Source organism: Hyperolius riggenbachi, chromosome 10 (genome assembly GCF_040937935.1).
Source record: "Hyperolius riggenbachi isolate aHypRig1 chromosome 10, aHypRig1.pri, whole genome shotgun sequence".
Lineage (NCBI taxonomy): Eukaryota > Metazoa > Chordata > Amphibia > Anura > Hyperoliidae > Hyperolius > Hyperolius riggenbachi.
In genome coordinates, this window is record NC_090655.1 from 287,138,864 (window position 1) to 287,210,892 (window position 72,029).

The 72,029-nt window shown below is 47.6% G+C and overlaps 1 protein-coding gene across 1 annotated transcript; it reads right to left on the bottom strand.

Moving 5' to 3' along the window:
* Window positions 1-5,729: 5,729 nt before the first annotated feature.
* Window positions 5,730-39,284, bottom strand: LOC137535553 (zinc finger protein 271-like). Its single transcript, XM_068257385.1, has 2 exons — window positions 37,939-39,284; window positions 5,730-10,671 (listed from the first exon to the last, which is right to left on the bottom strand). The coding sequence occupies exons 1-2, from the start codon at window positions 39,248-39,250 to the stop codon at window positions 8,804-8,806; spliced, it is 3,180 nt and encodes a 1,059-aa protein (XP_068113486.1). The 5' UTR covers window positions 39,251-39,284; the 3' UTR covers window positions 5,730-8,803.
* Window positions 39,285-72,029: the final 32,745 nt, after the last annotated feature.

The window sequence follows — 72,029 nt, forward strand, 5'->3', positions numbered from 1 at the left end:
TATCATGATATGTAAGGCAATAGTGCCACCTGCTGGGAGATATCATGATATGTAAGGCAATAGTGCCACCTGCTGGGAGATATCATGATATGTAAGGCAATAGAGCCATCTGCTGGGAGATATCATGATATGTAAGGCAATAGTGCCACCTGCTGGGAGATATCATGATATGTAAGGCAATAGTGCCACCTGCTGGGAGATATCATGATATGTAAGGCAATAGTGCCACCTGCTGGGAGATATCATGATATGTAAGGCAATAGTGCCACCTGCTGGGAGATATCATGATATGTAAGGCAATAGTGCCACCTGCTGGGAGATTTAATGATATGTAAGGCAATAGTGCCACCTGCTGGGAGATATCATGATATGTAAGGCAATAGTGCCACCTGCTGGGAGATATCATGATATGTAAGGCAATAGTGCCACCTGCTGGGAGATATCATGATATGTAAGGCAATAGTGCCACCTGCTGGGAGATATCATGATATGTAAGGCAATAGTGCCACCTGCTGGGAGATATCATGATATGTAAGGCAATAGTGCCACCTGCTGGGAGATGATATGATATGTAAGGCAATAGTGCCACCTGCTGGGAGATATGATATGTAAGGCAATAGTGCCACCTGCTGGGAGATATCATGATATGTAAGGCAATAGTGCCACCCACAGGTAGTGGAGAACATCCCACATCCAGATAGAAAATAATTAAAGGAATGATTTATATGAGCCAGTTATAGAAACTGAAGAAAACACCCTCCAATACCAGCTGGATAGAAGTTAGTCCCCGGGGTTGAGTCTTAGATAGAAATAAGGGATACATTGAGAGGACACAAAACAACAAGGGACACTCAGAAACAACTAAGACACACTGTCACACCCTACAAGCATCGGCTGGACACACTCACACCTAAGAAGGCTCCACAGAGGGGCAGATCGGGGTGACACCTTAGTTTTTTCTCTCAATTTTTTATTAACCTCTTCAGGACCCAAGGCTTACACCCCCCTAGTGACCAGGCTATTTCTTACAATTCAGGCCACTGCAGCTTTCAGGGCTCGCTGCAAGGCCATACACCTCAGCACACAAGTGATTCCACTCCCTTTTCTGTCCACACACAGAGCTTTCTGTTGTTGGGCTCTGATCCCTCCTGCAATGTTTATTTTATTTGTGTTTTTTTTTTAAATAAATTACCCTATTTTTTAAAATTATTGTTCTTCCCCTGCCAGCCAATGACTGCGATCGTCTCTTATAGGCATCAGCGTATGAGAGCTGATCGTTCCTGAGCCTTTGTAGGGGACAGCCATGTGACTCGGCTGTCCCCTAGAGAGGCTCATCCCCCCCCCCCCCCCCCCCGCCAGCCAATGTTTTCAGCTAGGTTTTGCTTTATGGTTAAGGCCTCTTTGACATCAGGGCCATTTCTGTGCACTTTTTACAGCACATTGCCCTGTGTGTTCTGCAAGGTATTGATTTTCCCATGTAAATTATGTGCCTCATTCCCATCTATGCGCTGCGCTGAGCTGCGTTACAAAATCGTAGTGTTGCTGCATTTCTGTGCATTGAGCTATAAAGCGCACATCAATGCAAGTGAATGGGTGAGCTTTTATAGTGCATAGAAGCGCATGTATTTTTTTTCCCCAAAATAAAAAAAACAAAACATTTTCATATGAAAACAAACAAAGCTTTATTGACAACTGCTACAATATGCAAAATATGCTTAAAAAATAGCGCACTGCAATGCATTGAAACGTGCAGGGCAGGACGAGCCGTCCTTCCTGTGTCTGTGCCCCATTCACCAGCCTGGCTGTCTCCCTGAGAGGAAGGGGGCGGGGTCCCTGGGGATAGGGGCGGGACGAGCCGTCTTTCCTGTGTCTGCCCCATTCACCAGCCTGGCTGTCTACCTAATAGGGAGGGGGCGTGGTCCCCGGGGATAGGGGCGGGGCGAGCCATCCTTCCTGTGTCTGTGCCCCATTCACTGGCCTGGCTGTCTACCTAAGAGGGAGGGGGCAGGGTCCCTGGGGATAGGGGTGGGACGAGTCGTCTTTCCTGTGTCTGCCCCATTCACCTGCCTGGCTGTCTACCTGAAAGGGAGGGGGCGTGGTCCCCGGGATAGGGACGGAACTAGTCATCCTTCCTGTTACTGTGCCCCATTCACCGGCCTGGCTGTCTCCCTGAGAGGGAGGGGGCGGGGTCCCCAGGGAAAGGGGCGGGATGAGCCGTCCTTCCTGTGTCTGTGCCCCATTCACCAGCCTGACTGTCTCCCTGAGAGGGAGGGGGCGGGGTCCCCAGGGATAGGGGCGGAACGAGCCATCCTTCCTGTGTCTGTGCCCTATTCACCGGCCTGGCTGTCTCCCTGAGAGGGAGGGGGTGGGGTCCCGGGGATAGGGGCGGGATGAGCCGTCCTTCCTGTGTCTGTGCCCCATTTACCAGCCTGGCAGTCTCCCTGAGAGGGAGGAGGCGGGGTCCCCAGGGATAGGGGCGGGATGAGCCGTCCTTCCTCTGTCTGTGCCCCATTCACCAGCCTGGCTGTCACTCTGAGAGGGAGGGGGCGGGGTCCCCGGGGATAGGGGCGGGACGAGCCATCCTTCCTGTGTCTGTGCCCCATGTGAATACATTTTTGTGCTGATTAACCAGTTCCCCACGCCCGGGACGAGTAACTACGTCCCTGCAAACTGCCATAACTTTGTGCAGGGACGTAGCTACTACGTCCCTGCCGCCGCGCCCCCACGCTCGCCCCCCCGCGCTCGGTACCACCGCTCATTACCGCCGATCGCCTGCCGCTAGATCAATGAATGGGAAAACAAATCCCATTCATTGATCTAATTCCCCGTGTGAATGGCTGCAGCCGTCTATACAGACGGCTCGGCCATTCATTCATTCCGTATGCGTAGTGCTTCCGTTTCCGTACAAACAGTACGGAGCTGAAGTCACTACTGAGGACATCTTGTGGCCAAATTGTAATATTACATCCCCTTTTTTTTCAGTTTATTATTCCTAGTTACCTTTTTTATTATTATTATTAACCCCTGACCTCCCACACTCCCCTAAAGTTACCATTTTTTTTAATTTATTTTTTTTAATAAAATCCTTAGGGACTGAACTTTTTTAATATGTATACAAAAACTGTATACTACAATTACTTTATAAATTATGGGCCTGTAATTGGGGATAGACGCAAAACTTAAAAAATGCACCTTTATTTCCAAATGAAATATTGGCACCATACATTGTACTAGGGAAAAATTTTAAACGTTGCAATAACCGATACAGATGGGACAATAAAATGTGTGGGTTTTAATTATGGTAGCATGTTTTATTTTGAAAATATAATGGCTGAAAACTGAGAAATAATGTTTTTTTTTTAATTGTTTTCTTATTATTCTTATTAAAACTGAGTTAGAAGAAAATAATTCTTAGTAAAAAGTACCCCCCCAAAGAAAGCCTATACAGTGGCAAAAAAAACAAGATATAGATTGTTTCGCTGTAAGAAGTAGTAATAAAGTTATAGGTAAATGAATGGAAGGAGCGCTGACAGGTGAAAACTGCTCTGGTTTTTTGAGAGGAAAAACCGTTTGAGGTGAAGAGGTTAATCGACAGCTTTGGTGTCTGTTTGGGGATGGTGCGTCCACCACTGCCTCTCTAACGTTGTAACATTTTTAGCATATTTTATCCTTTTGGTGCCTCTGTTCTCCTATTATACACAACTGAGGAAGAGAGACCCGGGAGCAGAGCAGGTACCAGCGGCAGTGAAAACCACCACATAACTGCAGCTTTGATGATCTGAAGATCGTCCTACCCCTGATCACGATTTTCAGTTTAAAACCAAAAATCATTCAGCCTTAGATTGCAACACCCACAAATAAAATATTCCCAAAAGATGCCGCCCCAAATTTACATGTAACACCCTTGTTTTCTAAAATTAACCTCTACACCCCCCCCCCCCCCCCTTTTTTTTCCCCTAAACATGTTTATTTGGGATTTTAAACATACAGTAAGCATGAAAAATAGAAACCAGGAAGCATTTGAAGCTTGTCATTAGACAGAACAAAATGATTACATAATGCAGATTAAACTGAATAACCAATTCCTAGGTGTCAGGAATATATTGTGGTGCTTATGATGTAAGGATAATATTTTCATTTTCCTGTCTGCTATGTACTTCAGATGCGTATGTATGGGTAGTCATCTGGCTTTGGGGAAGCTGTACTTGTCTGTATGACAGTGTGGAATACAATTACCCTCAGTTCCTCTGGGGGCAGGGAGCTAATTAGAAGCCCCATTGTCCCATTATACAAATCCGGACAGAGTCAGGGAACTTCAAAGGCTAACAAAAAACTCTAGAATTTACATCTGGCAAGCCTGCTGGAAGGTGGAGGAAGACCTTTTTGATGGTCTGAAAACTGAGACAAGGAAGGGTTTGAAGTGGCATATCACAGGAAAGGATATGACGCGCGTTATGTATGGACTAGACCTGTGGAAATTGAATTATGTCTGAATAGTGGGCTGGAAAAGGAATTGCTTTGAAATCTGTAAGTGTCAACAGGATACTTGTTGTTCTCAAGATTATGACAAGCGTTCGGTGATGTCACAAACAGGGAAATTGCAGTAGTTCCTGGGGGCTGGACATTAAATGCCCCAGGGGACACTTCAGAGTATAAAAAGCAGAGGCAGATACCTAGTGATCATCTTCTCTCGGAGGTAGCGAATAGCTAGGGATGATCGCGACTCCTGGTCGAAACGGCGTCCTCCTGTCAAACAACGTTCTAACCTAAGCTGGTAACATTCTTTTTTCCCCCGTTTATGTTTACGCAAATATCCGTGTGTGTTATCTTTGTAACTCTTACTTTTGTAACTTTTTTTTACTTTGTTTTTTTGTAATCTTGTGTATATATTCTGTTCTGCATTGTTCCATGTTTTTCTGGAATATTAAATTATTATTTAATTAAAAAAATAAAAAAAAATAAAGAAAGAACGTTACCAGCTTAGGTTAACGTTGTTTGACGGGAGGACGCCGTTTCGACTAGGACTGCACTTTTTTGGTATGTTGTAGGGTAAGCTTTGACTTGTTCAAGGATGGTGAGTAGTTTCCTGATATTGGAAACTGCTGATCGCTCGTGTGTGAAACCAACTTGGTTGGGGTGAATGAGTTTGGGCATATATGGGGCTAGTCTGTTAGCCATTAGCTTTGTTAGGAGTTTAAGGTCCTGGTTTATAAGGGATACAGGGCGGTAGGATTCGGCTTTGGTGGGGTCCTTGTTGTTCTTGAAGATCAGTTTGATATAAGTTTCATTGGCTGAAGATAGAAATTGGCTTTCTCTTAGGATCTTCTCATATACGTCCACTAGGGTAGGGGATATGTCTTTAAGGAGGATTTTATAGCATACAGAGGATAGGCCATCAGGTCCTGGCGCTTTGTTATTTGATAAGTTGTTAATGACAGAAGTGATCTCTGAGGCTGTGACCGGGGCGGTGAGATCTTCTAGCTCATCTTGGCTAAGAGTCTTCAGTGGGACTCTTTCTAACCATGATAAACTGTTGTTTTCATCACAGGGGGTAGGAGAAGACTAAATCTCCCCGAAGAATTTAGAGAAAATGTCATTTATATCTTTGGGATGATGTAGAAGTTCCCCACGGTCATTCTGAAGCATTGAGATAGGAGGGGGGGGGGGGGGGGTGAATCTACCTTTTGCTAGAGTAGCCAGAAGTTTCCTCCCGGCTTTGTTACCAAATGTGAAAAATTGAAGGGCCTGATCTGGTTTGGTGAAAGCTTCTCTCATTTTCATCCACTTATCTGTGAAAGATTTAGCTTTCAGCCATTGGGATCTAAGATGAGAGGAGGGGGGTTGTTTGTATTGTGTGTAAGCCTTTCTAGTGAGTTGTAATTGCTGGTTATATTTATGAAACATTAAGCGTTCCTTAGAGCTGGTGTGGGCTAATATCCAGCCTCTGAGCACAGCCTTGCCAGTGTCCCAGAACAGATGGGGGTCTTTCTGATGTGGAGAGTTATTTTCTTTGTATTCAAACCACCATGATTGGAGTAGGGAATGAAATGCTTCATCGCTGTATAAATGAGAGGGGAATCGCCTGACATAGTCAGATCCTCTGGGTGTCTGGTCTAAAAGGTTTATGGATATAGGGGAGTGGTCGGATATGACAAGATCCAGGATTTCAGCCGACTCCAATCTGGAGCATAGTGAAGCAGTTAGAAGAAGATAGTCTATCCTAGAGAATGATTCATGTGGGGAGGAGTAGAAGAAATACTCTCTATCATAAGGATGAAGAGATCTCCAAGTGTCTTGTAAGGATAAAGAGGTAGCAAATTCAGACAAAGCAGGGGGCTTAACCGAGTCTGCAGCGATTTTGGAGGTATTAAACTTCCTATCCTCAAGTATGTGCACAACATCATTAAACTCTCCCCCTACTAACAGTTGTTGAGGATTGATAGATAGCATATGAGAAGGGATATGTTTGAAATCATTATTTTTCCCTTCATGGGGACCATATAGGTTAAATATTGTTAAAGGGTGATCAGGCAAGTTGATTCTGATCACCACACATCTACCCTCATTGTCATTGAAGATGTGATACACCGTAGCATTCATTTTTTTTGCTGATTAGAATGAGAACTCCAGCTTTTTTATTGATCGCTGGAGAGCCAATGCATTTAGAAAACCCATTTTTTGTTCATAAATTGCATTTCTTGAGCCCCTAGGTGTGTCTCCTGTAAAAGAGCAATATCAGCATTGATATGCTTAAGATGTCTTAAAACTTGTGCTCGTTTTACCGGAGACCTCAGACCTTTAACATTCCATGAAACCACTTTCATAATACAGGTACTTCAAGGAAGGAGTGTATGGTGGCGAGCAGTGCCAAAACCTGAAGAAACAGAGAGATATGTATAGCAAATGACATTATTATACATGCATTGAGAACGATAGACCCCAGAGAGAGCAATCAAAAAACAAAAGTAGGAGAACCAGAAAAAACGTATGCTCCAACAGTTTGGTAGTGATCCATTCCAGAAAAGGAAGGCGCTAAGTGACGGAGATCGGTGGGGTATAGTTGGGGGGAGCAAATCCAACTTCCCAAAATCAAAAAATAACAAACTATGAAAAAACAAAGAAGCATGGACTTCACTTCTTCCCTGTAGCTCCAAAGCAGCTTTGCATCCGAAGCCAGAGAAGGCACAGGCCGCAGCAGGAGGATTAGACCAACATATGTGAAAAGAGTCACGCAGGATCATCTCTTGAAGATGGAGCGGGAGAGGCAGCTTTGCGGTTGGGAGAGGAGAATGGAGCCAGGAGGTAGGTATCAGCTTCCTTGGGGTTTTTGACGATGCGAAATTTCTCATCATCCTCTATTATTTTAAGTGTGGCAGGATATAGGAAAGAAAACTTGTTGTTTCTTAGAGCCAAAAGAGAGCAGGCTTTAGTGAAGGCATGGCGTCTCTGGGATACTTCATAAGAATAATCACTGAACAACCTGATAGGTTTATCTTGGTGGAGGAGTGGTTGATTCAGAGATTGGAAAGCTCTGATGATCTTGGCTGTGTTATAGTCCAAGTAGCGCACCATGACAAGCCGTGGAGTGGCTTTGGGGGATTCCAGCTTAGGTGGGCCTGCTCTATGGGCTCTTTCCACTTTAAAGTCCCCCTCCAAAGATAATGGCTGGGGAGAGTAGACTCACAGAGCTCAGGAAGCGTGTCAGGGCGGATGTTCTCGGGCAGGCCCACTACACGGAGATTATTACGCCTTGATCTATTCTCCAAGTCCTCAATGCGATCATGAGAAATAGCATTTTGTTTCATAAGATAGTCTATTTTATTGAATGCTTTATCCAAGTCTCCTTCGCATAGTTCAATGCGGTGACCTGCGTCATCTAGTCTAGCGGAGTTTTTCTGCAACTCTTTAGTGATGGATGTTAGAGACTTAGAGACGGCCTTCCCAACCATAGCTTCTAGATCTGGGGCCAGAAGTTTTCATTTCTTTGGCCAGGGCTTTGTAGTTTAAGGGTGGTGGGGCTCTCTTACTGTCCCCCGAGGGTGTATCAGAATCCTCTCCCCAGTCGGGTTGTGAGGCCTGGGAGTCAGAACGGGAGCCGCACTTTCCTGTACCAGGCGCCATCTTGCCTTGTGGTGTCTGCTGCGCTGTATCACCTCACGTGTTGGCAGAGCGAGTGAGGTAACGGTCCATGAGTGATGTCTCCGTGAGCAGGAGACTGTAGGCCACCCGGGGATATAATCCTCACATGTGTGGATGGGTTATTGCACCGCCGCGGGCTGGCTGGCTTAACGAAGCTCCGCTACTTGCTTCCTCCCATACAGGCGCCAGAACCGGAAGTCCGTCCCCCATTTTTTTATTTTTACCTGGTTTCTACTTCCTGTAAAACATCACTTCCTGAAATATAAGCGCCACTTCCTGAAATATAAGCATCACTTCCTGTAATATAAGCGTCACTTCCTGGTTCCTTTGGCTTTCTGTCAAAACGTCCGTTAAACGCTGAGTAAACTCTCAACAAACGCACAATATATGGTAGCAGAGCGTATAACCAGCCAACGCCACAACCTGGAAAATGCCTGACGTACGCTAGGGACCAACGCTTACAAACGCCTGCAACTGCTGGAGGAACTGAAGGAGTTTAATATAGACAGTCAAAGAGCAGAAACCATCCAATGTACTGAGCAGCATGAAAGAGTCCTCGGATTCAGTGTAAGAATGCTGCCATCTGCGATTTGCAAGAAATAAAACAAACATTGGAAAAGAACACTTATGGTCAAAACATTTCCTGCACTCAGTATAGGGCTTCTCACCAGTGTGACTTCTCATGTCTCATAAGGCTTCCTTTCACTCCAAAACATTTCCCACACTCAGCACATGAATAGGGCTTCTCACCAGTGTGACATCTCTCATGACTGACAAGATGTGATTTCTGTCCAAAACATTTCCCACACTCAGCACATGAATAGGGCTTCTCACCAGTGTGAGATCTCTCATGACTGACAAGGTTTGATTTATCCCTAAAACATTTCCCACACTCAGCACATGAATAGGGCTTCTCACCAGTGTGACATCTCTCATGACTGAGAAGATGTGATTTCTGTCCAAAACATTTCCCACACTCAGCACATGAATAGGGCTTCTCACCAGTGTGAGTTCTCTCATGTGATAAAAGTTGTTCATTCCGCCCAAAAAATTTCCCACACTCAGCACATGAATAGGGCTTCTCACCAGTGTGAAATCTCTCATGTGTGACAAGGTTTCCTTTATGTCCAAAACATTTCCCACACTCGGCACATGAATAGGGCTTCTCACCAGTGTGAGATCTCTCATGTATGACAAGATGTGATTTCCATACAAAACATTTCCCACACTTAGCACATGAATAGGGCTTCTCACCAGTGTGAGCTCTCTCATGTTTGACAAGGTCTGATTTCCATCCAAAACATTTCCCACACTCAGCACATGAATAGGGCATCTCACCAGTGTGAGATCTCTCATGACTGACAAGTTTTGATTTCTGTCCAAAACCTTTCCCACACTCAGCACATGAATAGGGCTTCTCACCAGTGTGAGATCTCTCATGTCTGACAAGGTCTGATATCTGTCCAAAACATTTCCCACACTCAGCACATGAATAGGGCTTCTCACCAGTGTGAGATCTCTCATGTCTGACAAGGTTTGATTTCTGTCCAAAACATTTCCCACACTCAGCACATGAATAGGGCTTCTCACCAGTGTGAGATCTCTCATGTCTGACAAACTTTGATTTTTCCCTAAAACATTTCCCACACTCAGCACATGAAAAGGGCTTCTCACCAGTGTGAGATCTCTCATGTCTGACAAAGTTTGATTTATCCCCATAACATTTCCAACACTCAGCACATGAATAGGGCTTCTGACCAGTGTGAGATCTTTCATGACTGATAAGGTCTGATTTCTGTCCAAAACATTTTCCACACTCAGCACATGAATAGGGCTTCTGACCAGTGTGAGATCTCTCATGTCTGACAAGGTTTGATTTCTGTCCAAAACATTTCCCACACTCAGCACATGAATAGGGCTTCTCACCAGTGTGAGATCTCTCATGTCTGACAAACTTTGATTTTTCCCTAAAACATTTCCCACACTCAGCACATGAATAGGGCTTCTCACCAGTGTGAGATCTCTCATGTCTGACAAAGTTTGATTTATCCCCATAACATTTCCCACACTCAGCACATGAATAGGGCTTCTCACCAGTGTGAGATCTCTCATGACCGACAAGTTGTGATTTCTGTCCAAAACATTTCCCACACTCAGCACATGAATAGGGCTTCTCACCAGTGTGAGATCTCTCATGTCTGACAAACTTTGATTTTTCCCTAAAACATTTCCCACACTCAGCACATGAATAGGGCTTTTCTCCACTGTGAGATCTCTCATGATTGACAAGCTGGGATTTCCCCATAAAACATTTCCCACATGTGGAACAGGAATAAGACCCTCCAGCAGGGGGAGAGCTGTGCTGGGTAGGAGGCTCCTCGGGATTAGACAGGTGAGGGGAATCTGGGGGAATATTTGGGGTCACCAGGATATCTGCAGGAGACTCTTGTCCAGTGACATCATCATCCGTTGTACAGTCTGTGGATACAGAGAGACGAGTCTCTGAGAGGTTCCTGATGCCGGGACTCCGCCCTGCAAATAGAGAAACATCATCACTTCCTGTTAGAGAATTTGGAGGGGAGGAGCAATTATCATTAGGGACGGTCAGTGAGCTGCTGATAATTCCACGTTGATGCAAAGATGATGCAGATTGGAAATGGGCCAGATGCAGTAACTGCATAACTCTGCATATAATTATAATATAATTTGCACCATCTCAGAGTTATTGGCATGTCACTGACCATCGCTAGTTATCAGCCTGACAGAGAACTGCAGAAGGTTGTGCTCATTACAGGCGGCCAATCAAATGACAATAACTTTGCGTGCACATGTTCTGTATCTTGAAATTTGAACAATGAAATCCTGAGAAATGTGATTATCTGCATACAATTTGCATTATACTTGCATACAACTACAGAGTTAAATACATCTCATTGACCCCCCTACACATAAAGCATTGGCCATACATGGAAAGCAGTAAATTGCAGAGCTTGATGAGACAATGGCAGCAATGTGTTACTCCTGTGACAACAGACCTCTATGTACTTATAGCAAGAGATCTGTGTTATGTTTGTAGAGCAATGTGGTGTCACTTACACATTCTTATTACCATTGTATCCTCGTGTCACTCATATGCCCCTTGTAATGTCCCTTTATCTCTCTCTTGTCCCCAATTGTGCAAATAAAGATATTGTGACGTTACACAACACTAAATTATAGGAGCTGCGAGGTGGAGGAATTATCCATTTATGTCACGGAGATCCCAAACCACTAATACTTCTGTTGCTGGATGTACTGTACATACATATATACTCCTATATATACCGTATAGCCGTATCTCTCCTCCCATCCTTCTGTCTAATAAGAAACCAAGCAGCTGAACCCTGCAGCTCCTATTGGACAGGAGATCAGTGGAGGCGGGGAATGGGTGTGACTAGAAATCACTGTTCCCCCCTGTAAAACTTGGGAAACCCCTCCAGCTTTTTTACAAACTGGTCATGACCCAAATTTTATTTAATTAATTCATGATGTCCATGGAGTTGTGCTTCCTCTTCCAGCGCCTCCTCTGCCTCTCCTGTGTGTCCCCCCTCAGTGCCTCCTCTGCCTCTCCTGTGTGTCCCCTTCACTGCCTCCTCTGCCTCTCCTGTGTATCCCCTTCACTGCCTCCTCTGCCTCTCCTGTGTGTCCCCTTCACTGCTTCCTCTGCCTCTCCTGTGTGTCCCCTTCACTGCCTCCTCTGCCTCTCCTGTGTCCCCTTCACTGCCTCCTCTGCCTCTCCTGTGTGTCCCCTTCACTGTCTCCTCTGCCTCTCCTGTGTCTCCCCCTTCAGTGCCTCCTCTGCCTCTCCTGTATGTCCCCTTCAGTGCCTCCTCTGCCTCTCCTGTGTGTCCCTTTCAGTGCCTCCTCTTCCTCTCCTGTGTGTCCCCTTCACTGCCTCCTCTGCCTCTCCTGTGTGTCCTCTTCACTGCCTCCTCTGCCTCTCCTGTGTCCCCTTCACTGCCTCCTCTGCCTCTCCTGTGAGTCCCCTTCACTGCCTCCTCTGCCTCTCCTGTGTGTCCCCTTCACTGCCTCCTCTGCCTCTCCTGTGTGTCCCCTTCAGTGTCTCCTCTGCCTCTCCTGTGTGTCCCCTTCAGTGCCTACTCTTCCTCTCCTGTGTGTCCCCTTCAGTGCCTCCTCTGCTTCTCCTGTGTATCCCCTTCAGTGCCTCCTCTTCTCCTGTGTGTCCACTTCGGTGCCTCCTCTGCCTCTCCTGCGTGTCCCCTTCAGTGCCTCCTCTGCCTCTCCAGTGTGTCCCCTCCACTGCCTCCTCTGCATCTCCTGTGTGTCCCCTTCAGTGTCTCCTCTGCCTCTCCTGTGTGTCCCCTTCACTGCCTCCTCTCCCTCTCCTGTGTGTCCCCTTCACTGCCTCCTCTGCCTCTCCTGTGTCCCCTTCACTGCCTCCTCTGCCTCTCCTGTGTATCCCCTTCACTGCCTCCACTGCCTCTCCTGTGTGTCCCCTTCACTGCTTCCTCTGCCTCTCCTGTGTGTCCCCTCCAGTGCCTCCTCTGCCTCTCCTGTGTGTCCCTTTCAGTGCCTCCTCTTCCTCTCCTGTGTGTCCCCTTCACTGCCTCCTCTGCCTCTCCTGTGTGTCCCCTTCACTGCCTCTCCTGTGTCCCCTTCACTGCCTCCTCTGCCTCTCCTGTGTGTCCCCTTCACTGCCTCCTCTGCCTCTCCTGTGTGTCCCCTTCACTGCCTCCTCTGCCTCTCCTGTGTGTCCCCTTCACTGCCTCCTCTGCCTCTCCTGTGTATCCCCTTCACTGCCTCCTCTGCCTCTCCTGTGTGTCCCCTTCACTGCTTCCTCTGCCTCTCCTGTGTGTCCCCTTCACTGCCTCCTCTGCCTCTCCTGTGTCCCCTTCACTGCCTCCTCTGCCTCTCCTGTGTGTCCCCTTCACTGTCTCCTCTGCCTCTCCTGTGTCTCCCCCTTCAGTGCCTCCTCTGCCTCTCCTGTATGTCCCCTTCAGTGCCTCCTCTGCCTCTCCTGTGTGTCCCTTTCAGTGCCTCCTCTTCCTCTCCTGTGTGTCCCCTTCACTGCCTCCTCTGCCTCTCCTGTGTGTCCCCTTCACTGCCTCCTCTGCCTCTCCTGTGTCCCCTTCACTGCCTCCTCTGCCTCTCCTGTGTGTCCCCTTCACTGCCTCCTCTGCCTCTCCTGTGTGTCCCCTTCACTGCTTCCTCTGCCTCTCCTGTGTGTCCCCTTCAGTGTCTCCTCTGCCTCTCCTGTGTGTCCCCTTCAGTGCCTACTCTTCCTCTCCTGTGTGTCCCCTTCAGTGCCTCCTCTGCTTCTCCTGTGTATCCCCTTCAGTGCCTCCTCTTCTCCTGTGTGTCCACTTCGGTGCCTCCTCTGCCTCTCCTGTGTGTCCCCTTCAGTGCCTCCTCTGCCTCTCCAGTGTGTCCCCTCCACTGCCTCCTCTGCATCTCCTGTGTGTCCCCTTCAGTGTCTCCTCTGCCTCTCCTGTGTGTCCCCTTCACTGCCTCCTCTCCCTCTCCTGTGTGTCCCCTTCACTGCCTCCTCTGCCTCTCCTGTGTCCCCTTCACTGCCTCCTCTGCCTCTCCTGTGTATCCCCTTCACTGCCTCCACTGCCTCTCCTGTGTGTCCCCTTCACTGCTTCCTCTGCCTCTCCTGTGTGTCCCCTCCAGTGCCTCCTCTGCCTCTCCTGTGTGTCCCTTTCAGTGCCTCCTCTTCCTCTCCTGTGTGTCCCCTTCACTGCCTCCTCTGCCTCTCCTGTGTGTCCCCTTCACTGCCTCTCCTGTGTCCCCTTCACTGCCTCCTCTGCCTCTCCTGTGTGTCCCCTTCACTGCCTCCTCTGCCTCTCCTGTGTGTCCCCTTCACTGCCTCCTCTGCCTCTCCTGTTTGTCCCCTTCAGTGTCTCCTCTGCCTCTCCTGTGTGTCCCCTTCAGTGCCTACTCTTCCTCTCCTGTGTGTCCCCTTCAGTGCCTCCTCTGCTTCTCCTGTGTATCCCCTTCAGTGCCTCCTCTTCTCCTGTGTGTCCACTTCGGTGCCTCCTCTGCCTCTCCTGTGTGTCCCCTTCAGTGCCTCCTCTGCCTCTCCAGTGTGTCCCCTTCACTGCCTCCTCTGCATCTCCTGTGTGTCCCCTTCACTGCCTCCTCTCCCTCTCCTGTGTGTCCCCTTCACTGCCTCCTCTGCCTCTCCTGTGTCCCCTTCACTGCCTCCTCTGCCTCTCCTGTGTATCCCCTTCACTGCCTCCTCTGCCTCTCCTATGTCCCCTTCAGTGCCTCCTCAGCCTCTCCTGTGTGTCCCCTTCACTGCCTCTCCTGTGTGTCCCCTTCACTGCCTCCTTTGCCTCTCCTGTGTGTCCCCTTCACTGCCTCTCCTGTGTGTCCCCTTCACTGCCTCCTCTGCCTCTCCTGTGTGTCCCCTTCACTGCCTCCTCTGCCTCTCCTGTGTGTCCCCTTCAGTGTCTCCTCTAACTCTCCTGTGTGTCCCCTTCAGTGCCTACTCTTCCTCTCCTGTGTGTCCCCTTCAGTGCCTCCTCTTCTCCTGTGTGTCCCCTTCACTGCCTCCTGTGCCTCTCCTATGTCCCCTTCAGTGCCTCCTCTGCCTCTCCTGTGTATCCCCTTCACTGCCTCCTCTGCCTTTCCTATGTGTCTCCTTCAGTGCCTCCTCTGCCTTTCCTGTGTGCCCCCTTCACTGCCTCCTCTGCCTCTCCTGTGTGTCCCCTTCAGTGCCTCCTCTGCCTCTCCTGTGTGTCCCCTTCACTGCCTCCTCTGCCTTTCCTGTGTGTCCCCTTCACTGCCTCCTCTGCTTTTCCTGTGTGTACCCGTCAGTGCCTCCTCTGCCTCTCCTGTGTGTCCCCTTCACTGCCTCCTCTGCCTCTCCTGTGTGTCCCCTCCAGTGCCTCCTCTGCCTCTCCTGTGTGTCCCCTTCACTGCCTCCTCTGCCTCTCCTGTGTGTCCCCTTCACTGCCCCCTCTGCCTTTCCTGTGTGTCCCCTTCAGTGCCTCCTCTGCCTCTCCTGTGTTTCTCCTTCACTGCCTCCTCTGCCTCTCCTGTGTGTCCCCTTCAGTGCCTCCTCTGCCTCTCCTGTGTGTCCCCTTCACTGCCTCCTCGTCCTCTCCTGTGTCCCCTTCAGTGCCTCCTCTGCCTCTCCTGTGTGTCCCCTCCAGTGCCTCCTCTGTGCCTGTGTGTCCCCTTCACTGCCTCCTCTCCCTCTCCTGTGTCCCCTTCAGTGCCTCCTCTGCCTCTCCTGTGTGTCCCCTCCAGTGCCTCCTCTGTGCCTGTGTGTCCCCTTCAGTGCCTCCTCTGCATCTCCTGTGTGTCCCCTTCAGTGCCTCCTCTGCACCCGCCCACACAGTTATTTCAGTGCCTCCTCTGTGCCTGTGTGAGAGCCCCCTTCAGTACCTCCTGTGTGAATAGCAGGCATTCTACCCCCTGTAATTCATCACATCACACAGAGTTTGCCATGAGAAGCTCTCAGGCTCGGTCACATTTGAGCTGGAACATAAATTTGCCTTCCCAAAACAGAAGGTATTTGTGATTATTCAGGTTGGAGTGAGCAAATGATGTCTCACACAATGCATCACTGCAGAATATGCAAATCATCCCTTTGCTGTCCCTGAAAGCTAAAACAACCTGACGCATCATTGCATTCCAGCGGATCTGCGTGTGTGTTCAGCTTTCAGGGTCAACATAAGGATGATTAACATATTCAGCAGTGGTGCATTGTGGGACATCTCAAATGCTCTTTCAAACCTGAATAAGCACAAATACCTTCTGTGTTATATGAACACTATCCGTTTTTTTCAGACGCCCTTCAGGAGTTAAAAGAGACTTAGCAATGGTAGATAAGGGTAGAAGGAAAAAAGACATCCATCAGCTTATCAGACCTTGCATAGTGCTAGGACAGGGCAGTGGTGATGTGTTCCTCTATTCAGCTTATCAGACCTTGCATAGTGCTAAGACAGTGCAGTGGTGACGGGTTCCTCTATTCAGCTTATCAGACTTTGCATAGTGCTAGGACAGTGCAGTGGTGACAGGTTCCTCTATTCAGCTTATCAGACCTCGCATAGTGCTAGGACAGTGCAGGGGTGACGGGTTCCTCTATTCAGCTTATCAGACCTCGCTTAGTGCTAGGACAGTGCAGTGGTGACGGGTTCCTCTATTCAGCTTATCAGACCTTGCATAGTGCTAGAACAGTGCAGTGGTGATGGGTTCCTCTATTCAGCTTATCAGATTTTGCATAGTGCTAGGACAGTGCAGTGGTGTCGGGTTCCTCTATTCAGCTTATCAGACCTTGCATAGTGCTAGGACAGTGCAGTGGTGTCGGGTTCCTCTATTCAGCTTATCAGACCTTGCATAGTGCTAGGACAGTGCAATGGTGACGGGTTCATCTATTTAGCTTATCAGACCTTGCATAGTGCTAGGACAGTGCAGTGGTGACGGGTTCCTCTATTCAGCTTATCAGACCTTGCATAGTGCTAGGACAGTGCAGTGGTGTCGGGTTCCCCTATTCAGCTTATCAGATCTTGCATAGTGCTAGGACAGTGCAGTGGTGACATGTTCCTCTATTCAGCTTATCAGACCTTGCATAGTGCTAGGACAGTGCAGTGGTGTCGGGTTCCTCTATTCAGCTTATCAGACCTTGCATAGTGCTAGGACAGTGCAGTGGTGACGGGTTCCTCTATTCAGCTTATCAGACCTTGCATAGTGCTAGGACAGTGCAGTGGTGTCAGGTTCCTCTATTCAGCTTATCAGACCATGCATAGTGCTAGGACAGTGCAGTGGTGACAGGTTCCTCTATTCAGCTTATCAGATCTTGCATAGTGCTAGGACAGTGCAGTGGTGTCGGGTTCCTCTATTCAGCTTATCAGACCTTGCCTAGTGCTAGGACAGTGTAGTGGTGACGGGTTCCTCTATTCAGATTATCAGACCTTGCATAGTGCTAGGACAGTGCAGTGGTGACTAGTTCCTCTATTCAGCTTATCAGACCTTGCATAGTGCTAAGACAGTGCAGTGGTGACGGGTTCCTCTATTCAGCTTATCAGACCTTGTATAGTGCTAGGCCAGTGCAGTGGTGACGGGTTCCTCTATTCAGCTTATCAGATCTTGCATAGTGCTAGGACAGTGCAGTGGTGTCGGGTTCCTCTATTCAGCTTATCAGACCTTGCATAGTGCTAGGACAGTGCAGTGGTGTCAGGTTCCTCTATTCAGCTTATCAGACCTTGCATAGTGCTAGGACAGTGCAGTGGTGGGGGGTTCCCCTATTCAGCTTATCAGACATTGCATAGTGCTAGGACAGTGCAGTGGTGACAGGTTCCTCTATTCAGCTTATCAGAACTTGCGTAGTGCTAGGACAGTGCAGTGGTGTTGGGTTCCTCTATTCAGCTTATCAGACCTTGCATAGTGCAAGGACAGTGCAGTGGTGTCTGGTTCCTCTATTCAGCTTATCAGAGCTTGCATAGTGCTAGGACAGTGCAGTGGTGTCTGGTTCCTCTATTCAGCTTATCAGACCTTGCATAGTGCTAGGACAGTGCAGTGGTGTCGGGTTCCTCTTTTCAGCTTATCAGACATTGCATAGTGCTAGGACAGTGCAGTGGTGTCGGGTTCCTCTATTCAGCTTATCAGACCTTGCATAGTGCTAGGACAGTGCAGTGGTGTCAGGTTCCTCTATTCAGCTTATCAGACCTTGCATAGTGCTAGGACAGTGCAGTGGTGGCGGGTTCCCCTATTCAGCTTATCAGACATTGCATAGTGCTAGGACAGTGCAGTGGTGACAGGTTCCTCTATTCAGCTTATCAGAACTTGCATAGTGCTAGGACAGTGCAGTGGTGTTGGGTTCCTCTATTCTGCTTATCAGACCTTGCATAGTGCAAGGACAGTGCAGTGGTGTCTGGTTCCTCTATTCAGCTTATCAGAGCTTGCATAGTGCTAGGACAGTGCAGTGGTGTCGGGTTCCTCTTTTCAGCTTATCAGACATTGCATAGTGCTAGGACAGTGCAGTGGTGTCGGGTTCCTCTATTCAGCTTATCAGACCTTGCATAGTGCTAGGACAGTGCAGTGGTGTCGGGTTCCTCTATTCAGCTTATCAGACCTTGCATAGTGCTAGGACAGTGCAGTGGTGACAGGTTCCTCTATTCAGCTTATCAGACCTTGCACAGTGCTAGGACAGTGCAGTGGTGACGGGTTCCTCTATTCAGCTTATCAGATCTTGCATAGTGCTAGGACAGTGCAGTGGTGACGGGTTCCTCTACTCAGCTTATCAGACCTTGCATAGTGCTAGGGCAGTGCAGTGGTGTTGGGTTCCTCTATTCAGCTTATCAGATCTTGCATAGTGCTAGGACAGTGCAGTGGTGACGGGTTCCCCTATTCAGCTTATCAGACCTTGCATAGTGCTAGGACAGTGCAGTGGTGTCGGGTTCCTCTATTCAGCTTATCAGACCTTGCATAGTGCTAGGACAGTGCAGTGGTGACATGTTCCTCTATTCAGCTTATCAGACCTTGCATAGTGCTAGGACAGTGCAGTGGTGACGGGTTCCTCTATTCAGCTTATCAGATCTTGCATAGTGCTAGGACAGTGCAGTGGTGACGGGTTCCTCTATTCAGCTTATCAGACCTCATATAGTGCTAGGACAGTGCAGTGGTGTCGGGTTCCTCTATTCAGATTATCAGACATTGCATAGTGCTAAGACAGTGCAGTGGTGACGGGTTCCTCTATTCAGCTTATCAGACCTTGTATAGTGCTAGGCCAGTGCAGTGGTGACGGGTTCCTCTATTCAGCTTATCAGATCTTGCATAGTGCTAGGACAGTGCAGTGGTGTCGGGTTCCTCTATTCAGCTTATCAGACCTTGCATAGTGCTAGGACAGTGCAGTGGTGTCAGGTTCCTCTATTCAGCTTATCAGACCTTGCATACTGCTAGGACAGTGCAGTGGTGGCGGGTTCCCCTATTCAGCTTATCAGACATTGCATAGTGCTAGGACAGTGCAGTGGTGACAGGTTCCTCTATTCAGCTTATCAGAACTTGCATAGTGCTAGGACAGTGCAGTGGTGTTGGGTTCCTCTATTCAGCTTATCAGACCTTGCATAGTGCAAGGACAGTGCAGTGGTGTCTGGTTCCTCTATTCAGCTTATCAGAGCTTGCATAGTGCTAGGACAGTGCAGTGGTGTCTGGTTCCTCTATTCAGCTTATCAGACCTTGCATAGTGCTAGGACAGTGCAGTGGTGTCAGGTTCCTCTATTCAGCTTATCAGACCTTGCATAGTGCTAGGACAGTGCAGTGGTGGCGGGTTCCCCTATTCAGCTTATCAGACATTGCATAGTGCTAGGACAGTGCAGTGGTGACAGGTTCCTCTATTCAGCTTATCAGAACTTGCATAGTGCTAGGACAGTGCAGTGGTGTTGGGTTCCTCTATTCTGCTTATCAGACCTTGCATAGTGCAAGGACAGTGCAGTGGTGTCTGGTTCCTCTATTCAGCTTATCAGAGCTTGCATAGTGCTAGGACAGTGCAGTGGTGTCTGGTTCCTCTATTCAGCTTATCAGACCTTGCATAGTGCTAGGACAGTGCAGTGGTGACGGGTTCCTCTATTCAGCTTATCAGACCTCATATAGTGCTAGGACAGTGCATTGGTGTCGGGTTCCTCTTTTCAGCTTATCAGACATTGCATAGTGCTAGGACAGTGCAGTGGTGTCGGGTTCCTCTATTCAGCTTATCAGACCTTGCATAGTGCTAGTACAGTGCAGAAGTGTCGGGTTCCTCTATTCAGCTTATCAGACCTTGCATAGTGCTAGGACAGTGCAGTGGTGTCGGGTTCCTCTATTCAGCTTATCAGACCTAGCATAGTGCTTGGACAGTGCAGTGGTGACAGGTTCCTCTATTCAGCTTATCAGATCTTGCATAGAGCTAGGACAGTGCAGTGGTGTCTGGTTCCTCTATTCAGCTTATTAGACCTTGCATAGTGCTAGGACAGTGCAGTGGTGTCGTGTTCCTCTATTCAACTTATCAGATCTTGCATAGAGCTAGGGCAGTGCAGTGGTGTCTGGTTCCTCTATTCAGCTTATTAGACCTTGCATAGTGCTAGGACAGTGCAGTGGTGTCGTGTTCCTCTATTAAACTTATCAGAGCTTGCATAGAGCTAGGGCAGTGCAGTGGTGTCTGGTTCCTCTATTCAGCTTATCAGACCTTGCATAGTGCTAGGACAGTGCAGTGGTGTCTGGTTCCTCTATTCAGCTTATCAGACCTTGCATAGTGCTAGGACAGTGCAGTGGTGTCGGGTTCCTCTATTCAGCTTATCAGACCTTGCATAGTGCTAGGACAGTGCAGTGGTGTCGGGTTCCTCTATTCAGCTTATCAGACCTTGCATAGTGCTAGGACAGTGCGCAGTGGTGTCGGGTTCCTCTATTCAGCTTATCAGACCTTGCATAGTGCTAGGACAGTGCAGTGGTGACAGGTTCCTCTATTCAGCTTATCAGACCTTGCATAGTGCTAGGACTATGCAGTGGTGTCGGGTTCCTCTATTCAGCTTATCAGACCTTGCATAGTGCTAGGACAGTGCAGTGGTGTCGGGTTCCTCTATTCAGCTTATCAGACCTTGCATAGTGCTAGGACAGTGCAGTGGTGACAGGTTCCTCTATTCAGCTTATCAGACCTTGCATAGTGCTAGGACAGTGCAGTGGTGTGAGGTTCCTCTATTCAGCTTATCAGACCTTGCATAGTGCTAGGACAGTGCAGTGGTGTCGGGTTCCTCTATTCAGCTTATCAGACCTTGCATAGTGCTAGGACAGTGCAGTGGTGTCGGGTTCCTCTATTCAGCTTATCAGAACTTGCATAGTGCTAGGACAGTGCAGTGGTGTCGGGTTCCTCTATTCAGCTTATCAGAACTTGCATAGTGCTAGGACAGTGCAGTGGTGTTGGGTTCCTCTATTCAGCTTATCAGACCTTGCATAGTGTTAGGACAGTGCAGTGGTGTCGCGTTCCTCTATTCAGCTTATCAGACCTTGCATAGTGCTAGGACAGTGCAGTGGTGTCGGGTTCCTCTATTCAGCTTATCAGATCTTGCATAGTGCTAGGACAGTGCAGTGGTGATAGGTTCCTCTATTCAGCTTATCAGACCTTGCATAGTGCTAGGACAGTGCAGTGGTGTCGGGTTCCTCTATTCAGCTTATCAGAACTTGCATAGTGCTAGGACAGTGCAGTGGTGACGGGTTCCTCTTTTCAGCTCATCAGACCTTGCATAGTACTAGGACAGTGCAGTGGTGACGAGTTCCTCTATTCAGCTCATCAGACCTTGCATAGTGCTAGGACAGTGCAGTGGTGACAGGTTCCTCTATTCAGCTTATCAGCTCTTGCATAGTGCTAGGATAGTGCAGTGGTGAAAGGTTCCTCTATTCAACTTATCAGACATTGCATAGTGCTAGGACAGTGCAGTGGTGACGGGTTCCTCTATTCAGGTTATCAGACCTTGCATACTGCTAGGACAGTGCAGTGGTGTCGGATTCCTCTATTCAGCTTATCAGACCTTGCATAGTGCTAGGATAGTGCAGTGGTGAAAGGTTCCTCTATTCAACTTATCAGACATTGCATAGTGCTAGGACAGTGCAGTGGTGACGGGTTCCTCTATTCAGGTTATCAGACCTTGCATACTGCTAGGACAGTGCAGTGGTGTCGGATTCCTCTATTCAGCTTATCAGACCTTGCATACTGCTAGGACAGTGCAGTGGTGTCGGGTTCCTCTATTCAGCTTATCAGACCTTTCATAGTGCTAGGACAGTGCAGTGGTGAGGGGTTCCTCTATTCAGCTTATCAGACCTTGCATAGTGCTCGGACAGTGCAGTGGTGTCGGGTTCCTCTTTTCAGCTTATCAGACCTTGCATAGTGCTAGGACAGTGCAGTGGTGTCGGGTTCCTCTATTCAGCTTATCAGACCTTGCATAGTGCTAGGACAGTGCAGTGGTGTCGGGTTCCTCTATTCAGCTTATCAGAACTTGCATAGTGCTAGGACAGTGCAGTGGTGTTGGGTTCCTCTATTCAGCTTATCAGACCTTGCATAGTGTTAGGACAGTGCAGTGGTGTCGCGTTCCTCTATTCAGCTTATCAGACCTTGCATAGTGCTAGGACAGTGCAGTGGTGTCGGGTTCCTCTATTCAGCTTATCAGATCTTGCATAGTGCTAGGACAGTGCAGTGGTGATAGGTTCCTCTATTCAGCTTATCAGACCTTGCATAGTGCTAGGACAGTGCAGTGGTGTCGGGTTCCTCTATTCAGCTTATCAGAACTTGCATAGTGCTAGGACAGTGCAGTGGTGACGGGTTCCTCTTTTCAGCTCATCAGACCTTGCATAGTACTAGGACAGTGCAGTGGTGACGAGTTCCTCTATTCAGCTCATCAGACCTTGCATAGTGCTAGGACAGTGCAGTGGTGACAGGTTCCTCTATTCAGCTTATCAGCTCTTGCATAGTGCTAGGATAGTGCAGTGGTGAAAGGTTCCTCTATTCAACTTATCAGACATTGCATAGTGCTAGGACAGTGCAGTGGTGACGGGTTCCTCTATTCAGGTTATCAGACCTTGCATACTGCTAGGACAGTGCAGTGGTGTCGGATTCCTCTATTCAGCTTATCAGACCTTGCATAGTGCTAGGATAGTGCAGTGGTGAAAGGTTCCTCTATGAAACTTATCAGACATTGCATAGTGCTAGGACAGTGCAGTGGTGACGGGTTCCTCTATTCAGGTTATCAGACCTTGCATACTGCTAGGACAGTGCAGTGGTGTCGGATTCCTCTATTCAGCTTATCAGACCTTGCATACTGCTAGGACAGTGCAGTGGTGTCGGGTTCCTCTATTCAGCTTATCAGACCTTTCATAGTGCTAGGACAGTGCAGTGGTAAGGGGTTCCTCTATTCAGCTTATCAGACCTTGCATAGTGCTCGGACAGTGCAGTGGTGTCGGGTTCCTCTTTTCAGCTTATCAGACATTGCATAGTGCTAGGACAGTGCAGTGGTGTCGGGTTCCTCTATTCAGCTTATCAGACCTTGCATAGTGCTAGGACAGTGCAGTGGTGTCAGGTTCCTCTATTCAGCTTATCAGACCTTGCATAGCGCTAGGACAGTGCAGTGGTGACAGGTTCCTCTATTCAGCTTATCAGACCTTGCATAGTGCTAGGACAGTGCAGTGGTGTCAGGTTCCTCTATTCAGCTTATCAGACCTTGCATAGCGCTAGGACAGTGCAGTGGTGACAGGTTCCTCTATTCAGCTTATCAGACCTTGCATAGTGCTAGGACAGTGCAGTGGTGTCGGGTTCCTCTATTCAGCTTATCAGACCTTGCATAGTGCTAGGACAGTGCAGTGGTGTCAGGTTTCTCTATTCAGCTTATCAGACCTTGCATAGTGCTAGGACAGTGCAGTGGTGGCGGGTTCCCCTATTCAGCTTATCAGACATTGCATAGTGCTAGGACAGTGCAGTGGTGACAGGTTCCTCTATTCAGCTTATCAGAACTTGCATAGTGCTATAACAGTGCAGTGGTGTTGGGTTCCTCTATTCAGCTTATCAGATCTTGCATAGTGCTAGGACAGTGCAGTGGTGACGGGTTCCCCTATTCAGCTTATCAGACCTTGCATAGTGCTAGGACAGTGCAGTGGTGTCGGGTTCCTCTATTCAGCTTATCAGACCTTGCATAGTGCTAGGACAGTGCAGTGGTGACATGTTCCTCTATTCAGCTTATCAGACCTTGCATAGTGCTAGGACAGTGCAGTGGTGACGGGTTCCTCTATTCAGCTTATCAGATCTTGCATAGTGCTAGGACAGTGCAGTGGTGACGGGTTCCTCTATTCAGCTTATCAGACCTCATATAGTGCTAGGACAGTGCAGTGGTGTCGGGTTCCTCTATTCAGCTTATCAGACATTGCATAGTGCTAAGACAGTGCAGTGGTGACGGGTTCCTCTATTCAGCTTATCAGACCTTGTATAGTGCTAGGCCAGTGCAGTGGTGACGGGTTCCTCTATTCAGCTTATCAGATCTTGCATAGTGCTAGGACAGTGCAGTGGTGTCGGGTTCCTCTATTCAGCTTATCAGACCTTGCATAGTGCTAGGACAGTGCAGTGGTGTCAGGTTCCTCTATTCAGCTTATCAGACCTTGCATAGTGCTAGGACAGTGCAGTGGTGGCGGGTTCCCCTATTCAGCTTATCAGACATTGCATAGTGCTAGGACAGTGCAGTGGTGACAGGTTCCTCTATTCAGCTTATCAGAACTTGCATAGTGCTAGGACAGTGCAGTGGTGTTGGGTTCCTCTATTCAGCTTATCAGACCTTGCATAGTGCAAGGACAGTGCAGTGGTGTCTGGTTCCTCTATTCAGCTTATCAGAGCTTGCATAGTGCTAGGACAGTGCAGTGGTGTCTGGTTCCTCTATTCAGCTTATCAGACCTTGCATAGAGCTAGGACAGTGCAGTGGTGTCGGGTTCCTCTTTTCAGCTTATCAGACATTGCATAGTGCTAGGACAGTGCAGTGGTGTCAGGTTTCTCTATTCAGCTTATCAGACCTTGCATAGTGCTAGGACAGTGCAGTGGTGGCGGGTTCCCCTATTCAGCTTATCAGACATTGCATAGTGCTAGGACAGTGCAGTGGTGACAGGTTCCTCTATTCAGCTTATCAGAACTTGCATAGTGCTAGGACAGTGCAGTGGTGTTGGGTTCCTCTATTCTGCTTATCAGACCTTGCATAGTGCAAGGACAGTGCAGTGGTGTCTGGTTCCTCTATTCAGCTTATCAGAGCTTGCATAGTGCTAGGACAGTGCAGTGGTGTCTGGTTCCTCTATTCAGCTTATCAGACCTTGCATAGTGCTAGGACAGTGCAGTGGTGACGGGTTCCTCTATTCAGCTTATCAGACCTCATATAGTGCTAGGACAGTGCAGTGGTGTCGGGTTCCTCTTTTCAGCTTATCAGACATTGCATAGTGCTAGGACAGTGCAGTGGTGTCGGGTTCCTCTATTCAGCTTATCAGACCTTGCATAGTGCTAGTACAGTGCAGGGGTGTCGGGTTCCTCTATTCAGCTTATCAGACCTTGCATAGTGCTAGGACAGTGCAGTGGTGTCGGGTTCCTCTATTCAGCTTATCAGACCTAGCATAGTGCTTGGACAGTGCAGTGGTGACAGGTTCCTCTATTCAGCTTATCAGATCTTGCATAGAGCTAGGACAGTGCAGTGGTGTCTGGTTCCTCTATTCAGCTTATTAGACCTTGCATAGTGCTAGGACAGTGCAGTGGTGTCGTGTTCCTCTATTCAACTTATCAGATCTTGCATAGAGCTAGGGCAGTGCAGTGGTGTCTGGTTCCTCTATTCAGCTTATTAGACCTTGCATAGTGCTAGGACAGTGCAGTGGTGTCGTGTTCCTCTATTAAACTTATCAGAGCTTGCATAGAGCTAGGGCAGTGCAGTGGTGTCTGGTTCCTCTATTCAGCTTATCAGACCTTGCATAGTGCTAGGACAGTGCAGTGGTGTCTGGTTCCTCTATTCTGCTTATCAGACCTTGCATAGTGCTAGGACAGTGCAGTGGTGTCGGGTTCCTCTATTCAGCTTATCAGACCTTGCATAGTGCTAGGACAGTGCAGTGGTGTCGGGTTCCTCTATTCAGCTTATCAGACCTTGCATAGTGCTAGGACAGTGCGCAGTGGTGTCGGGTTCCTCTATTCAGCTTATCAGACCTTGCATAGTGCTAGGACAGTGCAGTGGTGACAGGTTCCTCTATTCAGCTTATCAGACCTTGCATAGTGCTAGGACTATGCAGTGGTGTCGGGTTCCTCTATTCAGCTTATCAGACCTTGCATAGTGCTAGGACAGTGCAGTGGTGTCGGGTTCCTCTATTCAGCTTATCAGACCTTGCATAGTGCTAGGACAGTGCAGTGGTGACAGGTTCCTCTATTCAGCTTATCAGACCTTGCATAGTGCTAGGACAGTGCAGTGGTGTGAGGTTCCTCTATTCAGCTTATCAGACCTTGCATAGTGCTAGGACAGTGCAGTGGTGTCGGGTTCCTCTATTCAGCTTATCAGACCTTGCATAGTGCTAGGACAGTGCAGTGGTGTCGGGTTCCTCTATTCAGCTTATCAGAACTTGCATAGTGCTAGGACAGTGCAGTGGTGTTGGGTTCCTCTATTCAGCTTATCAGACCTTGCATAGTGCTAGGACAGTGCAGTGGTGTCGGGTTCCTCTATTCAGCTTATCAGAACTTGCATAGTGCTAGGACAGTGCAGTGGTGTCGGGTTCCTCTATTCAGCTTATCAGATCTTGCATAGTGCTAGGACAGTGCAGTGGTGATAGGTTCCTCTATTCAGCTTATCAGACCTTGCATAGTGCTAGGACAGTGCAGTGGTGTCGGGTTCCTCTATTCAGCTTATCAGAACTTGCATAGTGCTAGGACAGTGCAGTGGTGACGGGTTCCTCTTTTCAGCTCATCAGACCTTGCATAGTACTAGGACAGTGCAGTGGTGACGAGTTCCTCTATTCAGCTCATCAGACCTTGCATAGTGCTAGGACAGTGCAGTGGTGACAGGTTCCTCTATTCAGCTTATCAGCTCTTGCATAGTGCTAGGATAGTGCAGTGGTGAAAGGTTCCTCTATTCAACTTATCAGACATTGCATAGTGCTAGGACAGTGCAGTGGTGACGGGTTCCTCTATTCAGGTTATCAGACCTTGCATACTGCTAGGACAGTGCAGTGGTGTCGGATTCCTCTATTCAGCTTATCAGACCTTGCATAGTGCTAGGATAGTGCAGTGGTGAAAGGTTCCTCTATTCAACTTATCAGACATTGCATAGTGCTAGGACAGTGCAGTGGTGACGGGTTCCTCTATTCAGGTTATCAGACCTTTCATACTGCTAGGACAGTGCAGTGGTGTCGGATTCCTCTATTCAGCTTATCAGACCTTGCATACTGCTAGGACAGTGCAGTGGTGTCGGGTTCCTCTATTCAGCTTATCAGACCTTTCATAGTGCTAGGACAGTGCAGTGGTGAGGGGTTCCTCTATTCAGCTTATCAGACCTTGCATAGTGCTCGGACAGTGCAGTGGTGTCGGGTTCCTCTTTTCAGCTTATCAGACATTGCATAGTGCTAGGACAGTGCAGTGGTGTCGGGTTCCTCTATTCAGCTTATCAGACCTTGCATAGTGCTAGGACAGTGCAGTGGTGTCGGGTTCCTCTATTCAGCTTATCAGAACTTGCATAGTGCTAGGACAGTGCAGTGGTGTTGGGTTCCTCTATTCAGCTTATCAGACCTTGCATAGTGTTAGGACAGTGCAGTGGTGTCGCGTTCCTCTATTCAGCTTATCAGACCTTGCATAGTGCTAGGACAGTGCAGTGGTGACGGGTTCCTCTTTTCAGCTCATCAGACCTTGCATAGTACTAGGACAGTGCAGTGGTGACGAGTTCCTCTATTCAGCTCATCAGACCTTGCATAGTGCTAGGACAGTGCAGTGGTGACAGGTTCCTCTATTCAGCTTATCAGCTCTTGCATAGTGCTAGGATAGTGCAGTGGTGAAAGGTTCCTCTATTCAACTTATCAGACATTGCATAGTGCTAGGACAGTGCAGTGGTGACGGGTTCCTCTATTCAGGTTATCAGACCTTGCATACTGCTAGGACAGTGCAGTGGTGTCGGATTCCTCTATTCAGCTTATCAGACCTTGCATAGTGCTAGGATAGTGCAGTGGTGAAAGGTTCCTCTATTCAACTTATCAGACATTGCATAGTGCTAGGACAGTGCAGTGGTGACGGGTTCCTCTATTCAGGTTATCAGACCTTGCATACTGCTAGGACAGTGCAGTGGTGTCGGATTCCTCTATTCAGCTTATCAGACCTTGCATACTGCTAGGACAGTGCAGTGGTGTCGGGTTCCTCTATTCAGCTTATCAGACCTTTCATAGTGCTAGGACAGTGCAGTGGTGAGGGGTTCCTCTATTCAGCTTATCAGACCTTGCATAGTGCTCGGACAGTGCAGTGGTGTCGGGTTCCTCTTTTCAGCTTATCAGACATTGCATAGTGCTAGGACAGTGCAGTGGTGTCGGGTTCCTCTATTCAGCTTATCAGACCTTGCATAGTGCTAGGACAGTGCAGTGGTGTCAGGTTCCTCTATTCAGCTTATCAGACCTTGCATAGCGCTAGGACAGTGCAGTGGTGACAGGTTCCTCTATTCAGCTTATCAGACCTTGCATAGTGCTAGGACAGTGCAGTGGTGTCAGGTTCCTCTATTCAGCTTATCAGACCTTGCATAGCGCTAGGACAGTGCAGTGGTGACAGGTTCCTCTATTCAGCTTATCAGACCTTGCATAGTGCTAGGACAGTGCAGTGGTGTCGGGTTCCTCTATTCAGCTTATCAGACCTTGCATAGTGCTAGGACAGTGCAGTGGTGTCAGGTTTCTCTATTCAGCTTATCAGACCTTGCATAGTGCTAGGACAGTGCAGTGGTGGCGGGTTCCCCTATTCAGCTTATCAGACATTGCATAGTGCTAGGACAGTGCAGTGGTGTCGGGTTCCTCTATTCAGCTTATCAGACCTTGAATAGTGCTAGGACAGTGCAGTGGTGTCGGGTTCCTCTATTCAGCTTATCAGAACTTGCATAGTGCTATAACAGTGCAGTGGTGTTGGGTTCCTCTATTCAGCTTATCAGACCTTGCATAGTGCAAGGACAGTGCAGTGGTGTCTGGTTCCTCTATTCAGCTTATCAGAGCTTGCATAGTGCTAGGACAGTGCAGTGGTGTCTGGTTCCTCTATTCAGCTTATCAGACCTTGCATAGTGCTAGGACAGTGCAGTGGTGTCGGGTTCCTCTTTTCAGCTTATCAGACATTGCATAGTGCTAGGACAGTGCAGTGGTGTCGGGTTCCTCTATTCAGCTTATCAGACCTTGAATAGTGCTAGGACAGTGCAGTGGTGTCGGGTTCCTCTATTCAGCTTATCAGACCTTGCATAGTGCTAGGACAGTGCAGTGGTGACGGGTTCCTCTATTCAGCTTATCAGACCTTGCACAGTGCTAGGACAGTGCAGTGGTGACGGGTTCCTCTATTCAGCTCATCAGATCTTGCACAGTGCTAGGACAGTGCAGTGGTGTCGGGTTCCCCTATTCAGCTTATCAGACCTTGCATAGTGCTAGGACAGTGCAGTGGTGATTGGTTCCTCTATTCAGCTTATCAGACCTTGTATAGTGCTAGGACAGTGCAGTGGTGTCGGGTTCCTCTATTCAGCTTATCAGATCTTGCACAGTGCTAGGACAGAGCAGTGTTGTCGGGTTCCCCTATTCAGCTTATCAGACCTTGCATATTGCTAGGACAGTACAGTGGTGATAGGTTCCTCTATTCAGCTTATCAGATCTTGCATAGTGCTAGGACAGTGCAGTGGTGACGGGTTCCTCTATTCAGCTTATCAGACCTTGCATACTGCTAGGACAGTGCAGTGGTGTCGGATTCCTCTATTCAGCTTATCAGACCTTGCATAGTGCTAGGATAGTGCAGTGGTGAAAGGTTCCTCTATTCAACTTATCAGACCTTGCATACTGCTAGGACAGTGCAGTGGTGTCGGATTCCTCTATTCAGCTTATCAGACCTTGCATACTGCTAGGACAGTGCAGTGGTGACGGGTTCCCCTATTCAGCTTACCCTATTCAGCTTATCAGACCTTGCATAGTGCTAGGACAGTGCAGTGGTGATGGGTCCTCTATTCAGCTTATCAGACCTTGCATAGTGCTAGGACAGGGCAGTGGTGTTGGGTTCCTCTAATCAGCTTATCAGATCTTGCATAGTGCTAGGACAGTGCAGTGGTGTCGGGTTCCTCTATTCAGCTTATCAGACCTAGCATAGTGCTTGGACAGTGCAGTGGTGACCGGTTCCTCTATTCAGCTTATCAGATCTTGCATAGTGCTAGGACAGTGCAGTGGTGACGGGTTCCCCTATTCAGCTTATCAGACCTTGCATAGTGCTAGGACAGTGCAGTGGTGTCGGGTTCCTCTATTCAGCTTTCCAGACCTTGCATAGTGCTTGGACAGTGCAGTGGTGTCGGGTTCCTCTATTCAGCTTATCAGACCTTGCATAGTTCTAGGAAAGTGCAGTGGTGTCGGGTTCCTCTATTCAGCTTATCAGACCTAGCATAGTGCTTATACAGTGCAGTGGTGACAGGTTCCTCTATTCAGCTTATCAGATCTTGCATAGAGCTAGGACAGTGCAGTGGTGTCTGGTTCCTCTATTCAGCTTATTAGACCTTGCATAGTGCTAGGACAGTGCAGTGGTGTCGTGTTCCTCTATTCAACTTATCAGATCTTGCATAGAGCTAGGACAGTGCAGTGGTGTCTGGTTCCTCTATTCAGCTTATCAGACCTTGCATAGTGCTAGGACAGTGCAGTGGTGTCGGGTTCCTCTATTCAGCTTATCAGACCTTGCATAGTGCTAGGACAGTGCAGTGGTGTCGGGTTCCTCTATTCAGCTTATCAGACCTTGCATAGTGCTAGGACAGTGCAGTGGTGTCGGGTTCCTCTATTCAGCTTATCAGACCTTGCATAGTGCTAGGACAGTGCGCAGTGGTGTCGGGTTCCTCTATTCAGCTTATCAGACCTTGCATAGTGCTAGGACAGTGCAGTGGTGACAGGTTCCTCTATTCAGCTTATCAGACCTTGTATAGTGCTAGGACTATGCAGTGGTGTCGGGTTCCTCTATTCAGCTTATCAGACCTTGCATAGTGCTAGGACAGTGCAGTGGTGTCGGGTTCCTCTATTCAGCTTATCAGACCTTGCATAGTGCTAGGACAGTGCAGTGGTGACAGGTTCCTCTATTCAGCTTATCAGACCTTGCATAGTGCTAGGACAGTGCAGTGGTGTGAGGTTCCTCTATTCAGCTTATCAGACCTTGCATAGTGCTAGGACAGTGCAGTGGTGTCGGGTTCCTCTATTCAGCTTATCAGACCTTGCATAGTGCTAGGACAGTGCAGTGGTGTCGGGTTCCTCTATTCAGCTTATCAGAACTTGCATAGTGCTAGGACAGTGCAGTGGTGTTGGGTTCCTCTATTCAGCTTATCAGACCTTGCATAGTGCTAGGACAGTGCAGTGGTGTCGGGTTCCTCTATTCAGCTTATCAGACCTTGCATTGAGCTATGACAGTGCAGTGGTGACGGGTTCCTCTATTCAGCTTATCAGACCTTGCATAGTGCTAGGACAGTGCAGTGGTGACAGGTTCCTCTATTCAGCTTATCAGACCTTGTATAGTGCTAGGACTATGCAGTGGTGTCGGGTTCCTCTATTCAGCTTATCAGACCTTGCATAGTGCTAGGACAGTGCAGTGGTGTCGGGTTCCTCTATTCAGCTTATCAGACCTTGCATAGTGCTAGGACAGTGCAGTGGTGACAGGTTCCTCTATTCAGCTTATCAGACCTTGCATAGTGCTAGGACAGTGCAGTGGTGTGAGGTTCCTCTATTCAGCTTATCAGACCTTGCATAGTGCTAGGACAGTGCAGTGGTGTCGGGTTCCTCTATTCAGCTTATCAGACCTTGCATAGTGCTAGGACAGTGCAGTGGTGTCGGGTTCCTCTATTCAGCTTATCAGACCTTGCATAGTGCTAGGACAGTGCAGTGGTGTCAGGTTCCTCTATTCAGCTTATCAGACCTTGCATTGAGCTATGACAGTGCAGTGGTGACGGGTTCCTCTATTCAGCTTATCAGACCTTGCATAGTGCTAGGACAGTGCAGTGGTGACGAGTTCCTCTATTCAGCTCATCAGACCTTGCATAGTGCTAGGACAGTGCAGTGGTGACAGGTTCCTCTATTCAGCTTATCAGCTCTTGCATAGTGCTAGGATAGTGCAGTGGTGAAAGGTTCCTCTATTCAACTTATCAGACATTGCATAGTGCTAGGACAGTGCAGTGGTGACGGGTTCCTCTATTCAGGTTATCAGACCTTGCATACTGCTAGGACAGTGCAGTGGTGTCGGATTCCTCTATTCAGCTTATCAGACCTTGCATACTGCTAGGACAGTGCAGTGGTGTCGGGTTCCTCTATTCAGCTTATCAGACCTTGCATAGTGCTGGGACAGTGCAGTGGTGTCGGGTTCCTCTATTCAGCTTATCAGACATTGCATAGTGCTAGGACAGTGCAGTGGTGACGGGTTCCTCTATTTAGCTCATCAGACCTTGCATAGTGCTAGGACAGTGCAGTGGTGTCGGGTTCCCCTATTCAGCTTATCAGACCTTGCATAGTGCTAGGACAGTGCAGTGGTGACAGGTTCCTCTATTCAGGTTATCAGACCACTGCACTGTCCTAGCACTATGTGAGGTCTGATGAGATGAATTCTCTTTTACTACCACTATTTGCCATTACTAAGTCCATTTTAACTTCTAAAGGGCTTCAGAAAAAAAAACGTAAACTTTGATAGTATTCCTTTAAGAAGCAACGTTTTTGTCTTGCATACCATTCTAGTAAGAGGGCTTGTTGGTCCTTTGTAGCCCCTTACACACTCCTGGGAGTTCTGGTTCACCATGAGCTTGCTGGGCAATGTGTCAATGTGAGCTGGAGTAACAGGAGGACAGCGGATGTGATGTAACATGTGCTGTGACTTCCCATCCTTGTCATGGCTATCTATGCCACGTGTGATTTCTGTCAATGCGATGGACACAGCATACATCTCCACACTACTGATGGACGAACATCGCGAATTAATGTTTACAGACTATTCATAGACTCTTATGCAAATGTTTCCCAACAGAACGTTCGCGGGGGACTCCATTGCCTTTCATACTATCCAAAAACCAGGGCAGCTGCATGGCGGATGGGGAAAAATAGCAAAATGTATCTCCAAAATATGTATTTTACACAAAGGCTTTATTTAGAGGCAGAGGCTATAAACAGAACCAGAGACAATGTAGAAATAGACTTATACATACCTGGGGCTTCCTCCAGCTCCATAAGCCTGGATCGCTCCCACGCCGGCATCCTCCGCTGCCTCTGTCCACCGGTACCGGGTCCCGTACTTTCGGCCAGTCGAGCCAGACGACGCAAGCACAGTGCGCTCCCTCCGTACTGCGCAGGTGCATGCATACAAAGCCGGAGGAAGCCCCTGCGCATGCGTACAACCGGTCGCGTCCGATGGAAGTGACGGGACCCGCTACCGGCGATAGAGGCAGCGGAGGATGGTGGCGTGGGAGCAATCCAGGCTTTTGGAGCTAGAGGAAGCCCCAAATATGTATAACACCTTTTTCGATTTTCAGGTATGCTTCGTCTCTGGTTCCCTGTAAATATTTGGCTTATACCTGCCTAATTTTTTTAAGTACACAGCAATCACAAAATATGCTGCTTGTGCAGTGTGGGCCTAACACTGCACTACAAGTTCAACAGTGATGTGAAAGGCTTTGTGTGACGATGTCAGGTGACAATATTGTTACAGTACAATACGGTCACTCAACCACTATTTTTGCACAGTGACAGGCTGTAACAGCCACACACTACACTATACTAAACAGGTGATGTAAATAAGCTACACACCACAAACAACAACAAAATAACAGCAGGATCAGTCCGCAAAAGGACTTTTGGGTCCCTAGTTGGAGATCTGCAAAAAGCAGAACACCTATGGAGGCAGCAGCACAGCACTGAATAACACAGAACACTGTCAGCAAGCTATCTCTCTGTCCCCCAATCAGCAGCACAGCTCTCCCTACACTGACCCCAGGCACACAGCTACACAGCACTGAATAACACAGAACACTGTCAGCAAGCTATCTCTCTGTCTCTCAATCAGCAGCACAGCTCTCCCTACACTGACTCCAGGCACACAGCTACACAGCACTGAATAACACAGAACACTGTCAGCAAGCTATCTCTCTGTCCCTCAATCAGCAGCACAACTCTCCCTACACTGACTCCAGGCACACAGCTACACAGCACTGAATAACACAGAACACTGTCAGCAAGCTATCTCTCTGTCCCTCAATCAGCAGCACAACTCTCCCTACACTGACCCCAGGCACACAGCTACACAGCACTGAATAACACAGAACACTGTCAGCAAGCTATCTCTCTGTCCCCCAATCAGCAGCACAACTCTCCCTACACTGACCCCAGGCACACAGCTACACAGCACTGAATAACACAGAACACTGTCAGCAAGCTATCTCTCTGTCCCTCAATCAGCAGCACAGCTCCCCCTACACTGACTCCAGGCACACAGCTACACAGCACTGAATAACACAGAACACTGTCAGCAAGCTATCTCTCTGTCCCTCAGTCAGCAGCACAGCTCTCCCTACACTGACCCCAGGCACACAGCTACACAGCACTGAATAACACAGAACACTGTCAGCAAGCTATCTCTCTGTCCCTCAGTCAGCAGCACAGCTCTCCCTACACTGACCCCAGGCACACAGCTACACAGCACTGAATAACACAGAACACTGTCAGCAAGCTATCTCTCTGTCCCTCAATCAGCAGCACAGCTCCCCCTACACTGACTGAAGGCACACAGCTACACAGCACTGAATAACTCAGAACAATGTCAGCAAGCTATCTCTCTGTCCCTCAATCAGCAGCACAGCTCCCCCTACACTGACTCCAGGCACACAGCTACACTGCACTGAATAACACAGATCACTGTCAGCAAGCTATCTCTCTGTCCCCCAATCAGCAGCACAGCTCTCCCTACACTGACTGAAGGCACACAGCTACACAGCACTGAAAAACACAGAACACTGTCAGCAAGCTATCTCTCTGTCCCTCAATCAGCAGCACAGCTCCCCCTACACTGACTGAAGGGACACAGCTACACAGCACTGAATAACACAGAACACTGTCAGCAAGCTATCTCTCTGTCCCTCAATCAGCAGCACAGATCTCCCTACACTGACTCTAGTCTGACTGTAACATGACTGCTAGATTTGTTTCTTTTACAGGCGTGTGTGGCCCATATGGTAAAAATGCTTAATTGGCTGTCCTGACTTGAAGCAGGAAAAAAGCGAAGCAGGCACCACCAGGGGAGGGATCTGTGTGACAGTAGTGCTCAGTTTAGCCATAGTGAATATTACAGTACAGGAAATACTACCGACATTTTACTATAAAAATCCAGTCATAGAATATGGCTTATTTTAGCGATATTCTACTAGCAGCAATCCCCTGCGCCCTTTTTTCCAGGCGTCTTTTTTCATGTATACATTTTCACTTTCAGGGCTGTGGAGTCGGAGTCGGAGTCGTGGAGTCGGAGTCGTGGAGTCGGGCAATTTTGGGTGCCTGGAGTCGGAGTCGGAGTCGGGAAAAAATGCACCGACTCCGACTCCGACTCCTAATGAATTTGTAACTGTAATTAAAATAGAAAATAAAATAAACTTTTCTATTTCTCAGATAATAGTCATTAAAAATAATGTATATATACAGTATATATACAGTAATAGCTGTGCTTAGTCCACAAAAATGAAATAAACCAATCAAAATTAGTTACTTGTGCTGCTTCAGTAAAGCAATCCCCGTATTTTTAAGGTCAGATATACATATCTGATTGTGACTGTATATATTATGTGTACACAGGAATCTCTTATATATACTAAATAACATCTATGCTGTAAGAATAAAGCCTGATGTGTAGCCATATCACTAATAGAGATGGTCAATGAGATGGAAATAATTCTGCATTGATGCTGATTTATGCAAATGTATGCACTCCCTTTGCTGATGAAATCAAATAATTTGATATGTTGTTAAAATTTGGTTTGGTGACTACAAATTAAAGGGTAACTGAGACGGATGAAAAGTAAAGTTTTATACATACCTGGGGCTTCCCCCAGCCCCCTTCAGGCTAATCAGTCCCTCGCTGTCCTCCACCACCCGGATCTTCTGCTATGAGTCCTGGTAATTCAGCCAGTCAGCGCTGTCCGGCCGCATGCCGCTCCCACAGCCAGGAACATTCTGCACCTGCGCAATAGTGCTGCACAGGTGTAGGATGCTCCTGGTGGCGGAGTGTGTGCATGCGCACTGCGCCCGACTGGCTCAAGTACCTGGACTCATAGCAGAAGATCCTCGTGGTGGAGGAGGACAACGAGGGACTGATTATCCTGAAAGCGGCTGGAGGAAGCCCCAGGTATGTATAAAACGTTAATTTCATCTGTCTCAGGTTTACTTTGTTACACAGTAGTACTATACTCTACATATGCACTCCCCACAGAGCTGCAGGGAATCCACTGAGAATGCTGTGCACATTGAACACAGAGGTGTTGTCTGTTTACAATCTCCTAATTCCCCTGCAGAGTACCTGCACATCACTCTTACATGTACCCACACTTACATTGCCTAGGGCCTGATAGATGTTCTTTGTTCCGGTTTGTACCTTTTACAAGTACTCTTACCAAGGACTAGTTTTAGTCTAAAGGGAATAAATATAGTAGTCTACATATCCTTCTCACTTCAGTTGTCTTGTAAAATTCCTAAGCGTTGGCAGTTAAGAGACGAATTTCATGTTACATACTTTTAATCAACAAAATTGTAATATGCAAATTAGAGGAGTCGGAGTCGAGGAGTCGGAGTCGGTGGAATCCTAAACTGAGGAGTCGGAGTCGGTGGATTTTTGGACCGACTCCACAGCCCCAGGGTCAAAATATGGCACCATGTTAAAGTATGGGGCGAACGCGAACCTAGCATAAGGTTTGCAATAAATACCAACGGCTAATGTTTGCTGTGAACTGTCCACTGATGTGAACTGCAGGCAATCACTAGTCAGAATATGCTTAGCAAGGGATCCATTGACATGTCCATTTGCCGGTTGCAGGCTTAGTGAGAACAGAGCCTGATACACTCAGGAGATGGGAGGAGTCAGGCAGTGGGTGCAGGGCACTAAAGCAAGCCTGACATACTGAGGTGATGGGAGGAGTCAGGCAGTAGGTGCAGGGCACTAGAGCAATCCTGACATACTGAGGTTATGGGAGGAGTCAGGCAGTGGGTGCAGGGTAGTAAAGCAATCCTGACATACTGAGGTGATGGGAGGAGTCAGGCAGTGGGTGCAGGGCACTAGAGCAATCCTGACATACTGAGGTTATGGGAGGAGTCAGGCAGTGGGTGCAGGGTAGTAAAGCAAGCCTGACATACTGAGGTAATGGGAGGAGTCAGGCAGTGGGGGCAGTGTAGTTAAGTAATCCTGACATACTGAGGTGATGGGAGGAGTCAGGCAGTTGGTGCTGGGTAGTAAAGCATGCCTGACATACTGAGGTGATGGGAGGAGTCAGGCAGTGGGCGGGCACTAAAGCAAGCCCGTCAGCCATTTTACACTGGTGGCCGCTTTTTCCGAGGCTGCATTGCTTTATAGCCATACTTGTGGGTGTGTAAACCCAGCGCTGCATACTCACCTACAGATGATGTCACAACACTCCGCCTCTGGGTGTAAGGCTGTGCGCCTCAGCTGTGTCAGACACAGGAAGAGCTGAGACGCAGGCAATTCCCCATAGATCTAAGCAACCAGGGATCACACTAAGGTGGCTGAACAATGACATAAGGGCATCAGCGCTGGAACTAAATTAGCAGAAATGTAACACTATTAGGTAATCAGTGCTGCTGACACCAGCAAGCGGCCCCTGCTAAAGTGTCAGAGGAAAGGAGGGCAGCCCAGTGTGAGAGAATAAAGAGACCTTTCCCTTCCCCAGGGTGTCTGTACTGCTATTGTTAGTAAGCTGTCACCCAATACTGTCATGAATGATAGTTATAGATGGCAAAAATCTAACATGAGCACATAGCATAACCCCTAATATGGCCAGTCTATGAGCAGTGACATAACAGCAATACAGATACACATTTATTCTATATACACTGCTGATTACTCACCTGTTCTGCCCTCTGTAACATTGTCCTCCTCTTTACTTGTCCTCATCATGTCCCCCTCCTCCATAGACTGCTGATCACTCCTCACATACGTCTCTTCTTCCTCTTTACATGTCCTCATCATGTCACCCTCCTCCATAGACTGCTGATCACTCCTCACGTATGTCTCTTCTTCCTCTTTACTTGTCCTCATCATGTCACCCTCCTCCATAGACTGCGGATCACTCCTCACATATGTCTCTTCTTCCTCTTTACTTGTCCTCATGTCACCCTCCTCCATAGACTGCTGATCACTCCTCACATACGTCTCTTCTTCTTCCTCTTTACTTGTCCTCATCATGTCAACCTCCTCTATAGACTGCTGATCACTCCTCACATATGTCTCTTCTTCTTCCTCTTTACTTGTCCTCATGTCACCCTCCTCCATAGACTGCTGATCACTCCTCACATACATATCTTCTTCCTCTTTAATTGTTCTTATCATGTCACCCTCCTCCATAGACTGCTGATCACTCCTCACATACGTCTCTTCTTCTTCCTCTTTACATGTCATCAGGTCACCCTCCTTCATAGACTGCTGATCACTCCTCACATACGTCTCTTCTTCCTCTTTACATGTCCTCATCATGTCACCCTCCTCCATAGACTGCTGATCACTCCTCACATACGTCTCTTCTTCCTCTTTACATGTCCTCATCATGTCACCCTCCTCCATAGACTGCTGATCACTCCTCACATACGTCTCTTCTTCTTCCTCTTTACTTGTCCTCATCATGTCTCCCTCCTCCATAGACTGCTGATCACTCCTCACATATGTCTCCTCTTCTTCCTCTTTACTTGTCCTCATCATGTCACCCTCCTCCATACACTGCTGATCACTCCTCACATATGTCTCTTCTTCTTCCTCTTTACATGTCCTCATCATGTCACCCTCCACCATAGACTGCTGATCACTCCTCACATACGTCTCTTCTTCTTCCTCTTTACTTGTCCTCATCATGTCACCCTCCTCCATAGACTGCTGATCACTCCTCACATACGTCTCCTCTTCTTCCTCTTTACATGTCCCCATCATGTCACCCTCCTCCATAGACTGCTGATCACTCCTCACATACGTCTCTTCTTCCTCTTTACATGTCCTCATCATGTCACCCTCCTCCATAGACTGCTGATCACTCCTCACGTATGTCTCTTCTTCTTCCTCTTTACTTGTCCTCATCATGTCACCCTCCTCCATAGACTGCTGATCACTCCTCACATACGTCTCTTCTTCTTCTTCCTCTTTACTTGTCCTCATCATGTCACCCTCCTCCATAGACTGCTGATCACTCCTCACATACGTCTCTTCTTCTTCCTCTTTACTTGTCCTCATCATGTCACCCTCCTCCATAGACTGCTGATCACTCCTCACATACGTCTCTTCTTCTTCCTCTTTACTTGTCCTCATCATGTCACCCTCCTCCATAGACTGCTGATCACTCCTCACATACGTCTCTTCTTCTTCCTCTTTACTTGTCCCCAACATGTCACCCTCCTCCATAGACTGCTGATCACTCCTCACATACGTCTCTTCTTCTTCCTCTTTACTTGTCCTCATGTCACCCTCCTCCATAGACTGCTGATCACTCCTCACATACATATCTTCTTCCTCTTTAATTGTTCTTATCATGTCACCCTCCTCCATAGACTGCTGATCACTCCTCACATACGTCTCTTCTTCTTCCTCTTTACTTGTCCTCATCATGTCACCCTCCTCTATAGACTGCTGATCACTCCTCACATATGTCTCTTCTTCTTCCTCTTTACTTGTCCTCATGTCACCCTCCTCCATAGACTGCTGATCACTCCTCACATACATATCTTCTTCCTCTTTACTTGTCCTCATGTCACCCTCCTCCATAGACTGCTGATCACTCCTCACATATGTCTCTTCTTCTTCCTCTTTACTTGTCCTCATGTCACCCTCCTCCATAGACTGCTGATCACTCCTCACATACATATCTTCTTCCTCTTTACTTGTCCTCATCATGTCACCCTCCTCCATAGACTGCTGATCACTCCTCACATACGTCTCTTCTTCTTCCTCTTTCACCACATCATTTCCTTGTATAAGTTCTCCATCCTAAGTGCACAAAGTGAGAGATAATGTACAATGTAAAACACAGATAACAGCGTACTCAGGAGAAAAGAATGTGTCATGGTTTGTAGCCTCTGGGGACCCTCAGCCCCACCTACCTGATAATGCCGGGGGATGGTGGGATCTTCCTGAGGACACTGCAGGGAATAAAGAGGACCTGTACATCTCTCTGGTGGATTTCTGTTACTGGATACATCTGTAGGAAACACACACACTGACTGAATACATTGTCTCTATGTGATTATCAGATGATGGGGGATCTAGGTGGGCAATCCTGGGAATAAAGAGGACCTGTACATCTCTCTGGTGGGTTTCTGTTACTGGACACATCTGTAGGAAACACACACACTGACTGAATACATAGGGCCTGATTCACAAAGCGGTGCTAACAGTTAGCACACTGGTGAAAAGCTCTTTATCACGCCTAAACTCAGTTTAGGCATGATAAGTTTAGGCATGATAACTATAGCACCAACTGCCTTAGCACCGCAGTGCACAGCTGATCAAAAGTTTTGCGCTAGCAAAGTCTGGTGCACTTCGCATAGAGTTTAATGGCGCTGCTTTCCGCACGGGATTTTCCGCGCGATCTAAACTTATCATGCCTAAACTTATCATGCCTAAACTCATCACGCCTAAACTGGCTTTTCACCAGCGTGATGCAATGGTTATCACGCCTAAAGTCTCTAACTGGGTTAGCACCGCTTTGTGAATCAAGCCCCTTGTGTTCTTCTATATACTGACACCCCTCAATGGAGGAACAGAAAGCAACATCCTGACACCTTTCAGAAACCTGACACATACAATGATACAGTCACCACCCAGACACACCCCTTGCTGTTACTGCATAATATCCCATAATTCCCAGCACCGCTCACCTCTCCTATCAGCAGCTCCATCATCTTCCTGGTGATTTCCAGAATCTTCTCCTTATTGTGTCTCCCAGAGTGAGGTGGGGGCACTGTGATGGTCACATGATCACCAGACTTCACTGGATGAAAACTCTGTATAGAAAGACCAACAATAAAGTCACATGATCTCCCAGAATCCTCCTCACCTCCCCAGTCAGCTGTGTAAGGGGCGGGAAAAGGTTACCCAGCACTAGAGGTGGAGAGTTCAAAGTGCCCCCCTCCGGTTGTGTAGTCTCCCCTCCCCCCAGTGTAGGTAGCAGATGGAGCCCCAGTATTACAGGAAAACTCATTTATAAAAATATTTATTTTGAACCTCTAAAGGGATGTTCATAAATGATTTCTCCTTTGTGGGTGGGGAGTGGCAGCATAAAAGTTACTTAGAAGAAGACAGCAGCGCTAAACCTGCACATTAATCAAAAAATCCAATTTAGTGGGCATGCTGTGGGTTTTCAGCAGTACCGATATATAAGGCAGCATGGTGGCGTAGTGGTTAGCTGTCTCGCCTTGCATCACTGGGTCCCCAATCACAGCCAAGGCACTATCTGCATGGAGTTTGTATGTTCTCCCCATGTCTGTGTGGGTTTCCTCCATGCACTCCGGTTTCCTCCTACGTGCCAAAAACAAGGTAAGTTAACTGTCTCCCCTAAATTGCCCCTAGACTATGATACATACATAGACTACAGACATATGTCTCTGGTAGGGATTAGACAGTGAGCACCTCTGAGGGACAAGACAATATGTACTCTGGACAGCGCTGCGGAAGATGTTGGCGCTATATAAATACTAAATAATAATAAGACAGTTTAAATGTAGTGGTGGGTTTAGTAAATGCAGCACTGTTCAATATCCGTCCTGTGTACCAGCAATAAAAAGGCTCAAGATATCGCATTTACATGGAACTTAATTGCCACCACCAACCACCGTGTCTTTCAATATTACAAAACCTTGCTGTGCTCTGTGATTGTGAGAAAACCTTGCGCCCCCCCCTTATACACAATGCTCAGCAGATATACAGCCAGTCAGGTGTTACACAGCATCTACTTGTACCCAAACTGGACTGAAGGCTGGTGAAGATAACCTCAGAAAATCAGAGACACACTCAGAAGCATCCAGAGTTTGCCAGCATGTAAAAGTATGTGTGGTCATCAGGCCGGGTCTCCTGCAGTATGTGTGGTTATCAGGCCTGGTCTCCTGCAGCGTCATATATTACCCTGCAGTATGTGTGGTCATCAGGCCGGGTCTCCTGCAGTACGTGTGGTCATCAGGCCTGGTCTCCTGCAGCGTCATGCATTAACCTGCAGTATGTGTGGTCATCAGGCCTGGTCTCCTGCAGTGTCATACATTACCCTGCAGTATGTGTGGCCATCAGGCCTGGTCTCCTGCAGCATCATACATTACCCTGCAGCATGTGTGGTCATCAGGCCTGATCTCCTGCAGTGTCTTACTTTACCCTGTAGTATGTGTGGTCATCAGGCCTGGTCTCCTGTAGCATCATACATTACCCTGCAGTATGTGTGGTCATCAGGCCTGGTCTCCTGCAGCGTCTTACATTACCCTGCAGTATGTGTGGTCATCAGGCCTGGTCTCCTGCAGCGTCTTACATTACCCTGCAGTATGTGTGGTCATCAGGCCTGGTCTCCTGTAGCATCATACATTACCCTGCAGTATGTGTGGTCCCGAGGCCAGGTCTCCTGCAGCGTCTTACATTACCCTGCAGTATGTGTGGTCCCGAGGCCAGGTCTCCTGCAGTGTCTTACATTACCCTGCAGTATGTGTGGTCATGAGACCTGGTCTCCTGCAGCATCATACATTACCCTGCAGTATGTGTGGTCATCAGGCCTGGTTTCCTGCAGCGTCATACATTACCCTGCAGTATATGTGGTCATCAGGCCTGGTTTCCTGCAGCGTCATACATTACCCTGCAGTATGTTTGGTCATCAGGCCTGGTCTCCTGCAGCATCATAAATTACAACAGCATCATAGATTACCCATAACCCTGCAGTATGTATGGTCACCAGGCCTGGTCTTTTGCAGCGTCATACATTACCCTGCACTATGTGTGGTCATGAGGCCTGGTCTCTTGCAGCGTCATACATTACCCTGCACTATGTGTGGTCATCAGGTTTGGTCTCCTGCAGTATATGTGGTTATATATATATTTGGTATATATTGGGCAGAGGTCAGGGTGGACATACTTGTTGTATATTGGGCAGAGCAGAAGTCGGGGTGGACATACTTGTTATATGTTGGGCAGAGCAGAGGTCGCGGTGGACATACTTGTTATATATTGGGCAGAGCAGAGGTCGGGGTGGACATACTTGTTATATATTGGGCAGAGCAGAGGTCGGGGTGGACATACTTGTTATATATTGGGCAGAGCAGAGGTCGGGGTGGGCATACTTGTTATATATTGGGCAGAGCAGAGGTCGGGGTGGGCATACTTGTTATATATTGGGCAGAGCAGAGGTCGGGGTGGACATACTTGTTATATATTGGGCAGAGCAGAGGTCGGGGTGGACATACTTGTTATATATTGGGCAGAGCAGAGGTCGGGGTGGACATACTTGTTATATATTGGGCAGAGCAGAGGTCGGGGTGGACATACTTGTTATATATTGGGCAGAGCAGAGGTCGGGGTGGACATACTTGTTATATATTGGGCAGAGCAGAGGTCGGGGTGGACATACTTGTTATATATTGGGCAGAGCAGAGGTCGGGGTGGACATACTTGCTATATATTGGGCAGGGCAGAGGTCGGGGTGGACATGCTTGTTATATATTGGGCAGAGCAGAGGTCGGGGTGGACATACTTGTTATATATTGGGCAGGGCAGAGGTCGGGGTGGACATACTTGTTATATATTGGGCAGAGCAGAGGTCGGGGTGGACATACTTGTTATATATTGGGCAGGGCAGAGGTCGGGGTGGGCATACTTGTTATATATTGGGCAGAGCAGAGGTCGGGGTGGACATACTTGTTATATATTGGGCAGAGGTCGGGGTGGCCATACCTGTTATATAATGGGCAGAGCAGAGGTCGGGGTGGTCATACTTGTTATATATTGGGCAGAGCAGAGGTCGGGGTGGACATACTTGTTATATATTGGGCAGAGCAGAGGTCGGGGTGGACATACTTGTTATATATTGGGCAGAGCAGAGGTCGGGGTGGACATACTTGTTATATATTGGGCAGGGCAGAGGTCGGGGTGGACATACTTGTTATATATTGGGCGGAGCAGAGGTCGGGGTGGGCATACTTGTTATATATTGGGCAGAGCAGAGGTCGGGGTGGACATACTTGTTATATATTGGGCAGAGCAGAGGTCGGGGTGGACATACTTGTTATATATTGGGCAGAGCAGAGGTCGGGGTGGACATACTTGTTATATATTGGGCGGAGCAGAGGTCGGGGTGGACATACTTGTTATATATTGGGCAGGGCAGAGGTCGGGGTGGACATACTTGTTATATATTGGGCAGAGCAGAGGTCGGGGTGGACATGGTTGTTATATATTGCGCAGAGCAGAGGTCGGGGTGGACATACTTGTTATATGTTGAGCAGAGCAGAGGTCGGGGTGGACATACTTGTTATATATTGGGCAGAGCAGAGGTCGGGGTGGGCAGGGCCACCATCTAAAATTTTGGGGCCCCTGACACATCATCGGGCCTTGCCCCCCCCTCGCTGGGCCCACCCACTGGTTGCTGTGCCCGCCCACTAGCCACCCCACCGCCGTGTCCGTGCACAAAATGTGCATGGCTCTGACACTGAAGAAAGCGGCATACACAGCGTGATGCAGCAAAAAGTGGGCGTGACCATGGCATGTTGTGGGTGGAGCCAAATACTATCAAAATACAGGTAGTCCCCAGTTAACAAATGAGATAGGGACTTGTAGGTCCGTTCTTATCCTTTATCCTTTCTCTTTTGTCCCCCTCTTTTCTTCCTGTGCCTCTTTTGTCTCCCTCTGTGTGACCTCGTGTTCCCATCTCATCTCTTTTCTCCCTGTGCCTCTGTCTTCCGCCTCTGTTCCTCCTGTGCCTCTTTTATCCCCGTGTTACCTCTTGTCCGCTTCTGTCTCAGCTCGTCCCCCTGCCCTAGCCAGGTATAGGTGCCCAGAGTATAGGTATCCAGGCATAGGTACCCGCAGTATAGGTAGCCAGGTAGAGGTTACCACAGTATAAGTAGCCAGCTATAGGTGGTGCCCCAGTATAGGTAGCCTGGTGTAGATGCCCCCAGTATAGGTAGCCTGGTATAGCTGGTGCCCCAGTATAGGCCAGCAAGATACAGGTGCCTCCAGTATAGGTATTCAACTATAGGTGCTACCTAGGTATAGGTAGCCTGGTATAATTGCCCCCAGTAAAGGTAGCCTGGTATGAGTGGAGCACCAGTATAGGTTTGCCAGGGACAGGTGCCCCAGTATAGGTAGCAAGCTATAGGCACCCCAGTATAAGTAACCAAGTATAGGTGGTGCCCCAGTATAGGTAGCCAGGTACAGGTGGTACCCTCGATATAGGTAGCCAAGTATAGGTGGTGCCCCAGTATAAGCAGCTAGGTATAGGTGGTACCAGCCCCAGTATAAGTAGCGAGGTATAGGTAGTGGCCTACTATAGGTAGCCTGTAGCCAGATTTTTGTGGTACCCCAGTTTAGAAAGTCCGCTGTAGCGGGCTCACTCATCTGCTCCCCATGTTCATGTGCTGATGTCACTCTTCTCTCTGGATGTGGTGCTGGAACGCGGTGTGCTGGTTAGTGAGCCACAGGCCCGTAGCCAGCACATACGGCCCTTCCAGCACTTTGGGGGGGCCCAGGGCCCCCAGAAGCCCTGCCCCCCCCCGGATGGCTACCCTGTCCACCCCGACCTCTGCTCTGCCCAATATATAACAATAATCACAGAATTACCTCTCACAGCCGTGTGTGTCAAACTCCTACAATTCTTCTTGCTGTTACATCATATCCTCTCTGTGGCTTCATTACTTCCTGTCTGCGCGTTCCACCTGGGAGGTGAGAGTTCGCCATCTTGTGGTGAATAGGCTAACTGCAGCCTCTGGTTGTAGAACTGCATGCACTTACTCAGCTATCTGAAAATAGAAAATAGCTGTACGCTTATACTACCTGTGAGATTTCATACATACAGGGTGCATTTCTCTATGATCTCCTGTCCTGTGTAAGAGTCCAGTATTCCAGACGGAGGGAATGGCCGCGCCCGCTCTTCCACGGCGCTGACGGCGGTGAGAGGTATATCTAAGGTGAGGAGGGGGTGGTGGCTCCTCGATGACGCTATGGGGGCGTAGATAGGACACATTTACATACTACACCTGAGGTTTTCCATCAGGTCCGCCGGAGGCCTCATGCGCCGGATTGGGCACACACTGGTCACCTGGTCTCTTTGCTCACTATTTAAGGAGCTGTAGTATGGTATATAGAAATGGATGACTTGCTAAACGGCTTGAGAAAGGGCAGATAGCCCGAAACAGCGGAGCTGTCGCTGATTGCTGGTGCATCATGTTTTTATGATCTTTTGATACAATAAAAGAGCTTTTTATACTGAAGACGGTGCTGACTCACTGGAATACTGTTGAAGGAGACATCTGAGGTGTACAGGTGCCTGGAGTCTAGAGCACGTCGTAATCCTCTCTTGGTCCACCATTGGTGCAAGCCACATACTGTTTTACTGTGTAAGAGTCCAGGCACACTTTAATAGGAAGCTGTGAGATGTGACTGTGCCCCTGTACCCCACACCTCACCTCCGGAGGGGAAGCCTCTGGGTCCTACAGAGTATTCCCCGTCCTGCACTGACCGGATCCAGCGCTGAGATCCGCAGGCCACCTGCAGTCAGTAGAATGTAGCTGATCAAGCTAAGGGTATTATATATTACCCAGTAACAAAGCTGGCCCTAGACTATGATGGGCATATGCCTATGGTAGGGATTAGATTGTGAGCTCCTCTGAGGACAGTCAGTGACATGACTATGTACTCTGTAAAGTGCTGCAGAAGATGTCAGTGCTTACTGATACTGCCTGACCATGGTGCTTGCTTGATCGGTCCGGATCAATGGCCTCCGGTCTGTCTGCGCCTGGACACTTAGGTAGCCTGGTGGGCTGCTTTAGGTAGCCTGGTGGGAGGGAGGGTGGGCTATTAGGTAGCTAGGTAGCTAAGTAGCCTGGTGGGAGGGAGGGTAGGTTGCTAGGTGGCCTGGTGGGAGGGAGGGTGGGCTATTAGGTAGCTAGGTAGCCTGGTGGGAGGGAGGGTAGGTCGCTAGGTAGCCTGGTGGGAGGGAGGGTAGGTGGCTAGGTAGCCTGGTGGGCAGCTAGGTAGCCTGGTGGGAGGGAGGGTGGGTGGGTGGGTAGCTAGGTAGCCTGGTGGGAGGTAGGGTGGGTAGCTAGGTAGCCTGGTGGGAGGTAGGGTGGGTAGCTAGGTAGCCTGGTGGGAGGGAGGGTGGGTAGTTAGGTAGCCTGGTGGGAGGGAGGGTAGCTAGGTAGCCTGATGGGCGGGAGGGTGGGTAGCTAGGTAGCCTGATGGGCGGGAGGGTGGGTAGCTAGGTAGCCTGATGGGTGGGCGGGTGGGTAGCTAGGTAGCCTGGTGGGCGGGAGGGTGGGTAGCTAGGTAGCCTGGTGGGAGGGAGGGTGGTTAGCTAGGTAGCCTGGTGGGAGGGAGGGAGGGTGGGTAGCTAGGTAGTTAGGTAGCCTGGTGGGAGGGAGGGTGGGTAGTTAGGTAGCCTGGTGGGAGGGAGGGTAGGTAGCCTGGTGGGAGGGAGGGTAGGTAGCCTGGTGGGTGGGTGGGAGGGAGGGTAGGTAGCCTGGTGGGTGGGTGGGAGGGTAGGTAGCCTGGTGGGTGGGAGGGAGGGTAGCTAGGTAGCCTGGTGGGAGGCAGGGTGGGTAGCTAGGTAGCCTGATGGGAGGGAGGGTAGGTAGCCTGGTGGGAGGGAGGGTGGGTAGCTAGGTAGCCTGGTGGGAAGGAGGGAGGGTGGGTAGCTAGGTAGCCTGGTGGGAGGGAGGGTGGGTAGCTAGGTAGCCTGGTGGGAGGGAAAGTTGATTAGCTAGGTAGCCTGAAGGGAGGGAGGGTGGGTAGCTAGGTAGCCTGAAGGGAGGGAGGGTGGGTAGCTAGGTAGCCTGAAGGGAGGGAGGGTGGGTAGCTAGGTAGCCTGAAGGGAGGGAGGGTGGGTAGCTAGGTAGCCTGAAGGGAGGGAGGGTGGGTAGTTAGGTAGCCTGAAGGGAGGGAGGGAGGGAGGGTGGGTAGTTAGGTAGCCTGAAGGGAGGGAGGGAGGGTAGTTAGGTAGCCTGGTGGGAGGGAGGGTTAGGTAGCCTGGTGGGAGGGAGGGTTAGGTAGCCTGGTGGGTGGGAGGGTGGGTAGCTAGGTAGGCCTGGTGGGTGGGTAGTTAGGCAGCCAGGTGGGAGGGAGGGTGGATAGCCGGGTGGGTAGCCTGGTGGGTGGGAGGGTGGGTAGCTAGGTAGCCTGGTGGGTGGGTAGTTAGGTAGCCTGGTGGGAGGGAGGGTAGGTAGCCTGGTGGGTGGGTAGTTAGGTAGCCTGGTGGGAGGGAGGGTAGGTAGCCTGGTGGGAGGGAGGGTGGATAGCTAGGATAGGCCTTGTGGGTGGGTAGTTATGTAGCCTGGTGGGAGGGAAGGTGGATAGCCGGGTGGGCGGGAGGCTGGGTAGCTAGGTAGCCTGGTGGGTGGGTAGCTAGGTAGCCTGGTGGGAGGGAGGGTAGGTAGCTAGGTAGCCTGGTGGGAGGGAGGGTAGGTAGCCTGGTGGGTGGGTAGCTAGGTAGCCTGGTGGGTGGGTAGCTAGGTAGCCTGGTGGGAGGGAGGGTGGACTGCTAGTTAGCCTGGTGGGGGTGGGGGGCCCAACTCCTATCCTCCCTCACCTCGGGGGGCCCCCCTCACAGTATGCGCGGTGAAAGAGCGGCAGATATAGGGAGGCTCCGGCAGTTCCAGCAGGCGCTAGAGGTTCAGCCGCCTGGTCTCCGCTGTCTCCTCTCCGCTGTATGCCGCTCGCTACTTCCTGGTTTAGTGCGAGCGACATACACAGGGCCAGAGACAGTGTAGACCAGGCGGCTGAACCTCTAGCGCCTGCTGGAACCATTTCACACACATTGTTACAGTGCGGCAGGGATCACACTGGAGAACATGCTGCTCCATTTCACACACATTGTTACAGTGCGGCAGGGATCACACTGGAGAACACGCTGCTCCATTTCACACACATTGTTACAGTGCGGGAGGGATCACACTGGAGAACACGCTGCTCCATTTCACACACATTGTTACAGTGCGGCAGGGATCACACTGGAGAACACGCTGCTCCATTTCACACACATTGTTACAGTGCGGCAGGGATCACACTGGAGAACACGCTGCTCCATTTCACACACATGGTTACAGTGCGGCAGGGATCACACTGGAGAACATGCTGCTCCATGTCACACACATTGTTACAGTGCGGCAGGGATCACACTGGAGAACATGCTGCTCCATTTCACACACATTGTTACAGTGCGGCAGGGATCACACTGGAGAACATGCTGCTCCATTTCACACACATGGTTACAGTGCGGGAGGGATCACACTGGAGAACACGCTGCTCCATTTCACACACATGGTTACAGTGCGGCAGGGATCACACTGGAGAACATGCTGCTCCATTTCACACACATTGTTACAGTGCGGCAGGGATCACACTGGAGAACATGCTGCTCCATTTCACACACATTGTTACAGTGCGGCAGGGATCACACTGGAGAACATGCTGCTCCATGTCACACACATTGTTACAGTGCGGCAGGGAACACACTGGAGAACACGCTGCTCCATTTCACACACATTGTTACAGTGCGGCAGGGATCACACTGGAGAACATGCTGCTCCATGTCACACACATTGTTACAGTGCGGCAGGGATCACACTGGAGAACATGCTGCTCCATTTCACACACAGTGCTACAGTGCGGCAGGGATCACACTGGAGAACATGCTGCTCCATGTCACACACATTGTTACAGTGCGGCAGGGATCACGCTGGAGAACATGCTGCTCCATTTCACACACATTGTTACAGTGCGGCAGGGATCACACTGGAGAACATGCTGCTCCATTTCACACACATGGTTACAGTGCGGGAGGGATCACACTGGAGAACATGCTGCTCCATTTCACACACATTGTTACAGTGTGGCAGGGATCACACTGGAGAACATGCTGCTCCATTTCACACACATGGTTACAGTGCGGCAGGGATCACACTGGAGAACATGCTGCTCAATTTCACACACATTGTTACAGTGCGGCAGGGATCACACTGGAGAACATGCTGCTCCATTTCACACACATTGTTACAGTGCGGCAGGGATCACACTGGAGAACATGCTGCTCCATTTCACACACATTGTTACAGCGCGGCAGGGATCACACTGGAGAACATGCTGCTCCATTTCACACACATTGTTACAGTGCAGCAGGTATCACACTGGAGAACATGCTGCTCCATGTCACACACATTGTTACAGTGCGGCAGGGATCACACTGGAGAACATGCTGCTCCATGTCACACACATTGTTACAGTGCGGCAGGGATCACACTGGAGAACATGCTGCTCCATTTCACACACATTGTTACAGTGCGGCAGGGATCACACTGGAGAACATGCTGCTCCATGTCACACACATTGTTACAGTGCGGCAGGGATCACACTGGAGAACACGCTGCTCCATGTCACACACATTGTTACAGTGCGGCAGGGATCACACTGGAGAACATGCTGCTCCATTTCACACACATTGTTACAGTGTGGCAGGGATCACACTGGAGAACACGCTGCTCCATGTCACACACATTGTTACAGTGTGGCAGGGATCACACTGGAGAACACGCTGCTCCATTTCACACACATTGTTACAGTGTGACAGGGATCACACTGGAGAACACGCTACTCCATTTCACACACATTGTTACAGTACGGCAGGGATCACACTGGAGAACATGCTGCTCCATTTCACACACATGGTTACAGTGCGGCAGGGATCACACTGGAGAACATGCTGCTCCATTTCACACACATTGTTACAGTGCGGCAGGGATCACACTGGAGAACATGCTGCTCCATTTCACACACATTGTTACAGTGCGGCAGGGATCACACTGGAGAACATGCTGCTCCTCTTCACACACAGTGTTACAGTGCGGCAGGGATCACACTGGAGAACATGCTGCTCCATTTCACACACATTGTTACAGTGCGGGAGGGATTACACTGGAGAACATGCTGCTCCATTTCACACACATTGTTACAGTCCGGCAGGGATCACACTGGAGAACATGCTGCTCCATTTCACACACATTGTTACAGTGCGGCAGGGATCACACTGGAGAACATGCTGCTCCATTTCACACACATTGTTACAGTGCGGCAGGGATCACACTGGAGAACATGCTGCTCCATTTCACACACATTGTTACAGTGCGGCAGGGATCACACTGGAGAACACGCTGCTGCATTTCACACACATTGTTACAGTGCAGCAGGGATCACACTGGAGAACATGCTGCTCCATGTCACACACATTGTTACAGTGCGGCAGGGATCACACTGGAGAACATGCTGCTCCATTTCACACACATTGTTACAGTGCGGCAGGGATCACACTGGAGAACATGCTGCTCCATTTCACACACATGGTTACAGTGCGGCAGGGATCACACTGGAGAACATGCTGCTCCATGTCACACACATGGTTACAGTGCGGCAGGGATCACACTGGAGAACATGCTGCTCCATGTCACACACAGTGTTACAGTGCGGCAGGGATCACACTGGAGAACATGCTGCTCCATGTCACACACATGGTTACAGTGCGGCAGGGATCACACTGGAGAACATGCTGCTCCATGTCACACACATGGTTACAGTGCGGCAGGGATCACACTGGAGAACATGCTGCTCCATGTCACACACAGTGTTACAGTGCGGCAGGGATCACACTGGAGAACATGCTGCTCCATGTCACACACATGGTTACAGTGCGGCAGGGATCACACTGGAGAACACGCTGCTCCATGTCACACACATTGTTACAGTGCGGCAGGGATCACACTGGAGAACACACTGCTCCATTTCACACACATTGTTACAGTGTGGCAGGGATCACACTGGAGAACATGCTGCTCCATTTCACACACATGGTTACAGTGCGGCAGGGATCACACTGGAGAACACGCTGCGTTACAGTGCGGGAGGGATCACACTGGAGAACATGCTGCTCCATGTCACACACAGTGTTACAGTGCGGCAGGGATCACACTGGAGTCACCGCGGTTTTCTACAGACCTTTTGCATGCAGTCAGCTGACATCACATTGGAGTCTGTGGAATATCCATATAGACTTCTGCACACGTCAGCCGGCTGACAGCAGCAATAGGAATTGCATGCGGTGTGAGAAAAAAGCAACAGAAGTGTGAGGTTTTCCAAATCCAGAGGGAAAAATACTATTGTACCCACATGGCCCCAAATGTCCATAGAAAAGCATTACATGCGTTCCATGCATTCTGCATACCATTCCACATTGCAGCAAAACACACGTGTGTCCCCAAATGTGATCCCAGCCTAGCCGTCGGCTTTGTTGCTTTTTCCCGCATACAGCATGCGATTCGTATTGCCATTTCTGTTCCCACGCGCATAATTATTATTATTATTGCTTTATAATGCACCAACATATTCCGTGGCGCTGTACATAGTGGGATAACAAACACGGGATACACAATGATACAGACAATGATATACATCACATATGGACACTGGTACAAAATACAGCACTGGTGATTACACTGACAGATGTAACATGATGCATAAAGTGCACAACACAGTGCAAGCTATGACATGAGGGGAAAAAGAAACAGTGTAACATGTGTCTGGCAATGTCCATAGGAGAACATTATCTGTGTTTTCTCCAAGCTCGGCCTAATGTGTGGGACGCTACAACACAGGACTATCACAATATCTACACAAAGAACAAAGCATTGGAGGCCTTTTCTCTCAAGGGGTTGGCATGCTAAGTGCATTGTGGGATCTTGTAGGGAAAGGAAGTGAGAGCTCTGCAGTGAGAAATGGGCGTGGCCATGACAGCCCACACACATCATAAGGCAGCATTTCCCCCCATGATGAGGTGGGAGGGACATCATGGATGTGCAGAGGATAAATGTGTGTGCTGCTACCATGATATACCCCCTGCAGGCCACAGCTATCCTAACAGGCGGGGTCACATTTACATATCCCAGATTTGTGGAAAAGTATTCTGAAATGAAGACCGCATGGCCTGACAATCTGATGCTGCAATGTGAAGGACATGATACCTGAAATTGTTCTGTGGGGACATGATGTCGGGACTTGTAGTGTGGGCGGCATTATACCTGCTGTTATATATGAGGTGCATGGTGGCAGCATGTATTATATGGCACATGGTTATATCATATGGGATGTCTTCTCTAGTGTCATGTTTTTATTTGTTTGTTTTTCTGGGGGGGGGGGGGGGTATTGCCCGGGGTGAGAAAAGGCTAGAAACGGCCCTGATTGCACCAATGTCTCTACCTCTATGCTGCCAAGACTTTACATTTTGTAAGCCTGCAAGTTTGCACTTTTGTGTGTAATGATTGTGTTTGTAATATATTAATTTATGTAACACAGTATTGGGTGCTGTAATTGAAGCAGTGCTGTCTCACAACAATGTACCTCAAACCCAAACAGGATGAAAGCAGTATTTATACCTCCAGGAGGAAAGCCTTATTTCTGTCTCCAAGAAGACTATATATTTGTGTTTAGAGTTGCCGCGGTATACCTGTATGGCAGTATACCGCAGTTTGATTGTGCATGGTAATCATATCATGCACAATACCATTTTAGGGGACGGGGAGAGAGCGTGTGCATTGCTGGGGGGAGAACGCCCACATCGGCAGGAGGGGGAGAACAGCTGCATTGACAGGGAGAGGGGGCTCACCTACCTTCTGCCACATGCAGCTGCAATCTACTTCCTCCCAGGCATCTTCACATTGGTAACAGCACACCCTGTGAAGACGTAGCCACATGTCACCACAGGGGGCACTGTTATAAAAGTGACAGAGCTTTGGAGGAACAAGATGGATGCCCCGTGTGGCTGGCTGGAAGAAGGAGAGTAGGTTCTGCACACTCTCCCCAGCCGCTGCACTGGAGGCACCTATACTGGGGGAACTATACTCGCTACCTACACTTGTTACACCTATACCTACACTGAAGGTACCTATAGTGGGGAAAACTATACTAGCTACCTACACTGGGGGCAGCTATACTGGGGGAACTCTACTAGCTTCCTACACTGGAGGTACCTATTCCTATACTGGGGGCAACTATACATGTACTGGCAGAACTATACTAGCTATCTATACTGGAGGCACCTATACCGGGGGAACTATACTAGCTATCTATACTGGAGACACCTATACCTATACTGGGGGAACTATACTAGCTATCTATACTGGAGACACCTATACCTATACTGGGGGAACTATACTAGCTACCTATATTTGTGGCACCTATACTGGGGGAACTATACTAGCTATCTATACTGGCAGGCACCTGTACCTGTACTGGGGGAACTATACTAGCTCCCTACACTGGAGGCACCTATACCTATACTGGGAGAACTATACTAGCTATCTATACTGGAGGCACCTATACCTATACTGGGGGAGCTATACTAGCTACCTACACTTGTGGCACCTATACCTATACTGGGGGAACTATATTAGCTATCTACACTTGTTACACCTATACCTACACTGGAGGCACCTATACTGGGGGAACGATACTAGCTATCAATACTGGCAGGCACCTATACCTACACTGGAGGCACCTGTACCTATACTGGGGGAACTATACTAACTACCTACAATGGAGGCATCTATACTGGGGGCAACTATACTAACTACCTACAATGGAGGCATCTATACTGGGGCAACTATACTAGTCACCTACACTGGGGGCACCTATACTGGGGGAACTATACTAGCTATCTATACTGGCAGGCACCTATACCTATACTGGGGGAACTATATTAGCTACCTACACTGGATCAACCTATACCTATACTGGGGACAACTATACTAGCTACCTACACTGGAGGCACCTACCTTGCTAACCTATCCTGGGGGCAACTATACTGGCTACCAGCAATGGAGGAACCTAAAATAGGGGCAACTATAATAGCTACCTACACTGGAGGCACCTATACCTATACTGGGGCAACTATACTAGCAACCTACACTGTAGACATCTATACCTATACTGGGGGAACTATACTAGCTATCTATACTGGCAGGCACCTGTACCTATACTGGGAAAACTATACTAGCAAACCTACACTTTAGACACCTATACTTATACTGGGGGAACTATACTAGCTACCTACACTGAAGACACCTATACTGGGGGAACTATACTAGCTATCTACACTGGAGACACATATATTGATACTGGGGGAACTATACTAGCTATCTATACTGGCAGGCACCTGTACCTATACTAGCAACCTACACTGGAGGCACCTATACCTATACTGGGGGAACTATACTAGCTACCTACACTGGGGGCACCTATACCTATACTGGGGGAACTATACTAGCAACCTACACTGGAGGCACCTATACTGGGGGAACTATACTAGCCATCTACACTGGAGACACCTATATTGATACTGGGGGAACTATACTAGCTATGTATACTGGCAGGCACCTGTACCTATACTGGGGGGAACTATACTAGCTACCTACACTGGAGGCACCTGTACCTATCCTGGGGGGACTATACTAGCTACCTACACTGGAGGCACCAATACTGGGGGCAACTAGACTAGCTTCCTACACTGGAGGCACCTATACTGGGGGCAACTATACTAGCTTCCTACACTGGAGGCACCTATACTGGGGGCAACTATACTAGCTTCCTACACTGGAGGCACCTATACTGGGGGAACTACACTAGCAACCTACACTGGAGGCACCTGTACCTATACTGGGGGGAACTATACTAGCTACCTACACTGGAGGCACCTGTACCTATACTGGGGGAACGATACTAGCTACCTACACTGGAAGCACCTATACTAGGGGAACTATATATACTAACTACCTACACTGGAGGCACCTATACCTATACTGGGGGAACTATATGTACTAGCTACCTACACTGGAGGCACCTATACCTATACTGGGGGAACTATACTAGCTACCTATACTGAGGGCAGCTATACTGGGAGCAACTATACTCACTACATACACTGGAGGCACCTATAATAGGGGCAACTATACTAGCTACCTACACTGGAGGCACCTGTACCTATACTGGGGGAACGATACTAGCTACCTACACTGGAGGCACCTATACTAGGGGAACTATATATACTAACTACCTACACTGGAGGCACCTATACCTATACTGGGGGAACTATATGTACTAGCTACCTACACTGGAGGCACCTATACCTATACTGGGGGAACTATACTAGCTACCTATACTGAGGGCAGCTATACTGGGAGCAACTATACTCACTACATACACTGGAGGCACCTATAATAGGGGCAACTATACTAGCTACCTACACTGGAGGCACCTATAATAGGGGCAACTATACTAGCTACCTACACTGGAGGCACCTATACCTATACTGGGGGAACTGTATATACTAGCTACCTACACTGGAGGCACCTGTACCTATACTGGGGCAACTATACTCGCTACATACACTGGAGGCACCTATAATAGGGGGCAACTATACTAGCTACCTACACTGGAGGCACCTATAATAGGGGCAACTATACTAGCTACCTACACTGGAGGCACCTATACCTATACTGGGGGAACTGTATATACTAGCTACCTACACTGGAGGCACCTATACCTATACTGGGGGAACTGTATATACTAGCTACCTACACTGGAGGCACCTATACCTATACTGGGGGAACTATACTAGCTACCTATACTGAGGGCAGCTATACTGGGAGCAACTATACTCACTACATACACTGGAGGCACCTATAATAGGGGCAACTATACTAGCTACCTACACTGGAGGCACCTGTACCTATACTGGGGGAACGATACTAGCTACCTACACTGGAGGCACCTATACTAGGGGAACTATATATACTAACTACCTACACTGGAGGCACCTATACCTATACTGGGGGAACTATATGTACTAGCTACCTACACTGGAGGCACCTATACCTATACTGGGGGAACTATACTAGCTACCTATACTGAGGGCAGCTATACTGGGAGCAACTATACTCACTACATACACTGGAGGCACCTATAATAGGGGCAACTATACTAGCTACCTACACTGGAGGCACCTATAATAGGGGCAACTATACTAGCTACCTACACTGGAGGCACCTATACCTATACTGGGGGAACTGTATATACTAGCTACCTACACTGGAGGCACCTGTACCTATACTGGGGCAACTATACTCGCTACATACACTGGAGGCACCTATAATAGGGGGCAACTATACTAGCTACCTACACTGGAGGCACCTATAATAGGGGCAACTATACTAGCTACCTACACTGGAGGCACCTATACCTATACTGGGGGAACTGTATATACTAGCTACCTACACTGGAGGCACCTATACCTATACTGGGGGAACTGTATATACTAGCTACCTACACTGGAGGCACCTATACCTATACTGGGGGAACTATACTAGCTACCTACACTGTAGACATCTATGCCTATACTGAGGGAACTATACTAGCTATCTATACTGGAGACACCTATACTTATACTTGGGGCAACTATACTAGCTACCTACACTGGAGACACCTATATATTATCGATACCGGGGGCAACTATACTAGCTACCTACAGTGGGATGCGAATGTTTGGGCAACCTTGTTAATTGTCATGATTTTCCTGTATAAATCGTTGGTTGTTACGAAAAAAAATGTCAGTTAAATATATCATATAGAAGACACACAGTGATATTTGAGAAGTGAAATGAAGTTTATTGCATTTACAGAGAGTGTGCAATAATTGTTTAAATAAAATTAGGCAGGTGCCTAAATTTGAGTACTGTTGTCATTTTATTGATTCCAAAAACCTTTAGAACTAATTATTGGACCTCAAATTGGCTTGGTAAGCTCAGTGACCCCAGACCTACATACACAGGGGAATCCAGATGTTGTCCTGGGGTCTTTTGTGGCCTCTCGGATGAGTTTTCTCTGCGCTCTTGGGGTAATTTTGGTCGGCCAGCCACTCCTGGGAAGGTTCGTCACTGTTCCATGTTTTTGCCATTTGTGGATAATGGCTCTCACTGTGGTTCGCTGGAGTCCCAAAGCTTTAGAAATGCCTTTATAACCTTTGACCAGACTGATAGATCTCAATGACTTTTGTTCTCATTTGTTTCTGAATTTCTTTGGATCTTGGCATGATGTCTAGCTTTTGAGGTGCTTTTGGTCTACTTCTCTGTGTCAGATAGCTCCTATTTAAGTGATTTCTTGATTGAAACAGGTGTGGCAGTAATCAGGCCTGGGTGTGACTACAGAAATTGAACTCAGGTGTGATAAACCAGTTATTTTTTTTAACAAAGGGGGCAATTACTTTTTCACACAGGGCCATGTAGATTTGGAGGTTTTTTTCTCACTAAATAATAAAAACCATCATTTAAAACTGCATTTTGTGTTCAATTATGTTATCTTTGACTAATAGTTAACGTTTTTTGATGAGCAGAAACATTTAAGTGTGACAAACATGCAAAAGAATAAGAAATCAGGAAGGGGGCAAATAGTTTTTCACACCACTGTATATGATAGCCATGGAATAAGTACATCTATGGTAACTAGCACAAGATGTGTGGCAAATGTATCATAACCAAGCTGCAAGGTGCAGCATCAAAGACACTTTCCTATTAAGCAAGTTGTTGTGAAAAAGAACACATTAACCCTCAGCCCCTGGCCTTTGTTTCCAAGTATTTGCCAGGCCTGGTGTTTATGTTTTTCTTATCTGTACACATGGGGGCATCTTATGGGTATCCTGCTATTGCCAAAATGTTTGCAACCATCATTGACCAAAACTGCTGAATGTTTAGTTCCCTGTTTTCATGCAAAATAATCTTGCATAGGTTGTTGTATTTTACTGATGTGTCAGATTTTCAAATAATGAACAATTAGCTGTAAGAGTTTATAGGTTTAACTAACACACACACACTGTACACACACACACACACAGTACACACACTGTACACACACACTGTACACACACACTGTACACACACACACACACACACTGTACACACACACTGTACACACACACTGTACACACACACTGTACACACACACTGTACACACACACACAAACACTGTACACGCACACACTGTACACACACACACTGTACACACACACACACTGTACACACACACACACACACACACACACACACTGTACACACACACACTGTACACACACACACACACACACTGTACACACACACACACACACACTGTACACACACACACACACACACACTGTACACACACACTGTACACACACACACTGTACACACACACACACACTGTACACACACACACACAGACACACGCACACTGTACACACACACACACACACACACGTATTTTGACATAAAGTTACTTTTTTTCAACCAGCAAGTAATTTTATGACAGGAAATGACATAGGTGTCTCCCAAAAGATAATAAGACGATGTACAAGAGGAATTATTGTGGAAAAAATTTATTGACAACTGCTATATTATATAGGTAGAAAAATCAACATTTTGTAAAAAATAATACCTTTTAATGGCTGATAGAGTTAAATTATGCAAGCTTTCTGGGATCTAGTCCCCTTCTTCTTCTTCCCCTTGAAAACTGCTACAACAAAACATGCTTAAAAAAAGCGCAACACAACGCACTGAAACATGCACTAAAGCGGCATAAATGCATGCGTGTTTTTATCATGCGCTTTTACATGTCCCTCAATGTGAAGGAGACCTAATGCTGAGAATACACGGGTCGATCCGGCAGCAGATTAGCCGCCGGATCGATCCCAGCCACGTCCCCACTCATCCCCGCCGGCGATCCTTATCAGCCGCCCGATTCCCTGCCATTGTCCGCCGCCGGGGATCGAGCAGCATGACCGGACCGGCTGAATATTATCCGCTGGCCGGATCAGCTGCTCGATACACGGTACAGAAACGTACCGTGTATCCCCCGCATAAGAGTCTGCAGTAAAGTAAAATGTATGCTATTCTTGTGGATGTAGACAGGTTAGATCACTTCCATATTTTTCCCTTGTTCTCAAAGCAAAAGCGTGCATTACATTAGAAGATGTATGCTATCTTGTGGTTGCCTTGCTTGTGATTAATGGTCTAATATTAAAGAAAACCTGTAACCAGAAAAACCTCCCCTGGGGGGGAATACTCACCTCGGGTGGGGGAAGCATCCAGATCCCATCGAGGCTTCCTCATCCTCCTCTTTCCAGTGGCAGTCTCGCTGTGCCCCTCCGAACAGCGGGGATGTAAATATTTACATTCCCGCCTCCAGCGCAGGCGCAGTATTGGCTCTCGGAGATAGGCGGAAATAGCCGATCGCTGTCGGGCTGCTCTATGGTGCAGGCGCAAGTCTCCTGCAAGTCTCCTGCGCCTGTGTAGTAGAGCGGACCCAACAGAGATCGGCTATTTCCGCCTATCTCCGAGCTGAGAGCCTCAACAGCGCCCCCGCTGGAGCCAGGGAAGGTAAATATAGGAAGCCTTGTCAGGCTTGTCGAGCAGGATTGCGGGAAGCTTCGGGGGAGCCAGCGCTGGATTGCCTGCAGCTGCAGCGGAGGGGGAAGCTTCATTGGGACCCTGAGGCTTCCCCCTACCGAGGTGAGTAACCCCAGGGGAACTTTTTCTTTTGTTACAGAGTCTCTTTAAGAAGTATTTTGTGGATTTTGTAAGAAGCAGTAATTTGATTTGCTATTGTTCTAATAACTGTAAAAATAATTGATTTATTTATCTATACATAAATGATTGTCCTGAAGTTTTCACGCCTTGTACTAATTGATTGAGAAATCTGGATCTGGAGGTCAGAGTTGGGCATCTGATATATAAGACTCCTCCAGTTTAAATGAGCCTTAAAGGGGTTTATTAGCTATAGTTACAGTTCATGTGTCTTTATCACAATATGTATAAATAGCCCGACATGCGGTATTACTTTATGCCCTAAAGGGGGTTGCAATAGGCCTGAACCATTTTAGGAAAAGATGGAATTGTACGATGTCTGTCAGAAATTGGGATTTTGATTTGATACACGATTTAATACACAATGATGGATCAGACCGCTCTGACCCTCCATGACACAAAACCGCAACGTGTGTGATCCCAGCCTTATCCCAGGTGTAGAACTTAGTAATAGGCTCCCCTATTGTGCAGAATATTACTTCTGGGAGAAAATGGGAAGTGTCAAGCTACCGGCAGTCATTACAGAATATGAATTTCTGGCTTGTAAAAAACAAAAACAGCATTTTCAGCTTCAGAGGATAAAGAGGGACTGATGAGCACTGCTGGGATAAACATGTCACAGAGCCTGTTTCCTCACCCTCTGCCATGTGTGATGCCTCAGATATAAAAGCTCAAAGCGTATACTGGGGATACTGCTTGGTGTACACAGCCCCATGGCAGACTACAATTATATGTATGTGTGTATTTTCTACAGCTAGCATTACACGCACATACACGCATATGGCACATACACATTATATATATACTGGGAATCCTGCTTGGTGTACACAGCCCCATGGCGGACTACAATTATATGTATGTGTGTATTTTCTATAGCTAGCATTACATGCACATACACGCATATGGCACATACACATTATATATATATATACTGGGAATCCTGCTTGGTGTACACAGCCCCATGGCGGACTACAATTATATGTATGTGTGTATTTTCTATAGCTAGCATTACACGCACATACACGCATATGGCACATACACATTATATATATACTGGGAATCCTGCTTGGTGTACACAGCCCCATGGCAGACTACAATTATATGTATGTGTGTATTTTCTATAGCTAGCATTACACGCACATACACACATATGGCACATACACATTATATATATACTGGGAATCCTGCTTGGTGTACACAGCCCTATGGCAGACTACAATTATATGTATGTGTGTATTTTCTATAGCTAGCATTACACGCACATACACGCATATGGCACATACACATTATATATATACTGGGAATCCTGCTTGGTGTACACAGCCCCATGGCAGACTACAATTATATGTATGTGTGTATTTTCTATAGCTAGCATTACATGCTCATACACGCATATGGCACATACACATTATATATATATACTGGGAATCCTGCTTGGTGTACACAGCCCCATGGCGGACTACAATTATATGTATGTGTGTATTTTCTATAGCTAGCATTACACGCACATACACACATATGGCACATACACATTATATATATACTGGGAATCCTGCTTGGTGTACACAGCCCTATGGCAGACTACAATTATATGTATGTGTGTATTTTCTATAGCTAGCATTACACGCACATACACGCATATGGCACATACACATTATATATATACTGGGAATCCTGCTTGGTGTACACAGCCCCATGGCAGACTACAATTATATGTATGTGTGTATTTTCTATAGCTAGCATTACATGCTCATACACGCATATGGCACATACACATTATATATATATACTGGGAATCCTGCTTGGTGTACACAGCCCCATGGCGGACTACAATTATATGTATGTGTGTATTTTCTATAGCTAGCATTACACGCTCATACACGCATATGGCACATACACATTATATATATACTGGGAATCCTGCTTGGTGTACACAGCCCCATGGCAGACTACAATTATATGTATGTGTGTATCTTCTATAGCTAGCATTACACGCACATACACGCATATTGCACATACACATTATATATATATACTGGGAATCCTGCTTGGTGTACACAGCCCCATGGCAGACTACAATTATATGTATGTGTGTATTTTCTATAGCTAGCATTACACGCACATACACGCATATGGCACATACACATTATATATATATATATATATATATATATATATATATATACACTGGGAATCCTGCTTGGTGTACACAGCCCTATGGCAGACTACAATTATATGTATGTGTGTATTTTCTATAGCTAGCATTACACGCACATACACACATATGGCACATACACATTATATATATACTGGGAATCCTGCTTGGTGTACACAGCCCCATGGCAGACTACAATTATATGTATGTGTGTATCTTCTATAGCTAGCATTACACGCACATACACGCATATGGCACATACACATTATATATATATATATACTAGGAATCCTGCTTGGTGTACACAGCCCCATGGCGGACTACAATTATATGTATGTGTGTATTTTCTATAGCTAGCATTACACGCACATACATGCATATGGCACATACACATTATATATATACTGGGAATCCTGCTTGGTGTACACAGCCCCATGGCGGACTACAATTATATGTATGTGTGTATCTTCTATAGCTAGCATTACACGCACATACACGCATATGGCACATACACATTATATATATATATATACTGGGAATCCTGCTTGGTGTACACAGCCCCATGGCAGACTACAATTATATGTATGTGTGCATTTGCTATAGCTAGCATTACACGCACATACACACATATGGCACACACACATTATATATATATATATATATATATATATATATATACTAGGAATCCTGCTTGGTGTACACAGCCCCATGGCGGACTACAATTATATGTATGTGTGTATTTTCTACAGCTAGCATTACATGCACAAACACGCGTATGGCACATACACATTATATATATATATTTATATATATATATATATATATATATACACACACACACACACACACACACACACACTGCTTCCCATAATTATTCAAATCCCTGGCAAATTTTGACTTGAAGTTGCTTTTATTCAACCAACAAGTTATTTTTTGATGGGAAATGGCATGGGTGTCTCCCAAAAGATAATAAGAGGAATTATTGTGTGTGGGGAAAAAAACGGAAAATTGTATACTCACCTAACGGTAATTTTCCTTTCCATGTGCATCCATGGCAGCATACAAATGGGGTTAAGCCCCACCCCTACCAATTAACAGGACCTTAGCTATAAAAGAAAGTGACCCCTAGCGAGCAGAATTCTCATTAACTAGCCGAACCGGAGAACAGCAAAAAGTCAACAAAAGGGAGGGAAATCTGTATGCTGCCATGGATGCACATGGAAAGGAAAATTACCGTTAGGTGAGTATACAATTTTCCGTTTTCCATATGCCTCCATGGCAGCATACAAATGGGATTTAACTAGCAGAAAAAAGTAAGGGTGGGACAAGACTTGCTGACCACAAATAATTTCAATTAAGGCTTTAACAGATTCAGAAATAACTTTCTTTCTCAAACTGAAGCGGAGGCTGCTGGATTGACTCTGAAATGGGCAATGAAAGTATGGAAAGAGGACCAGTTGGCAGCCTGGTGAATCTTTGCCCGGATAGCGAAGGTGGCACAGGGGACAGCTGAGAAGAATGCACTGTGATGCCACCTAGAGGGACAAGGTCAAAAACCCTAATAGGCTAGCCTTAATAAAAGGCTTTGTTGATTCATTTGAGCCATGAAGAGATCTTTTGAGTTTGATGTTAGCTGGCTCTTTCTCAGACCTGATGGAATTATGCAGAGCTGTTCTGATTTTCTGAAGCTCCCTTGTTACATTCACATAGGCTCTAAGTGTTCTTGCAACATCTAGAACATGCAGATCAGAGGAATTTGTATCCATAAAAGATGGCACTGTCCGATCCTGATTAAAGGGAAGAGGAATAGGAGGTTCCAACTTCAGGCTCCAAATTAGAGGGACTCATGGCTGGCATGGCCAAAATGGACCCACTTCCAGGAGTACCACTTGTTCTAGGAGGAGTCTCCTCAGAATTTTGAAGATAAGTGGAGTTGGAGGAAAAAAACAAAGACCATTCAGAAATTTCAGGTGTTGCCAGAGCCTTCTGAGCCCTTGAATGTGGGGGCGAATCTCCTCGAGCTGGCATTTAGTTGATGTAGGTTGCCATCAGGTCCACCTACCCAATGGTCACAGATCACTCTGGATATAGTATGATAAATCAGCACTCGCGAACTTTTGGCAGCAATTTTCTCCTCTGATTACTGCATTGGATATAGATTGGAATCTTGCTCCCGGAAAGATTAGGTCCTCAGAAGGAGTGAGGTGGCTTTCCTCCTTGTTGTTAACCAGCCAAAGACAGACAGTGTTTGAAGAAGAATCTGTTGCTACCACAGTAGAGCCTTGGGATCTGAGGCTAGCAACAAAAGATTGTCTAAATAGTGATAAAGTCCTAACTTTGCTTTCTCAACTGAGCCACCAGACACACTAGTACCAACAAAGGTTGTCATGGCTGTGATAATGTCGAGAAGGAGGATGGTTACTGGAGAAGAATGTTACCAACTGCATGGTGGAAAGAAGTTTGAAATAATGAATGTATCTGCCAAGTCTATTGAATATATTCAGTTCTGTAAGGGAATGGCTGGTCCATTCATTTGTTGTAACTCCATCTTGAATGTTTTCAGAAAGATGAAGATTTAGGAATTTCAGATCCAGTACTGAACACAGATCACCTGACTTCTTTACAATGAAGAGAGGAGAGTAGACTTCCTGAAAGCGCTCCTCTTCTGGAACCAACATGACAGCCGTTTTCTGCAATAAGTCATGAATGTAAAATAGCAGGTCTCTGTAAAGACAAAGTGACTGAGTGGTGGAGTGAACTTGCACATCCAAGAAAAACCGAACCACTCTGTATCTGTGGCCCACTCGTCCTTTATTGTTTTTGTCCAGATAATATGGAACTGCTGAAGTCTTGCAGCTACTATCTGGACTTCAGAATTGTCAATAGGACTCTGCGCTGACTGCTTTGTGAGCTTATGGAGATTAGCATGTGAAGTTTGCCAATTTCTATGGTCTGGTCTTTCCTTCCGCAATGTCTTCTCTCCTCTGGTATAATACCAGCCTTGGTGACTGTTGGTTGCTAGATCCAACTTGTTACTAAAAAGATTTCTTCCATCAAACAGAATTTTAAACACATTTTGTTGGAAGCTGGGATCGGCAGACTAGATTTTTTTTTTTTTTTAACAGGCCAATTCACTGTCATGGCAAAAAGCCTGGCATATTAAGTGGACTGGACTAAATCTATAGCCGCTTCCCTAATAAACTTAGAGACAATATGAAAGTTCTCTAAGCTGCCAGGATAGAATCAGAAACCTTGTCCACTTCCGTGGCAACTGAAGATAGAGCCAGGGCTGGTTTACATGCCCCTCCAGTAGTGGTATACACCATTGTTAAATCTATATCGAGTTTATGGTCTAGGACATCTTAAAAAGTAATCAAGACTTTTAACCTTACATGGCATGCAAGACACATGACTGACATGTCCACCATGGAAGCGAACGCTAGGACTGGAGAATTTCTTTGAAGAAAAAGGATTATGTTTGGAAAGTCTGCTTTTTCAGGAAGGACTTTCTCCTTACCTTTTCCCATTCATCTTTATTTGATCTCTTCCAAGACAGGAAAGGAGAATGATAATTATTTTAGACGTTTCTTAGCCTGGAGAAGGGTTTCCTCTTCCCAGTGAATGGCTTCACAGATGGTTTGGATAAAGGAGAAATAGAAACCAGATATCTGTATGCTCACTCTCATTGGATTCATGCTAAACCATAGATGATTGAGGATATTCAGCATCTTCATCGATTTGCTGGGAGGATGCTTGGGGACCAAAGAGCCTACATAGTAGTCCATTGATTCCTGGACAGCCTGCTTTACCATCTTGGATGTGTGCATCTGATGGAACTCTGGCTCTTTTCCCATCTGGTGGAAACAGATCTACTTTACTGATTTCCCTGGCATGGTTCTGTCGCCACAAGCCCAGCAATCTGGGGGGCTATGGTGCCTTTAACTGGGACCTGATCCTTCAGTTCCCAGGCAGATTATTTACCCGCTCCTTGAGCAGGATCCTGAGTGATGATATAAAGATCTAAAGCAGGATCTTAGTTGATGACATAAGGAACTAATGTCCTAGAACTGTGGTGGGAACTTGCCCTCCTTTGTTCTCTTCTTCCTGGGCTTGTATATAAAAAAGTACAGCCCATTTATGGAAGGTGTGCTCTCTTTTTTTGTAGAAAAGCGGGGTCACTTACCTGTATGACTCTTACCTATTGACCTTAGAATTATCTGTTTCTGGCACAGTGTGATCCAGAATGCAGTCCAACGGACCGCAAGAGATGAAATAAGTAAGATAAGAGGTACATGAAACGTAGCAGAAAAATAAGAAATCAGATAATACTTTCATGCAAGGAATGCTATGTCATTTATATTGCACATAGTACACAATACTGTTCATATAACTGTTTATAATGAGAATGGCAGATGATAAAATATAGTACATAGTGCTACCAAGATACTTGGAATAACTTACCTCCTCCTGCAGCTTGAGAAGCATTACATCACAGGGACAGCAAATAATAGTGCCTTTACCTTTACGCCAGACATAGAGGGAGGTAGTGTTGCAGCCAGCACAGTCCTGTGTGTATCCAGCCTTGTGAGAGGAGGGGAGGAGAGCTCAGCTGTGAGAAGATCTCTGCTGTGTCCAGAGCAGGGATTGGAGAGCAGTTACTGCAAACACTTCCTGGTCTGATGGCTGTGCGTTCCAAGCTGGAATGCACTTTAAGCCATGTGCTTCAGAGCCTTTCACTGTGAGACCTGGAGAGGCTGAAGTATGCCTCACATAATGGAACCTGAGCAGTCAGCAGACAGAGCAAGAGATACAGGTGAGATGGATCACACTGATCATTCAGCAGTACTGAACACCCAGCAGGAGAAGCTGAACTATGCCTCACATAATGGAGCCTGAGCAATCAGCAGACAGAGCAAGAGATACAGGTGAGAGGGATCACACTGATCATTCAGCAGTACTGAACACCCAGCAGGAGAAGCTGAACTATGCCTCACATAATGGAGCCTGAGCAATCAGCAGACAGAGCAAGAGATACAGGTGAGAGGGATCACACTGAACAATCAGCCGCACCAAACACCCAGCAGGAGAAGCTGAACTATGCACCACTAACCTGTGCAACTGCAGACAGCAGACAGGAAGAAAAAAAGGTGAGAAGGATCACACTGTGCTCTGCAATCGTATTTAAGTCATGCAGAGCAGCCATAAAGGGGGGAAAAGATCATTTAGATCAAGCTCCCACCATCACCCCAGATATAAGGTCCCTGAATAATTTGACATTTAGTCATGACAACAGGGCTGCGACCAGGAGAGGCTGAACCTGGCCGGAACACCGCAGGAATGTCGGCGAGGTAAGAGTAAAATAAAAATAAATAGCGATGAAACACTAAGGAACCTGTTCGGAGGTGAGGACAAAAATGAGAATGCTGCTCGCTAGGGGTCACTTTCTTTTATAGCTAAGGTCCTGTCAATTGGTAGGGGTGGGGCTTAACCCCATTTGTATGCTGCCATGGAGGCATATGGAAAAGCATTTATTTACATTTAAGAAAAAAGTGTCCAGTCCAAAATTATTCATACCCTTCACAAACTGTTACATTCTGTGGGAGAATCCAAAGTTTTATACTATTCCAAATAGTCCAGGCTGTTTTAAAGTATCCTAATTACCCTGATTAATTGGGAACAGCTGTTTTAATCAATTCAACAGGTAAAAAAACAGCAGCTCTGATGTGGCACTGGAGGCAATCAAATTGAATCTATGGGAGGGAGATTGTTGTGAGAATGATTTAATCTGTGTATATATTCTGTGGGATATTGGTGTTAGTAGAAATATAGGATAGAATAATATACTGATGGCGACATCATCAGAAAGTGTAGATTGTAGGTAAGCGGCTGGAGCCCTGGCGCGGACCCCATTGATAGATTGGGGGGGGGGGGGGGGATTGTAGGGGGTGGGGGAGGGTTAGAAGCTATAATAAGAAGACGAGAAAAGGGGGAACGCGCCATGGCAAAGAGCTGGAGGGGAGGGCTGAAGTTGGGTTTTGATTTGATTAGATTTGTTTTGTTTCGATTTGTTTGTTTTCTCTCTCCCCCCCCCCCCCCTGCCCCTGCTTGATGATTTTGTCCTCCTCAGTTTTTGGTGGATAGCTGAAATAAGCGGGGCTTCGTGGGGGGGGGGGGGGGTCGAGTTTCCACGCTTTAAGGGGATGGTGGCTTAATACCCAGAAGGCGGAGCAGCACGCCTAAGAAACTGGGGATGGGTTTCAAGAGGAAAGATTCCTCAGGGAGAAAAAAAAGGGCGAGGGTGGATGGGAAGGGGGATTGCTGTGGGATGAGTGAGAAGAGGGGTGTGAATGTGGGAGGGGGGGGTAAGAATGGGTGGAAATGTTGAAAAAATGGATACTGGGACAGAATTGAGAACAAGGAAGGTACATAAAGATGAAGTTAGGTAGCCTTAAAATGTTGTCACTGAACGCCAGGGGCTTGACTATCCCGGAGAAGAGAGCATCTATCCTTAGGCTATGCCATAGAGAGGGGGCAGATATAATCTGCCTACAGGAGACCCACTTTAAAGCTCCATGTGTCCCACATTTTTACGAGAAGTACTACAAGACAATACATCTGAGCGGTCTACAACCATCTAAAGTGAAGGGGATGGCTATATTATTATCAAAGGTTGTCCCATTTATTTTAAAGGAAGAATAAGCGGATCCACAGGGGAGATTTAACTTAATTAAGGGTGAATTGAAGAACAGGATGGTCCCGGTGGGGTCATATTACGCACCAGGTGTTAAACAGGTAGAAACCCTGGGTAGATTTATAAATAAATTAGAATCATTTAGGGAGGGGGGTGTGATAATATGTACAGACCTGAATATGTCTTTGGACCCCCGATTGGATACATCTAAGGGAAGAACAACGACATCCTTGAAAACCTATAAAAGAAGTAAAGAGTTACTGTGCAGGGCACAGCTTGTGGACGATTGGCGCGTGTGTAACCCTACGGTGAAGGACTACACATTCTCAGATGCATAAGTGCCACACCAGGATAGATTATATCCTGGTGTCGCATGATATACTTTCTGTAGTAAGTGGTTCAGAAACAGGCCCCATAACACTGTCAGACCACGCACCAGTAACAGTGAAACTTGAGTGGGGAGAAAAAAATAAAGGGACCTATGATGTGGCGATTAAATAATTAATTATTAAAGTGGAACTGACCTTAAAATTTGATATTGTAAAAATATCTGATGTGTTGCTTAATACTGCTTTAATAAATAAAAATGTATGTTTGCTGTAATATAGCTGTCAGATGACCTTATTTTTGTTACTGCATTCTAGTGCAGTGTGTGCAGCCATCTGTTGGTTGGCAAGTTTACAGTGCCATTCAGCTGATTTCCACTTCCTCCAGCCCCTCCTTACTCAAGCAGCTCCTTTCTCCAATCAGTATGCAAATTAGCCTGTGATAGTGTAGAGTTACAGTGATGTCATCTGGCTGCGCCTGTGTATGTAATGTCTGCTGTGTTTTCCAGCCTGTCATTTTTCTGCTCTGTCATCCCATTATAAAAGTGGAATCAGATGGTCGATTGACTACCTAGTTTCCAGATGTATGTCCAGCTCTACACAATGCATATATCTAAATCAGTTATGAAATGCCATTTACAATGGATCAGAAATTCACCAACGACCACCACATATTACAACAAAAAACAATTCTCCATAAAGATTTGTAAGCCAGGATTTATAAGCCAAGATTTGTGGCAGCATAGTGGTGTAGTGGTTAGCGTTCTTGGCTTGCAGCGCTGGGTCCCTGGTACAAATATCAGCAAGGGCTCTATTTGCATGGAGTTTGTATGTTCTCACAGTGGGTTTCCTCCAGACACTTCGGTTTCCTCACACACGCCCCAAAAACATACAGATAAGTTAATTGGCTTCCCCCTAAATCGGCCCTGGACTAGGATATATGCACTACACAATGCATCCATAGATATAGGACTATGGTAGGGATTAGATTGTGAGCCCCTCTAAGGTACAGTTAGTGACAAGACCATAAACTGTATACAGCACTGCGTAATATGTCGGCGCTATATAAATACTTTATTAGCCCCGGCGCTGTTCCCCCTCATAAAGTATGTCCCCGATACTGTCATAAGACGGCGGCCTGACCGCATTCAGCAAGCGGAACGCGGAGGTTTGTCCGCGTCCGCATCAGCGGCACCATCCGCCACATGGTCGCATGCGGAACGCGGAGAAACGTCCGCATCGGCGGTGCGATCCACCGTTCGGTCACAGGCCTCTCGGCGTACTTTACGTCGAGGCTGTGGTCCGGTTCTTCCCTCACAGGCCTCAGGGCCTGTCGCACACCAACGCTATCCTCAATCCAGTCTGGACCCCGTAGGGGCTGCGCGCGTGTGCAATAAAGCCTTTTATACTCTTAGAAGGAGAGTCAGCTGACAAGCTGGTCAGCTGACCTCAGTAAGGTCCTTGAGCTGTGCTGCAAGGTCCTTGAGCTGTGTTGTGATTGGCTCATTGGCTGGGCGGGCTGGTTGAGCCCAGCACAGTATAAAAGCAGGCATTCTGTCAGTTGCAAGTTGTCTGCAGTAAGCGTTACTTTGTGATAGCCCTCAGACCTTAGCTAGATCCGAGAGAGACAGTCCTAGCTGGAGCAAGGCTCCTGTCTCTCATCAGTCAGTCTTTGTTGTTTTCCTGATTATTGTATATTTGTATGTAACCTGATCTCTGTTATAGTCAGCCAGTCAGTTGATCTAATAGTCAGCCAGATAGTGATCTGACAGTCAGTACCATCGTGGGCCAAGTGCGGCTTGCCGTAACTAGCCCACAACAGTCAGATTTGTTATTTTCCTGATCTGCGACATATATTGGTTTTGCCAATATATTCGCAAGCACTATTGTTATCTGTGCC

Excerpts from the sequence above, each read along its gene's own strand:
- LOC137535553 (XM_068257385.1), bottom strand. The coding sequence starts at position 39,250 with ATGGAGGAGGGTGACATGATGAGGACAAGTAAAGAGGAAGAAGAAGAA. Across the intron at positions 10,672-37,938 it reads TGTTACAGAGGGCAGAACAG|GGCGGAGTCCCGGCATCAGG; the intron begins GTGAGTAATCAG and ends CTCTATTTGCAG.